General features: G+C 38.6%; 5 protein-coding genes and 1 long non-coding RNA gene across 11 annotated transcripts; 2 read left to right on the top strand and 4 right to left on the bottom strand.

The window, feature by feature from the left end:
* Window positions 1-3,221: 3,221 nt before the first annotated feature.
* Window positions 3,222-29,447, top strand: LOC114366012 (uncharacterized protein ZK1073.1). Of its 4 annotated transcripts, none has more exons than XR_003656991.1 (8): window positions 3,222-3,274; window positions 6,082-6,145; window positions 6,515-6,632; window positions 18,929-19,250; window positions 20,436-20,557; window positions 21,584-21,746; window positions 26,752-26,988; window positions 28,718-29,447. XR_003656991.1 is itself a non-coding variant. In XM_028322772.1 (8 exons), the coding sequence occupies exons 3-8, from the start codon at window positions 6,550-6,552 to the stop codon at window positions 28,664-28,666; spliced, it is 882 nt and encodes a 293-aa protein (XP_028178573.1). In that variant the 5' UTR covers window positions 3,222-3,274; window positions 6,082-6,145; window positions 6,515-6,549; the 3' UTR covers window positions 28,667-29,341. The 4 variants fall into 4 exon arrangements, 3 of the variants coding, with proteins under 3 accessions (XP_028178573.1, XP_028178571.1, XP_028178572.1); XM_028322772.1 differs by having other exon boundaries at window positions 18,929-19,211; window positions 26,752-26,836; window positions 28,521-29,341; XM_028322770.1 differs by lacking the exon at window positions 28,718-29,447 and having other exon boundaries at window positions 26,752-27,104.
* LOC114366014 (uncharacterized) lies at window positions 7,666-23,543 on the bottom strand. The gene is made up of 3 exons (XR_003656992.1): window positions 23,533-23,543; window positions 18,348-18,350; window positions 7,666-8,287 (listed from the first exon to the last, which is right to left on the bottom strand). It is a non-coding gene; the product is annotated as an uncharacterized LOC114366014 (long non-coding RNA).
* On the bottom strand, window positions 8,287-11,504 carry LOC114366013 (uncharacterized). The gene has a single exon (XM_028322774.1). It carries the CDS (start codon window positions 11,471-11,473, stop codon window positions 10,757-10,759), a length of 717 nt encoding a protein of 238 aa, XP_028178575.1. The 5' UTR covers window positions 11,474-11,504; the 3' UTR covers window positions 8,287-10,756.
* Window positions 24,080-25,607, top strand: LOC114366011 (retinol dehydrogenase 13-like). The gene has a single exon (XM_028322769.1). The coding sequence runs from the start codon at window positions 24,357-24,359 to the stop codon at window positions 25,422-25,424; it is 1,068 nt and encodes a 355-aa protein (XP_028178570.1). The 5' UTR covers window positions 24,080-24,356; the 3' UTR covers window positions 25,425-25,607.
* A 7,292-nt stretch (window positions 29,448-36,739) lies between the features above and the next one.
* Tua3 (alpha-tubulin) lies at window positions 36,740-45,522 on the bottom strand. 3 transcript variants are annotated; one of them, XM_028322779.1, is made up of 10 exons: window positions 45,367-45,522; window positions 44,352-44,537; window positions 43,643-43,685; window positions 43,186-43,358; window positions 42,388-42,516; window positions 41,941-42,111; window positions 41,111-41,251; window positions 40,630-40,845; window positions 39,571-39,734; window positions 36,740-37,790 (listed from the first exon to the last, which is right to left on the bottom strand). In XM_028322779.1, the coding sequence occupies exons 1-10, from the start codon at window positions 45,367-45,369 to the stop codon at window positions 37,658-37,660; spliced, it is 1,359 nt and encodes a 452-aa protein (XP_028178580.1). In that variant the 5' UTR covers window positions 45,370-45,522; the 3' UTR covers window positions 36,740-37,657. The 3 variants fall into 3 exon arrangements, with proteins under 3 accessions (XP_028178580.1, XP_028178581.1, XP_028178579.1); XM_028322780.1 differs by lacking the exons at window positions 43,186-43,358; window positions 43,643-43,685 and adding an exon at window positions 43,812-43,984 and having other exon boundaries at window positions 44,309-44,534; XM_028322778.1 differs by lacking the exons at window positions 43,186-43,358; window positions 43,643-43,685 and adding an exon at window positions 43,812-43,984 and having other exon boundaries at window positions 44,309-44,537.
* Window positions 45,523-59,708: 14,186 nt separating this feature from the next.
* Window positions 59,709-63,886, bottom strand: LOC114366015 (tubulin alpha-8 chain-like). Its single transcript, XM_028322775.1, has 4 exons — window positions 63,763-63,886; window positions 61,568-61,738; window positions 60,188-60,328; window positions 59,709-59,939 (listed from the first exon to the last, which is right to left on the bottom strand). The coding sequence occupies exons 1-4, from the start codon at window positions 63,829-63,831 to the stop codon at window positions 59,709-59,711; spliced, it is 612 nt and encodes a 203-aa protein (XP_028178576.1). The 5' UTR covers window positions 63,832-63,886.
* Window positions 63,887-72,089: the final 8,203 nt, after the last annotated feature.

The raw sequence follows: 72,089 nt of genomic DNA on the forward strand, positions 1-72,089 counted from the left end.
AATTTGAACACGAATTTACCAGCAGGCCTATACTATGAAAAACGAAATCCGTCAAAACTACAATCGAATCCGAAATTGCTTACTACTCGTATAAAATATAAATCGTTTCGGATCCGAAATCGGAAACGAAGTCCGTTCTATGATGTATTTTGACGTTCCCTCCGAAAAGTACTACTACGAAACCACTAACTGACAGATGATGTTTAGTATTTTGATCGTCCGCAATTGCGTATTTCGTTTTTCGTAGTAAGCCTGCTGAACGGACAGATTGCCCCTTTATGAACATTACTTACAAAAAGTAGTATTTAATATAACTCATGTAGTTTGTAATTACTTTTTCATCAAGCGTCTTTGTAATTTCACAACAACACCAATTACAATTCAACGTTATTTACACAGAAAAGTTTATTACCAGGAGGTAATAATACACTTTTAACTATTATCAAACAGGAGTCTGTTAGTTGGAGAACTAACCCAAAACAATTTGTTACACCTAGATTTATTTTGTGTTTCAAGTGATTAACATCCAACATCCACTGGCCGAGAGTAACCTTTCTTGTAATTTATAAGCAGTCAAATTCTACTAATTTCGACACTAAATTATAAAATAAGTACTCCGTTCTTGACATTGCTAGAAATATGTTTATCTTCAGTCATATAAGATTAAATTAACGTGATTTCGTTCGTTCCTTTCAGCCAAATGACGTCCACTGCGGGACGTAATGTGATTTAGAACTCGTTAAAGTTGTTGTTTTTATGGTTAACTACTAACTCTTTAAATTCAATCAAAATCCTTTAGCTAGAATCGAAGAGACCCCATAACTAAATGAATTAGTCCAGACAAACGGCGCACGTAATTCTTGGCATAGGAAGACTCAAGGGTATTCTTGTTCTAAAATTAGCAGGTGCAGCAGTTAATTTCGCTGTCAAAGTGCAGTAAAGCATCGCAACAGTGCTACTAACCCAATTTTGAATAGGTAGGGTAACAGGACTGGAAATATCGCTCTTATTATTGCAGTCATAAGGTGGGCTCTAAAGACTGTTTAGTGATATTTCAATTAGCCTGTCTACTTGAAATGAATCGAAGATTCATTAGTCTAGTGGGTTGTTATGTGTCTATAATATTATTTACGATCAGGTGCATTTATTCATAGCATTTACTATGAAGTATTTGACAACTGGTTAAATAATAAACTGGTAAAATGATAAGCGCCCGTATTCACAAACGATGCTTGCTTAAGTGAAGCAGCAAATTATACGCACAGCGTTGAAAAGAGCTCTGTGACTAGTTCGTGTGTGACCCAGTGCGTCTACGCGCTCTGTGAGACCTCATAGTAATGTTTGTGAATACGGGTGATATTCTCGTATTTTCCTATTATACTTGCGTGGTTCCAATTGCCACCAAAGCCAACCCAGCGTGGCTGAATAGCAGACATAATCGGGTCTTACGACACTAATAAAAACAAATGCCACCGCGTGTTCCGCGGTTGACATTTTTGGAGTGGCTTTCGGAGTTATTGAAATTAATATCTACTGGAGTGTTTTACCTGAAAGTTCTATATAGTATAAAGTTCTATCTATGCTCTAATAAGTAAGACCGTAAGATAAACTATTATATTCCATATACTTTGCAAAAAGGTCGTACCTTCAGAGTAGAGCTCTCGATCCATTCATCCTAATAGAAGAAATTGAATCCGCCGAGATTTTCCAACGCAATAATCCGGGCTTTTCTAGGCATACCAATGCTCTTTCCTCCATTGCTTTCCATCGTGTTCTTTAAAAGTATTAATAAAGCTGTATTTCCGAGAAAGTAATGCCAGACGTAGCTTTTTAATAGTCCATAATGTACTGCAACAACGTTGGATTCTACCAAATATTTGTACACATTGCGCTGTTGACAGCCGTGGCTCATGCGTCATACGCCATAATAGCGTGGGTTCCGTCTTCAATGCATGACTTGAAGTGCTTTATACTGTGACGTCAAAGGAATTCGTAACACATAGATGTATTCGTTGAACAGTTGACAAGATAGTTCCGTTTGCACTACTGTTTATCTGCTTTTAAAGTAGAGATTGTATTGACTTGCTCAATGAAGCCCTATCTAATTAGGTACATATGTAAAACTAGGTTTATTGAACTGGCTCACCCGGCGAACTTCGTACCTACTGCTGCATATGTTCATCTATACTTATAATAAATCTGTAGAGAGGTCAATTCTGTACATGAAATATATTTTCAAAATAACTATCAGGGGGTGATTGATTAGTGATCGATACTGATGCCAAAAATGCAATCAGTAAAGTTTTTGTCTGTCTGTCTGTCTGTCTGTCCGTCTGTATGTTCCTTATAGAAACAAAAACTACCTACTCCACGGATTTTAACGAAACTTGGTACATCATAAAAGCGCTTTTTTAAAGCCAATTTGCAAAAATAAATGAATTTTATGAATTTTATTTTATTTTACAATTATTATTCATACTCCCGGGCAGGTTATAGTATACTTAGGAATTCCCACGGGAACAGGAATTAGCGGGAAAATCCTTTTGTATGAAAAATCTAAACCGCTTAAGTTAGACGCTTGAAATTTGGTATGTGGGTACCTTAGTAAACCTAAAGCTTAGTTACAACAAGGAATTCCCGAAATTCCCACGGGAACGGTAATTAGCGGGAAAATCCTTTTGTATGAAAAATCTAAACCGCTTAAGTTAGAATTTGGTATGTAGGTATCTTGAAATTTGGTATGTAGGTACCTTAGTAAACTTAAATCTTAGTTACAACAGGATATTGCAAAATTCCCACGGGAACGGGAGTTAGCGGGAAAAAACATTTGTATGAAAAAATCTAAACCGCGTAAGATAGATGAAGGGGGTAAAACGGGATCCACGCGTACGAAGTCGCGGGCGGCCGCTAGTTACAAATAATGTAGGATTCTAATGGAGAAAAAAATTTTCAACTCGGTCCACCCTCGGTCGACCCAAAAAGTAGTGTCAAGCCGAAGCCCAGAGGTAGAGCATCACTAGGGCTACCCAAATCAAACAAAGAATCCAATCTTTTCCCTTTATTTATTAATATTAGTGAAGATTAATTTTATCGTGTTAATTACCATCGTAAAATAATACATACATTTATTTGAATTGAAACAATATTATAGGCTTCTGTGTAAATGTGTATTTCTTTTTATGTCTACTTGAATATTGTCTGAATGCGGTTTCCTTTGTTGCAGAAATATGTCGTCAGCACGGATCGGAGCGGGGACATTCATGTCCACGTGCAGGTGAGAGATAAACATTACCTTTTTATTGTTTTGTCAAAGAAACGTATCGAGATTTGAGATACGTAATCCTTTATTTAACTGTTTGGTTGTCCTTTCTTTGGCTCTTATTGATTGTAATTGCCAAATCTGATGCAAGCTTTTCAATAAGAATTGGGGATTTACTTCATTGCTTACAAAGATAAGTACTTCTGAGCAATGAGAATAAAATAAAATACTATTATTGCAAATGTTAATTAAACCAAACAGTTTTAAATGGATAATTTTTTCAACCTTCTAAGTTTCAATATTTTCAATTAGGTGTTTTTTTTAAATTGTTTATAATAATAATTTTCAGTCAAACACATCTGTGTTTTTTTTTTCACTATGAGGAAGCTCTTGGCCTGTATCTCATCTGTATACTACAAGACTGAAGTTTACCATGCTCTAAATATAGATTCTGCACAGTCGTACTGTTTTCAGTCCCATTGATTTCCCATCCAACAGATACGAGCAAACCTTTTTTGGGAAATGTTTCTTTTTATCTCGTTAGCTTAGTTTCCCTATCGCAGTGTTAAGTTTCAAACAAATTGGATTCCATTGTATAGGGTATCTATGCGTTGGTGAAAACAGCGTGTTTGATGCGCAATGCCCTTGTGTGGCTTTACTAAGCAACAAAATCTACTTTTATGCGGGTAAACCAATTTTGTTTATGTTTTTTTTTATAATAGTGTTGTCTCGCCAAAGTCTAGCCACTGAATTTTTAAATCTTAGATGAAATATCTAATATATCTTAGATGAGCCTCAGATTGCGTGCAAGTGTGCAAAACTTTACAAATCAATGTCCATGTGCCTTAAATACGAGTACCTAGTCCATAATTTCCTTTACATTATGAAACCGTTCGAAAAAAGCCATTCTGTTAATTTCCACCTGAAAACTATGTATATCAACAGTCTAGTCGATGCTGAAAACTTTTTTAAAACTCAATTGTTGATGTTTTTATAACAAATAGTAACAGAATATGCATGCCCTTAGGTAAGAATCCACTTTTTGTTTGAGAATATAATCCAGAATCCGTAGTTACCTTTTGGTAGGAATATTTGCTTGACATCAAATGGCGGTGAAGTGCTAAGGTAATATTATAGCTCCCGTCTTGGGGCACTCTCAGCGTAATAAAGAGGCAGTGCAAATAAGAATTTATTTGCTTTTTATTATCCTGAAAGTTGTTATTGTTACGTGGCTTGCATTTTCATGGTTTAGATTACCCACATGCCAACATTTTTAAACAAAGGGGTTTGAAAAAATTTCATCCTTGAACGAATAACTATACTTTTATTAGCTCTGTTATAAAACCATTTCAAACAGATTTGTGCTGTGTTGTCCGTATTTTATATGTATTTGAGATGCGACTTTCTGTTTGCATGCTTCTAACAGGGGATCATTCCAAAACACGGTCAGGTAAGTCCTACTCTTTGATTAAAACGAAATAAAAATGTTTTCATTTTTGTTCCAAGATTTAGCATATTACTAGGTTGGTAAGAAGGTAAGATTGTTCTTGTGTTCTCGCGTTCTCATTCATTTCTCTTCTAAAAGTATTTATAAATATGTAACGATGCATTAATAAGAACGCGCTATTACTGAGGAGGCGTAGAGTCATGCGACGATGTCGAGTTGCTTTAAAATCTTGTTTCATAGCACAATCCAATTAATTCTCCATCGTCTGGCTTCCATCTACGTAAATGTATTGGATACTAATATATTTACAAGCAAGCTAATGGCAATATTTCCCCGTGATGGCTGTACCTACCACAGCTGCACAGAAATACAGACCCTACGTTGACAGGTGTTGAATTTTCTTACATAGATACGAAAAACATTACCAGTGATTCCTGGATAATGTTATAAGTAAAAATATCCAAAATTAATGATTTGTTTTAGAAAACTCTACAAGTACTTACTAAAGTACCTGTACTATTACTTATTCTGTGCTAAAGGTAACAATTAATTTTCTTCTTTATAATATTCTCTATGATAATATATTTGCACCTATTTTTACGGGCCTAAAGCCGACGGGATTAAATGTGATTGGGCCAGTACCTATGTTTTCATTTCACACATACGAGTAGGTAGTTTAGGGTTAAGCAGAAGAATAACCTCGTTGCTGTCAAGGGACTTACAAAATTAGATCCAGAACATTAAAGTAAAAAATATCTTCACAGAGGAAAAGCTACAATATTCTTTACTTTATAGAGGACGTGGGTAAATCAAGTTTTTTCTTTTTTCAAAAACTGTAACTGCGACACATCCCGTTCGTCCCGGGCAGTTTCTCTGTGTAAGTGACAAGCGAAGGATGTGCAGTCCCACATCCGTCTTCCGCCTCATTATAGTGTGGAAGCAGGCGGCCATTGTGCTCAGCTGTCCCGCGATATCTTTGTTTCTTTGCATTTTATTGGTCCTACTTACTTTTTTCTAGAACAATCTTGTCATGCCAGGCATCGCGATTTGCATTCGATTATAATGATTTGCCTATGATCGTACTCATGCTACGGTTAGAACTTTTGGCAGGAGCACTGAATTTTTTTATGGTTCTACCAGGTAGAACTAAACAGTAGAAAAACCAGCAACGTATGGTTTTGATACGGGACTACTCCCACCTCTCGTTTCCACCGTTGCAACTCCTGTGCAGCCAGGATCTACAGCTTGACCGCAAATAAAAACATAATTATGGTTTTGATAGTAAATTTTCTGATACTCTAAATTGTTTGCTGAAACACTACACTGAATAACGATAAAAGTATCGAGTAATTAAGCGAAACCTTACCAATTTCAGGGCGATCTCAGCCAGCAAGACAAGCGATGCGTGTTCCTCACCGTCCACGACCTTGGAACTAACCGTGAGTAAACATTTTATTAGCAAACTAACTACAATGTCTTCATTATTATGTGAGACTTATAGAACGACAGAAAAGAATAGACGAAGCTACATCAAGACGACCGGTCTGACGTGATACTTGATGTAATGGACTACAACGCCAGCTTCAGTTGCGGGTTCGAATCCCGCAAAAGGCAAATGCTAAAGGGATGAGCACGATCTATCATTATCGATTTAGATATAGAAACCCCGATCTAGAAAAATGGAAATCGAAGCGAATACCAAAGAGTAAATTGCGACTCCTAGACCGCACATAAGGAAATGTTTAGTACGATCCAAGATTATCCTACCTGCTACAAATCAACTGATTTGTCTTATTTACCCTCCGCAGACTCGTCCCTGGTGGACTTTGTGACCAGCCCGGCCATGAGCGAGATCAAGGAGCGGTCCTGCTTCATCCACGTGGACGTGCCGGGCCACGAGGAGAACTCGCCTGACCTGCCTGATTCGTAAGTACACTTATGGTTTATGGTTTTAGATATTTATTTTTCTAAAAGAATACAATTATATTCACTTATAAGAAAAATACAGAATACACTTTATAATAAATAAGCAGCAAGTGCACGCAACAGACAAGCTCGTTTCATTTATGTACACATCACATTAACATAGTATACTCCGGGACCCTTTCGAACCAGGGTCCAATTGGTTGGATACACAGATTATCAAGCATTTTACTCTATTGTTTTCAGTTTGGTTATGAAATGGTGGGAATGAATTAACCTGATTTTCCGAAAAGAAATAAAATAATGTATCGAGTGAGAGTTAAATCAGTAATCGGTTCGATTGGTACTTAAGAGCGTTTACGTCTAGCGTGGCATGTCAAGTTTAGGTAATTTCGATGCTAGTTTTATTCACACTAAAATAATTATGACTGTGTGCGTGTTCTAACGCTCTATAGTCGAACCAAAATACTTTGATCCACCATCGTAAAAGTGTGCCAGGCTGTCAAGTGACAGCTCAAGGAATCTATAAAATCTTCAAATCTTCCAACACCGACTCCATAATTATAAATAATGGTATACATTAGTCCTAATCAATAATAAATACGTAAATTCTTTATCAAATAGTAAATTATCAAAGGTTTTTTACTATTTTGAGAATATTTTATACAGCCTATGTTCAGCAGAAAAAAATTTGAATTTTAATGGTGAGAGATTTTGTCAAATCTTTTCTATTCAAAACAAACTTTTCCTGTTTACTATTCTTTTTTTTATCCGGAAAATGCATAACATTTCATACCCACCAGCTGCGGGGGCAGCTAGTGGGTTATGTGGGGTTCTTCCTACCAGAAGGTGGGTAGCCCCTACACCCACTAAAAACCTGACTGTTTCTGCCATGATCCATATGAGTGATATGAGGGAACGCGGGACATCGCCATTGGCTGTTGCCTGTAGCATTCGTCCTTAGCCGCCACCAGACACCTCCATGTCTAGCGACCGAGGCCTGTTAGGAAGGGACAGTTGGAGACCATAACGTTGTTTGAGAGTTAATAACGAGTATTTATCCAAAAGTGATTGATATGAGGCCCATACCTTTACAGATTGGTAATTTAGATTAAGTAGATATTTACGTTGTAAGGTTTCAAGTTGATCACTGTATTTATTGTAAAATGGGTTCCAAACACATGTAGCATACTCCACCTGAGGTCTTACGAGTGATTTGTATAGTAACAGGTGAGTACTTAGCTTCTTGAAAGAACTGCAGGTACGTCTCAGAAATCCAAACATTTGAAAACCCCTAGCAGTGATGTAGTCTACGTGAGCATCAAAATGCAATTTAGAGTCGAAGAGTACACCTAAATCTTTGATTAAAGAGACTCGTTCCAGAGGAGTGTTACAAAGCACATAGTCATATTGAATGGAGTTGATTTTTTTAGTGAAGGATATAACTTTGCATTTAGGTATGCTCAAGTGAAGTTTATTGGCTGAACAGTAAGCAGTTAGTCGGTCCAGGTCCTCCTGTAATTTGACACTATCGTCAATGCAAGTTATTTTACGAAACACCTTAAGATCGTCTGCGTATAATAAAAAGTTACTGTGTCTAAAACAGGTGTTTATATCATTAATGAAGAGTACAAAGAGTAGAGGACCCAGGATCGATCCTTGCGCCACACCAGAGGTCACGCTGACCACATCTGAGCTGAACCCTTGGACAACAACCCTCTGAGTTCTATTTTTAACATAGGAGGTAATCCAACGGAGCAGACTTCCACGGATACCGTTATATGCAATTTTTTGTAAGAGTAATGTATGGTCCACCTTGTCAAAAGCCTTGCAAAAATCTGTGTAAATTGTATCAACTTGCTGTCTATTATCCATATTTTCAAACAAGGAATTTGAATACAAAATTAGGTTACTTACTGTTGAACGATTTCGAACGAATCCATGCTGTTCGGGGATGATAGTATTGTGTAGGGTGGGATAGATTGCCTTATGAACCAGCTTCTCCAAGACTTTTGACAAGGTAGACAACAAGGAAATTGGCCTATAGTTGGTAACATCGTGTTTGGCACCACCTTTATATACAGGAATAACATTAGCAGTCTTCCACGCTTGAGGCACAATTCCTTCCTTCAGACTACGATTAAATAAATGAAACACTGGAGTACTGATAGACTTAGCGGTATGTTTTAGGAAGAAAGCAGGTAGGCCATCCGGCCCAGGACCCTTCGCAACATCCAAGCATTTGAGGGAAGAAACTATATTTTCTTTAGTAAGAATCAAGTCGGAGAGAATTATTTGATTATTGGTTGGAGACACAAAGTTAACCGAAGCACTGGTATCTGTAGGTTCGTATACTGAGCTGAAAAAATTTGAAAATAATTTACATACATTTTCAGGTCCATTGCCAACCTCGTTACTAAATGACATTGTGTCAGGTACGCCACTGTTCTTCTTGTTGCTCTTAACAAAGGACCAGAATTTTTTTATGTCATTTCGCAAGGAAGTTTCGATGTAATTAAGATAATTACTGTAGCATTCAACTGAAAGTGACTTGAATCTTTTACGATATAGGGAGAATTGCTCATAGTCTGTTATGTTTTTGTATTTTTTATATTTTATCCAGGCTTTTCCCTTGTTTTTAAAAACGTGTATCAAGGGGCGAGAGAACCAAGCCGGATACTCATTAGATTTAACTGGGCGACTTGGAACATGGGCTTTTATAATTTTGTAAATAATCTCATAGAAAGTGTCGACTGCAGAATCCAAAGAAACGCTATCCAAAACAGAGGTCCAGTCCACTAAGTCAATGTCGCTATTAATAGCGGAGAAATCAGCCTCGATGAAGTGATACCTAGGAACAGAGCTACGTGGCATGGGCTTAAGAATAGATTTAAACGGAATAATGGCTAAAAAGGGAGGATGGAAGTTATCTATAGGGACCAAAGGAATGGGCACGGGTTCACATGAGCATAAAACGGTAGATACTAACAAATCCAAGGTACGATTCTGGTGATTTTTAATATTGTTATATTGCTTACAGTTTAAAGTTGAGAGAAAATTCAGAACTAAAATATCAAGTGAAGAACTGTGACTGTGAATACGAGGCATTAGCGCAGGCCCAACCGAGTCGGTCCATTCGATATGCGGTAGGTTAAAATCGCCAATTATGTAAATATCATTAGAAGCAGGGGAAAGTAATTCGTTTTCAAGCAAGTTAAATAAGGATTGGTAGTTATCCAGTGTCTGGCTAGGAGGAACGTACACTCCACATACAGTCTGATATTCATTGCTAGTCTTGGAATGTAGCTTTAAAAGTACATAATCGACATTGTGTGGCATTTTATAATAACAACCGTCGTGGTAAAGCGTAGTCGTTAGTTCAGTCCGGGTTACGGACAGTCCACGCCGCACAGCTACCAATATACCTCCACCGTCACACTTCCCGCTCAACACACGATTTCTGTCGCACCGGTAAACAACATACCGGGAGTCAATGAATTCGCCATCGCCGATTTCGGGGACTAACCATGTCTCTGATAGAATTATAACATCGTAGCACTCCGCCATAATATTGTTGTAAAGAGTATTTAATTTAGTTCTAAGACCCCTGCAGTTTTGATAATACAATGCTAAATTATTAGCCATTGCTCTGAGTGGAAATACTAAATATTACTGAAGGAACCTCAATAGTAAGATATCCTGTGCTACAAATACAGTGAAATCGAAAGTAATGCAATAATTTTCTTATAGTAAGTAGTGACGAAATAAAATTTGGGTGGACAAAATATCTTTCCCAAGTGATGTATAGTGCAATAAAATAAGTAAAATGCATTAATAAATCATAATAATATGTATCCTTAAAGAAGTATACTTTTAAAAAAGCAAACCAGTGCGATTTATCATATATTTCAACATGAAAATAAGCGGCGGTCAGTCTAAGAAAATAGTGAATACCTGCGGTCCCAGTCAGCGCGCAGAGCACTGCGACGTATAGAGAACTCAAACACAACACAACATATGCAACATAATAATACGGTGACAAGTGAAGTGTATCGTTAAATACAGCACTATTACACTCACGTTTGGCGAACAATGAATGCACAAACATTAAAAAAAACAATGTAACACTAATGTAAATGGGAATTGGGCTTAAGTTTAGATAAGTCTTTTTCTGTGCGGATAGCGAAGGCAGGAGTAGTGACGTCGGCCCTGACCAGGATAACTCCATGTTTGATCCAGGCAAATTTGAATCCCGCTTCACGGGCGAGATCTCGGGCTTTACGAAAAAGTTTTTTACTATTTAGTGTCAAGTGTTCATTGATGTAAATCTTCCGTGAAGGACCTTGAATATTTAACTGTTCTGATTCGAGCCCTTTATTCAAGCGTGTGGCAGAGATGAAGTTGTCCCGGGTGATTTGACTAGCAAATTTGACAACTATGTTCTTTGGACGAGTAATATTCGGGCTGCTTTGCGGCACACGATGGATGTTGACGATGTCACGTGTAGACATTGGCAGTTTGATGACCTGAGCGATATTCTCAATGATTGAGATTAAGTTCTCTCCTCGTTTCTCAGGCAGATTACTAATTTCGAGGTTACAGTTGCGCGCTCTCTGTTCCATGCTCTCAAGTTTTGCCTCCAGGTCAGCTATCCGAGGTTCATTTGACTCCATTTTTTTCTCAAATGCCTGGACTCGGTTCCTAACATCTATTGTGTTCTTTTCGAGATTGTCATATTTATCGCTTAGGAATCGGACAGAGGTTTTAACTTCTTCGAATTCTTTCAATAATCTAGAAAGCGTTGCATCGTGCTTCCCGAACCATTTCTCCATCATAGTCGACATACTCTCTTGGAATGCCTTAAATTCTTGTCGGAGCTCGAATTCTTGACCTTTCCGGAGCGTAACGTCCGGAGCGTTGTTGTTAGACAACGAAGATGTGGATCGAGTTTGTCCAGTAGATGGTTGATCATTCGTTGCTTAAAGACCAGACTTCTTCAAACAGAACGCGTACTTAGCGCGCGTTAGGGCGTTAGCCTGACGTCGCGCTGTAGCGCCAAATTGTGTTGTTAAATTGTGCATAGTTTCATGACAAACATAGCGCTGGCGCTAGCTAGCAATACGCAACGGTATGTCGCGACGTTAGGTTGACGCTCTACGCCGCGTAAGTACACGTTTTAATTGGCGAAGCCTTTAAGGTTGGTTCCCTAGCAGTGCGCATTATTAAAGATGTAGCATATTAGTTAGATTTTTAGTTTTAGTCATTACTTTTGAAGCATCCTAATAATGCACAAATAATCCCTATTTGCCCTGGTGCACAACCCGACCAGGTGGGCAATTAAAGGGAGCATATGCCCGGCACCTGAGCGGCCACTTTTCATCCGGGACGCGACAGCCGGATATAAGCGCCAATACCGGGACTTTGCAAATCGGGATCAAGAGCAGGGTGACCAGGGCTTAGGAATGTAGAGGACGATTCGGGATAAGTAGAGACAATCAAATCTAAATGCGAGCGCCAAGTTAGGAGAAGTCCATTTAGTTTGCAAATCATTTATTATTAGATAGGTTTTTTTTGCCATAAGCAAATAGATTTTTAGAAACCACCTTAAAATTAAAAATTCACACATTATTATGCAGTTAAAATTTTTGGTTCACAGTTTTTCATCAATCTTTTGCCAGATAGGAGTATTTAATTGTAGATTTTCACGCACTGCCCTGCTCGCACTAGGATTTACCTGTCACTTGAAGGAAGAAGTTAATAAGCATATTTCACTATAAAAACTAACCAAGGGACAACTAAGTACATACGTGAAAGCAAACCCACTGTTATTACGGGGAAAGTATCGACAAGAAACACAGCAATTACATTTTACAATACGACACGGGCAGCGTTTGCGCATACAATATGCGTTTAGTTTCACTCAATTAAAGATCTTCTTACTTCGACTACTGCTCGTAGTAGTGGGTAATGCTGACATTGACCGTGGGAACTCAATTACACGTCTTTTCCTCCATAAACGATGTAAGTAAGTATAAACGATACGTTTCTTTCCTATTTTTATTTCTAGTCGAACACTGAGTAAAATTAATGAAAGCTTATAAGGAAAAAACTTATGAGGAATTAGGATATTGTACTTTGTTGTGTAGGCTGTTCTGAAACCCTACTAGTGGCAGGCTTTAATAGGCGTCTGTCATAACATGACGGACATTCCCTCCGGGAAGCGGAATCGCATTTCACTGGGTAATTCTAGCTTATAATATCCGACCCAATGCAGAAATTACTACTAACACTACCATATTAATACTGCACAAAAAGATCACTTCATAAAAGTCATACCAGTAATTTTCTGCAGTGCTTTTAAAAGGCGCTTTTTCAGCTGGTAATTTGATAGTTACAGAGGTATAGTAAGATTTGGGTGACCCATTCCATGATTCGGAAATAAATTTTAAACAGAGTGGAAAAATATTACGCAAAAAAAAACAGGACGAAAACTAAAACTTTATTCACAAAATCATGGTGACCCTACCCCTATATTGGTCAATTATCGCTGAGCTTTTCATCGCTTGATCGCGAATTTATTTCCACACGGGTAGCTGCGGTTTCCTATTGGCTAGGTAGGTTACCCGGTTAATGCAGTGAGTTTTCAAAATTAGATTATTGCTCATTCGTCTCAGGGACATGAACATTTTTGAGGATAATATGACTGAGTAATGAAAATGGATTATTATGTCAACGAAAACGACGACGCGCGACGGGTATAAGAATAAAACTTTCCTAGTATCTATTTGTTGTTGTTGCTTATGATGTCAGCTATAGTCGAGGTTGCTGGTGTTTTACAAATAACCCTATAAGAGAGAAAAAGTTGCAGTCACAATTTTATTACAATCTACCTTATTTACTTACATGATTATACACGCTGCGCTTATCCAAGTTTTCAAGATGCGGTCTCCATTCAAGAACACCATAAGTGTAATCTTTTAGGTTTTACGGTAAATGATGAGATAGTGGAGAGACTGGGAGAAGTCTCGGGACATATTGCATTTAAAGATAATTACCGTTAAAATAGTAAGACACGGGTCTTACGGTTATTAATGAGTTACATTATGTACTCACGGCTTGACGTTTCGACTGCGATGCTGCAGCCGTGGTCACAAGCAGACTGTCTGCAATTAAGACCCGTGTCCTACTATTTTCATTGAAATGGAACGTGAAAGTTTAAAATCTTAATTACCGTTAATAACCCACTCAACTTACTACGTGATTAACTTCTACTTTATACTATAAAACCAGGTGAAATACACCCAATTCGTTTTACAACCTAGCAAGGTCAAGTGGAGCCCTTTGGATCGTAAATATTCGCCTCGCCGGAGTCCTCAGTCCCTCTTGCATGACAAGAATCCTAAGACGTTTTTAACATTCCGCCGAGGCATGCATGAGGACTGTTTATGAGTTTGTTGCCTCGGATGTGGGTGTGACCCTGGAGTGGAACGTCATCCGTGACATGATACGATCATTTGGATTCTGGCAGGTTATAACAGAAAAGATATAAATCATAGATTTAGGTCAGCGGTCAACATAGGCGCGCGAAACCCTCAGGCATCCTCAGGTAACTCGAAAAAATCAAAGTCAATAAAGTCAAAATTTCTTTATTTGTACTTACAAATCGTCAAATATTTTGCTCTTAAGGAGCCTCTACATGTCTCATAATATTTTTACCTTACCAGCGCTTCGAGACCAACATTGGCAATTGCTGAGAAGAAGCGCCGCAAACTCAGTCACCACTGTCTGCCGGTTGATATATCTTCTTGAGCTACGTAAAAATATTAATATTAAGCAAGGTAGTCATAGTATTTTTTAAATTTATAGTAGGGGTAGCAAGCAACTGTCTACCCAATTGACTGTACCAATTTTCCTTCAAGTGGACGACAATTTAGAAACTAAAATGGAGCCCAACACTCGATATATAAGCATAGAAAGAAAGAAAAAAAGAAAAAGTATTTATTCAATGTAAGTACAAAATAAAATAGCAAATAGATATAATAAAACCAAACAGTAAGGTACATGCACCAAAATGGCATCTGCATAGATCTTGAAATTGCTGGAAAAACAATATTTAGTTGGATCTTACTTACTTACCTGGTGATCAAATCTTTATTTATTGACTTAATGACTTTAAAATGCATAAAAACTTGTGTAAATATCTCAAGTAGTTTCTAATTGAATTGATTTTCTTAAATTGTCAACAACATTATAAATGACTAATCCCGGATGCAGTCATGTGATGTAGTTTATCTCTTTCTTTATTTTACTATCGTAACCTGCGTCAAAGATATTAGAATAAATTGTCTTGCCTATTTTCCTTAATCCTTAAAGCACACTTAATGATAAATTTCATCAAAAATATTAATTATACTTAATGGCAATTTTATAGTTGTTCGTTTACGACATAGCATACTTAATTAAGCACGTGTACTTATACAATATAACTAAACATGAAAAATAGATCTATAAATTACTTATTTAATTAATGTTATGGCTGGCAGTGGAATGCTATAATCAATTCAAAAGCAAATCAAATCAAGCAACATAATATGCAAAAAGAAAATAACATAATTTCTAGATTTTTACATAGTAAAAGACTAAAAACACCATTACCTATGTTTTTAATTTCCAACCCAGTTCATGCATTACACATCATTTTATTAATCTGCAATTAGCGAAACCACTTGCCCGTCACGTTGCGCCGTGCCAGCCGGTGCCTTGCGCGTGCGCAACGTGCACAAACATACGGCCGTCTCGCTCGCACTCGTTGCAGACGCGCTTGGAACTGCACCTGTCTCTCTTCCCCGCGCACCTGCGTACATTTGTCCTTGACCGAGGTTTTTTATTGTTATGGAATTTTCGAACATCAATGTTTATTCCAAGAATGTTTGTTTGTTTTTATGGCAGATTTAAGGCTAATTTAAGATTGTTTTTATGAGGATGTTTGTCAATTTGGCTAGGCAAGTCATTTTCAATGCATCCTTGATGAGTTGTATTATTAAAGACTGTTTTTGTCCATCGTCTATCTTTCAATAGGTATTAAGTAAGTTAATTTAACTTAGGTGCTTTTTAATGGTTTATACATAGTCCCTATAAAAAAGATGTAGCAAGTAACGAGTTACTTCCAAGCTTGATTAGGACATTAAGTCTTAGTTGTTACAGCCCACATTATAGAATAAAGAATAGCTTCAAAACGCTGGAGCATTATAATGGGGATGTTGCCTGGGTCAAAAAGCAAGTGTTTTAATTAGTCCGTCAGTTAACNGGGATACACAAAAGGTGGCGAGCGCTGCACGGAGCGAGCGAGGCAACTTGTTTACTACGTCACTGACACACACGCACGGAGCTCGAGACGGCACGCACAGCCGGTTTGCGCCAGCGCTTGCGACGGAATCTACGTAGAAAATAACGTATCAATTGTTATATATTATAATGTGAATAAAAGCTTCGTGGAAGAATTAGGCATCTAGACTTGCACAAAATTACCAGCACAAAAGTTTCGTGGAAAAACTACGCAACTGAACTTGCACTACGACACCCACCAAATAATATCCTAAAATAAGTATGCAACAATNTGTGTGTAGATAGAAATTAAGTCAGCAGTAGCAGCAGTAGGTATCTATAGTATCCACCTACTGGAAACATATCTACGGTACCTATGTAAAGTGCGACAGTTCATTCAAATCGTTAGGCCCAGAACAGACGGTGAAACGCAACTGCAACGAAACTGCAACTTTCTGATGATTCTGATGAATGAAACTGAAAGTTTCAAGCTGCTCGCGTCATGTGTGGTCTCTCAACGGACGCTATGGCAGAAACTTAGATGCAACTCAAAAGTAACTAGCAGTTGCAGTTTCGTTGCAGTTGCGTTTCACCGTCTGTTCTGGGCCTTAGTGTTGTATAGGGACTTTTAGCGAGATAGCTTCATGGTAATCAATGCACATCAAACAAAGATATCATAGATTTAGGGATCCTTTTCGAATTAGAAAAGATATAAATAACTATTTTTTCCGACTCCTATAGTATTGTACCTACATATCAAATGATGATGGAAAATGCGAAAAAGTGGCTAATACATAAAATATACAAATTACACGTACCTATGTATGTACAATATTTTTTAAGTGTTTTTAGTCGAAGAGGAATAAGAAGTTTATTTATTATATTTTTTTTATTTCCTACTGATACATAGTCGTTATTATTATTTTTATATTCTAATTATTGTCTATTTTCGGATAAACTTTTATGGAAAATATCCACACTTTTTGAGAAAATCTATTAAATAAACCACAGTAAGAAGTTAAATTTTTACACGTTATATTGAATTATTTGTTTGAACCAAAGATTTATATTAAAAAATAATTTATTGGTAGTTTTATGAAGTCTCATTTAATTCTATATTTATGTATATTATATGCACTATATTATAGGTTAGGTATAATAAAAGATTTGTTTTAATATAAGTACTATTTAAGTGATTTTATTATGTTTTTATTTGTTAGTTATTTCTAATAGTTTTATAAATGCGTCTAGTGCTAATAAGCGAGAATAGTTAGTATGATGCAAATTATACATGTTAATAATAATTAATAATGAATAATAAAATAGAGTTGTCGATAATTTGATATTTTATTTAATATAAAATATAAGTGGATGATGTATGCATATGTTTTATATGCACATAAGTAATAGGTATGTACCTACCTATATTCTTCATTCATTAAAATTACTAAACAGAATTTGATGAAATCTTTTTTTTTATTACGATTTTGAAATAAAAATACAATACCTATAGTCTTTTTCACGTAAGATGATCCGTATGACACTTCAAGGTTATCCATATTACGCATACTAAATATGCAGAATATTTTTGAAAAAATATTTGTATTTTATTAGCAATATAATAAAAAAAAATAACTACCTTGTCTTGAAATATATGGTAAAATCTGAGTCTATTGATTATATTTTAATTAAATACCATGTAAAAATATTTTTTATTTAATGTACGAAATGTGTGAAACGGAATACATTTAGTGCTGGGGTATTTCTTGTATAATAAAATCGATTATTTACGTGGTTCATTAATCGATTGAAGTGAATACTTAGTTATTAAAAACATCACAAAAATCAACTATATTTTTCGATTATCGACTTTAATAAACGCATTAAAAATATATTAATAGTTTTTAATTTAAAGAAACAGAACCAGTACTTTTTAGGAATCGTTTTTTTGAACACGAACCATGAAAGGACATTGTCAGAAACCGCCTTAGATTCCTGGGCACAGCAGTAAAGTATCAAAATTAATCTCTTACTTTTTGAATACTTAAATATTAATTAGATTGTAACGGACACTTGAGGATTAAAAAATGAAATAATAAAAGTATTTTATATGTATTCCATAATACTATGACGACATCCGGACATTTTAGGGCGTGGCCTGCTCCATATCCTATGAAGTTCCATAATTTGTGTCGATAAAATCTATGTAAAATCGGCACAAGGCAATGCCGTACTTCATTNATCAGTGCAATGTTACAAAATGTATTTTTTTTATTTAATAGAAATAATAATGGCAGGTTGAACCAACAAGAAGGTTTTAGTTTATCAATCATAAAAATTTTCTTGACAAGATAAATGTCAAACAACTTTAATCTGAATAATTTTGAACTTTACTGACTAACAGTTAAAGATTATTTTGTCTATCTCGAGATTATTCTGTAACATAGTTTCAAAAGGTAATAATATGTGCTCGCGATTCGTTGAAGGAATCAATTTGAAAACTGACGAACCTTTTCATTCCGCGACTGTACACATCACATTAACATAGTATACTCCGGGACCCTTTCGAACCAGGGTCCAATTGGTTGGATACACAGATTATCAAGCATTTGACTCTATTGTTTTCAGTTTGGTTATCAAATGTTGGGAATGAATTAACCTAATTTTCCGAAAACAAATAAAATCATGTATCGAGCGAGAGTTAAATCAGTAATCGGTTCGATTGGTACTTAAAGCATCTCATAAAATTTGACCTTGTTTTAGAATGCAGTTCACTGTATCGTGTGGTAATTGGCTGTAGTTCATTGTAGTTTTTAGTCTCTGCCATTGTCTTGAATGGCCTGAAACTAATCATTTAGATTCACACACATTCGTCACATCCACACTAAAGACATTTTGTAAAGTTACTTTATTTTGGTTAAACTAAACATGAGATATAGCCTACTTTTTACCTTTACTTCGTCAACGTTTTCCAGATATCAATTCCCATCCCTCCAAACGTTAGGAGAAGATCTGATCACGGTCCTGGACTTCCTTCACGTTCGCTACGCCGTGGGCTTGGGAGAAGGCGCAGGCGCCAACGTCCTCGCTCGCTGTGGCCTGGCCCACCCTCGGAGGCTCCTCGGCTTGATCCTGGTCAACTGCACAGCATCCACATCATCCGTGGCTGATGCGTTCCGAAGCAGGTTCTCCAGATGGAAGGGAGCGGACATCTCGCAGTCGGAGGAGGACTTCCTGATCTACCACAAGTTCGGACACGTGAGTTTAGAGCCAGAGCCCGTATATTACGCCTACCAGGTATCTTCTTCTTTGTTTTGTATACTAACCTGATACTAATATACATTGCGGAGCCGCAGTCTTTCAAGAAAATGTTTGGGAATTTTCTTCTAAAATCACGTATGAAAAAAATGGCGGGAAACGTCTTTATTTACCTATCACTGCATTACAAATAAATTATTTGAATTTGTTGTCACCACAGGCGTAAATAAAATATGTTATGCCATGAATGCAACCAACCACTTACCAACTGGTAAGAAATGTAATGAACTGCTATAGCTTTTTATCCTATTTTAAAAAACAAGGCTTCAACTTTATTTTTTTGTGTGTTACTACTTTTCCTAGAGGCATTTCTTGTAGTGTTACTAACTTACTAACCACTATACCTTTTGTGCTTATTAGAACTCTACCTTTATTAGATACATTAGACTTCTTCTTTCCATTATTTTCTGTTAGTTTGTGTGGTTGTTGTGAATAACATCTATGTACATAAATAAGTTTTTGCATTTGCTTGTGCTTTTAAATGACTTTTTCATAGTTCCTAGTTACTGTCTCTATTCTGCTTATGTTTCTTGATTTATTTAAGTAGGTACCTAATGTAAATAGTATCTGTGTTCAGTATAATTACGTCATGGTAGGAAGACTCAGGAGTAAATAAATATGGGTACTTGTACTCATAATGATCTGAGGAAGACCCAACTTGGGGCCCATGCACACCAAGTTTTTATCAGGCGCTGTAGACGCGCGTTTTATGTTAATGGAACGCGCTGTGTACGCAAGTACAGAGTGTACAGCAATCTTTAGCAGTACAGCAAATGCGTCATAGTAAACGTGCATCTACAGCCGCGTATCCATTAGAGGCAGCCTCGGGCCGAGCGACAAAATGTAGCTAGATCCGTGCCTACGGAATTGCCCTCGCAACGAGTCATGCCTTCAGGTTAATGCAGTGTCTCCAATTCCATTAGTCCACACCGGGCGCATAGGACATCTTGCTCATCCTGCTCTTGTGTGAGCAGGATGACAAGCATGGCTCGCGAGCCCATGCGCCCATTGTGGACGCAGCTATTTGAGTAGTCACTCGATCTTGATTCTTGCCAAACTTGCCTCTAGTGGAGATCCAGCTTACGGCGCCTGAAAAGAAGTGGTGTGCATGGGCCCATAATACGCGTTATATTGTCTTATGCTATATCGCACACGTCTCCGCAGCAAATGTCAAGCGACGCGTGCGAGGCGGCTGAGCGCGAGCGAATGCTCGCCGAATACCGCTCGCGGCTGCGCGGGAACCTCAACACGCACAACATCAAGCAGTATGTGCGCGCCTTCATCAAGTGAGTGTAAAGTTTTTTAAAAGAGTGCTTGTTCACCTAGTAAGTTATATCCTTTTAAGAGAGCTCATAAAGTAAGCATAAAGTTATTCATCGTTTGAAGGTGCCATTAAACTCACCCCAATACGCATAACATCAAGCAGTCAAGTAAGCGTAATTGATGTTATCTTTATAAGATTACCACTTACTGATAGTTTACGTGGGATACCAAGGCGGAGCGGGTGCACAGCGAAGACGTCACAGATTCGAAATGTTTTTGCCGTGAATAGTAAAATTGACGAGCTGTTTGGAATTTAATCATTGACACTGTTGGTTACCCACTATTTATTTGACATTTAATTGACATATTAATTCTATTTGTATTATTAATTGGACATGATTTGTATTTCTTTCATAATGATACTATAATAAAATAAAACGACTGTCTTCTTTGAAAGCAAGAACACGAGTGAATTTATTCATAGATAAATCAGATACAAGGAAACATAGACAAAAAAGGTTTGGATTATTGTTTAAGATATTTTACAACAGATACTGTAAAATTGATTATTATTAATATGAAAATGTATTGAAATTTTTACATTTAATGAACATTATAAATTTTCTTATTCTTATTACAGTTTTTTTTTTTCAAAAAAGAAGCACAGCTCCTAGAAATGCGTGTCGTATCACCCAATTAGGTGCAGGCAGGCGAGCAGGCGTTATATAAAATTGAAGAACTGCATAACATTTAATTGACACTGGACAAATTACTAGACATGATTTGTAATATTTATTATTGATTCTGCAATTGAGTGTAATTAATAACAAAGAACCTCTATTGACATGTAGGTAATGAATATTTTTTTTTAATCCACAATGAGGAAGCTCTTAGCCTGTATCTCACCTGATAGTAAGTGATGATCAGGCCGAAGGTGAAAGCAAGCTTCACCCGGAATCCTCAACCACAGAGGAACTGGCTATCTTACCTCTAACTGCCGGAACACAACAGTGCTGTTAACATTAATTCTTATTCTAATTCCCTTTCAGCCGCAAGGACTTGATCCTCAAGGGCTGTCAACCTGACATTCTGCTGTTAACGGGCGCGCTCAGTCCATACGGCAGCGTGGTCGAGAAGATGTACAAGGAGCTCGACAAGGAGAAAGTCACCATCCTCAAGATGGAGCGGGTCGGAGACGTGCTGGCTGAGGCTGTGAGTAACTAACATCCTTCCAGCAAGGACCTGGTCCTTAAAGCCTGCCAGCCCGACATTCTGCTGCTAACGGGTGCACTCAGTCCATACGGCAGCGTNATTAGACCCCGATTACTATACATATAGAATTAAAATACTCATCAATACAAAACGAACGAGCCCAAACTCGATATAATACCTGGTCCTCAAAGGCTGTCAACCTGATATCCTGCTGCTGACAGGCGAGCTCAGTCCATACGGCAGCGTGGTCGAAAAGATGTACAAGGAGCTCGACAAGGAGAAAATCATTAAGTCCGCCACAGTGCATTGTTACTTTGTGTGCTGAAGTTTAAATAAATAAATAAAAAATCACCATCCTCAAGATGGAGCGGGTCGGAGACGTGCTGGCTGAGGCTGTGAGTAACTAACATCCTTCCAACCGCAAGGACTTGATAACCGATTGTAGTTTTTATTACTTAGGCATAAGAATTGCTATTGTTCGAATGTTTATGTCCCAGAAAGTAGATAAGTGATGACCAATCGTGCACAGTGGAAGACAAAGAATACAAAAATAGATAAAATTATGTACTTTAGTATAGGTGGTCATTAGCGATCATCATCATCATCATCATTTCAGCCATAGGACGTCCACTGCTGAACATAGGCCTCCTCTAATGCTTTCCACGTTGATCGATTGGTACCTACAAGGTGGACTGACGACATCGTAAAGGTAGCAGGGAAGCGCTAGATGCAGGCTGCTACCAATCGATCATAAGCAATAGTGTATTGTAATTTGCAAATTAATAGCCGCATCTACATAATTCTGTATTCTGTAAAGAAAAAATTAGATTCAACATTATCTATCTAATTACTAGCTACAGCTCTTGGTTCTGGATATTATAAAAGCAAAGAGCAGACAACGAGTGTTCTCATTATCATAAACAGGATAAAATCTCTCAGTAACAATGTAAATAATCATTCTGCAGTCAATCAACGAGAAAAACATTACTATGCAAGCATTTTCCTCCCAATCTTAGTTGATAACTTACCCATTGACCCCATAATTACGCTCTGCCTACCACTGCGCCTCGTGTCTGTTGCTGCTTATTAAGCATTTCCAGTTCACGATGCAGTTGCAATCATCCGTCCGCTATTACAGAAGCGAAAGTAAAAGTAAGAGTGCGCCAGTCGTTGCGTCGCTGGTGCGGACCGCGCTCGCGTCGATGTTAACTAAAACATTTTACTTNGAAGTGTTAAAGATTATTTTCTATAACTCGAGATTATTCTGTAACATAGTTTCAAAAGGTAATATGTGCTCGCGATTCGTTGAAGGAATCAATTTGAAAACTGACGAACCTTTTCATTCCGTGACTGTACAAGGAGCTCGACAAGGAGAAAGTCACCATCCTCAAGACGGAGCGGGTCGGAGACGTGCTGGCTGAGGCTGTGAGTAACTAGCATCCTTCCAGCAAGGACCTGGTCCTCAAGGGCTGTCAACCTGACATTCTGCTGTTAACGGGCGCGCTCAGTCCATACGGCAGTGTGGTCGAGAAGATGTACAAAGAGCTCGACAAGGAGAAAGTCACCATCCTCAAGATGGAGCGGGTCGGAGACGTGCTGGCTGAGGCTGTGAGTAACCAAACGATCTTCCAGGAACTTCACTATCGATAATAGTTTTTATTACCTACTCCTAAGAATTGCTATTGTAAAAATGTTAATGTCGCAGTTTGGGGGAGACCTATATTCAGCAGAGGACGTCCTGTGGCTGAAATGATAATGTCACAGAAAGTAAATCGACGAAGAATACAAATAGATGAAATTGTATACTCATGGGCATCCATGCGGAACATCATAGTATTGTAGGTCATTAGCGACACGTTAATACGCCTATTGTTGTAAAATTAAATTTTCAAATGGCTACTACATCATTTTGTGGCGTGGGCAGGCCTCCTACTAGGTGGACCGACGATCTGGTAAAGGTCGCGGGAAGAGCCTGGATGCGGGCATTTTGAACTAGTAAAACAAAATTAGATTTGATTTTTTTAATGCATAACAAGGCAGTTATTTGACCACAATAGCACCTGATGTTAAGTGGGATGCAGTCTAGAATGGTACATATCTGCCCTGTAATTGAATCCGTTTAATACTTTAATAGGTATAGCCAGAATTAAGAGCAATGATCAGACAACGAGTGTACTCATCATCATTAACAGGATAAAATCTCTCAGTAACAATGTTATTAATAGCACGATTAAATTAAAATAATCATTCTGCAGTCAATCAACGAGAAAATCATCTATGCAAGCATTTTCCTCCTAATCTTAGTTGATAACTTACCCAATGACCCCATGATTACGCTCTGCCTACCACTGCGCCTCGTGTCTGTAGCTGCTTATTAAGCATTTCCAGTTCACGATGCAGTTGCAATCATCCGTCCGCTATTACAGAATGCCGCGAAAGTAAAAGTAAGAGTGCGCCAGTCGTTGCGTCGCCGGTGCGGACCGCGCTCGCGTCGATGTTAACTAAAACGTTTTACTTGCAATCTCTTCTTAAACTTATGTTAACTCTCAACATAATAGGATATCCGTGGCCACCGTTTAAACTGCGTCGGCTCAGTGAAGTGTCGTGACCATGACATATCCTCTCAAGATGAGAACTTCAACTAAAATCCAGTGCGTCTGTTACGGACTCTTAATCTTAGCACTGTACTACAAACCGTACATAGTTTACGTCCTCCTCCAAATCGTTATGGTCGGGGGCATGGTAGTTGGACTTTATCAGAAGAATACAAACTTAATGTGCAAATCCAAGAAGTCGTTGATCGGCAGAACAGCGATAGTCACCGGAGGCACAACCGGGATGGGCTTGGAGATAGCAGCTGACTTCGCGCATCGAGGAGCCAAAGTTATAATAGCGTGCCCTTTCAAAGACGAGGGTCTGCATGCTAAGAAGCTTATCGAAAGAAGTTCTGGCAGCGATAAGATAATTTTTAAATTACTAGATCTGTCATCTTTTACATCAATACGCCGGTTCGCAGCGGATATATTAGAAACGGAGGACAGATTGGACCTTCTGATCAATAACGCCGGGGTGGGCGTCCCGGATGACTTCCTGACGGCCGACGGGCTGCCCTTCATCATACAAGTGAACTACTTCGGCACGTTCCTGCTGACTGTGTTACTCCTGCCGCTTCTGAAGAAGACCGGTGCACCATCAGAACCGAGTAGGATAGTGAATACAGCCTCCATCCTCCACAAGTTTGGGAAGGTGGATTTCGAGAAGTGGCATAAGGTCGACAATAATTACTCCAAAATGCGGAAGTACGGGACGAGCAAATTGGCTTTGGTGATGTTTACCCGCGAGCTGAGTGTTAGGCTGAAGGATTCAAACGTGATCGTGAACGTTGTTGATCCTGGTGCGGTGGGGACTGCGATATTCAAGAGTTCTGGGCGAAACTGGGGTACTTTCTTCGCTTTCATGATAGGGATTCTATTTAAACATCCCTGGGAGGGCGCTCAGACGGCCTTGTATGTCTCGCTGAGCTCCACGGTGGGCAAGATGAGCGGGAAGTACTTCAAAAACCTGAAGGTGGCTCTTCCGGCAGCCGCAGCTAACAATGAGGAGGTTTCAAAACGCCTTTGGGACGAAACAGTGAACCTCGTAAAGTTGAAAGACGAGGAGTTGTGTTGCATATCGTGATGTGTACAAGGTTTGCAATGTTGAGTAGGATACTAATGTATTACAAGGTTCGTGATTCCTGTCTGTGTAATATTTACACGTTAATGAAGTGGTTTGAAGTGTAATTGATACAGGATTTTTATGTAAGTCCTAATTAACCAGAACGAAGACACCTATTAAAAATACAATATTAATGAATGGACATAACTACTGTACAATAATAAAATATAATATTTTAATAAACTGTTCGGGTATAAAGCAGTTTTTATTTTTATTTCCAATATCCTTTCTAATATAAACGAGAATTATACCTACTCTGAATTATTGTAATGTATCTTGACAACAGAGTCGCACTTTTTAGTAGTTACCCGATTTATGTGTAGGTATAATTCGCCATTTGCGTCTGGTGAATCAGATAGCATTGTGCAACGGAGACTAAATGACATGAAGATGATGATTAAAGACCTACGAGTATAATTAGTATGCTTCTAGCAAAGTTTTATATCTTTCTCGAATTTGACTCGCCGTAAGGGTTTTGAATAAAACATTCTCACCCTTTTATTACAAAAAGTTATATTCGCGTTGATCACTAGATATTGATATTTAGTATGGAAATGTCATTTGAAACCAGTTTTCATCGCACGTTTAACTTTTTGTAATAAGGCCTACCTACTAGGTTTTCTTCCCTTCATGGTAGACAGATGACCTCATAAAAGTAGCAAGAAGGCGCTGGATGCAGGCCGCTGCCAACCGGTAATCTGGGAATCATTGGGGGAGGCCTGTGTTCAGCAGTGGACGTCCTATGGATGATATTGCAGGAAGGCGCTAGATGCAGGCCGCTGCCAACCGGCCAATCTGGGAATCATTGGGGGAGGCCTATGTTCAGCAGTGGACGTCCTATGGTTGAGATTACAGGAAGGCGCTGGATGCAGGCCGCTGCCAACCGGCTAAGTTGGAAGAGCAGTCGCCCGGCAAGCGAAAGGTCATGGGTTCGATTCCCGCCTTAGGCAGTTCGATTTTTTCAAGTTGTTTATATAAAATTTTATTTGGAATTCATTAGGGCTTAGGCCCAGAACAGACGGTGAAACTGGTGAAACGCAACTGCAACGAAACTGCAACTGCTAGTTACTTTTGAGTTGCATATAAGTTTCTGCCATAGCGTCCGTTGAGAGACCACACATGACGCGACCAGTTTGAAACTTTCAGTTTCAGTTTCATTCATCAGAAAGTTGCAGTGTCGTTGCAGTTGCGTTTCACCGTCTGATCTGGGCCTTGGGCTTAAAGTTTAGTGGTGGATGTCTTTGCTGACCATAAAGATGATGATGAGTTTTCTTCCTTTTTTCAACAGCCAGCCAAAGTGGCGCAATCGCTGCTGCTCTTCTGCCAAGGGCAGGGCCTGCTGACGTCACTTCCACCGCCGGGTGTGGAGCGGCGTATGTCCCGCGCCATGTCCATGGAAGAATACGACAAGCCAAACATCCGGCGGCTGTCGCTGACGCCGGCCGCCGACTCGCCGCCGCCGCGCAAACTTTAGGCACGCATCGCCGCTCTGCCGGAGTAGCGAGGACGGAGCGGTGGATGATAGGTACCGAAACGGTTGAATTCGTAAAGCCTGGTCCGTGAGCACGTAGAATTTTGTCCAATGACCCCAAGCTACCCATCCTTATCGCTCGCGCGTAATTATGTTGCTGTTGCGCTCGCACACTCACTGCGGGCGCCCGTTGCTCACNTAATAATCCCAACTAATATTATAAATGCGAAAGTAACTCTGTCTGTCTGTCTGTCTGTCTGTCTGTCTGTCTGTCTGTTACGCTTTCCCGCTTAAACCTCGCAACCGATTTTGATGAAATTTGGCATAGAGATAGTTTGAGTCCCGGGAAAGAACATAGGATAGTTTTTATCCCGGTTTTTGAAACAGGGACGCGCGCGATAAAGTTTTTCTGTGACGGACAAAATTCCACGCGGGCGAAGCCGCGGGCGGAAAGCTAGTAAAATATAATCTTTTAATAAAGTGTTTGTGTATATTATTTTTATTTCCAATACCTTTTCTATAAAAGAAAATTATACCTACTTTAAATTATTGTAATGTATCCTGAAAACAGAGTCCCACTTTTAAGTCACTAGGTAGTAGATTTTCTTTACCCGATTTATGTGTTTAATCCGCCATTTGCGTCTGGTGAATCAGATAGGATTGTGCAACGGAGACTAATGACATGTTTTCTCGAATTTGACTTGCCGCGCCGCCGTGTGGGTTTTGAATAAGTAAAACATTCTCACCCTTATTACAAAAAGTTATATTTGCGTTGATCACTGGATATTGATATTTAGTATGGAAATGTCATTTGAAACCAGTTTTCATCGCACGTTTAACTTTTTGTAATAAGGCCTACCTACTAGGTTTTCTTTCCTTTATGGTAGACAGATGGCCTCATAAAAGTAACAAGAAGGTGCTGGATGCAGGCCGCTGCCAACTGGCTAATCTAGGAATCATTGGGGGAGGCCGATGTTCAGCAGTGGACGTCCTATGGATGATATTGCAGGAAGGCGCTGGATGCAGGCCGCTGCCAACCAGCTAATATGGATATCATTGGGGGAGGCCTGTGTTCAGCAGTGGACGTCCTATGGCTGAGATTGCAGGAAGGCGCTAGATGCAGGCCGCTGCCAACCGGCTAAGTTGGAAGAGCAGTCGCCCGGCAAACGAAAGGTCATGGGTTCGATTCCCGCCTTAGGCAGTTCGATTTTATCAAGTTGTTTATTTAAAATTTCATTTGGAATTCATTAGGGCTTAGGCCCAGAACAGACGGTGAAACTGGTGAAACGCAACTGCAACAAAACTGCAACTGCTAGTTACTTTTGAGTTGCATCGAAGTTTCTGCCATAGCGTCCGTTGAGAGACCACATGACGCGACCAGTTTGATACTTTCAGTTTCAGTTTCATTCATCAGAATCATCAGAAAGTTGCAGTGTCGTTGCAGTCGCGTTTCACCGTCTGATCTGGGCCTTAGGCTTAAAGTTCAGTGGTGGATGTCTTTGCTGATCATAAAGATGATGATGAGTTTTCTTCCTTTTTTCTACAGCCAGCCAAAGTGGCGCAATCGCTGCTGCTCTTCTGCCAAGGGCAGGGCCTGCTGACGTCACTTCCGCCGCCGGGTGTGGAACGGCGTATGTCCCGCGCTATGTCGATGGAGGAATACGACAAGCCAAACATTCGGCGGCTGTCGCTGACGCCGGCCGCCGACTCGCCGCCGCCGCGCAAGCTTTAGGCACGAGTCGCCGCTCTGCCGGAGTAGCGAGGACGGAGCGGTGGATGATAGGTACCGAAACGATTGAATCGTAGTAGATGTTGCAAAAATATATTGAAAATCAGAGGTACAGTGTAGAGTAGTATCAAAAGCATTCTAGTTGTTGGCAATACGCCGCTGTTTTTTAATTTATTACAAAGAATTTAATGGGTGACTATAACTAAAGCCTGGTCCGTGAGCACGTAGAATCTCGTCCAATGACCCCAAGCTACCCATCCTTATCGCTCGCGCGTAATTATGTTGCTGTTGCGCTCGCACACTCACTGCGGGCGTCCGTTGCACAGTCGCGACAGCAATATAATTACACACGAGTGATAAGCAAAATTCTACGTGCTCACGGACCAGGCTTTAGTAGATGTTGCAAAAATATATTCAGAATCGATGGAAAAATGTAGAGTAGTATCAAAAGCATTCTAGTTATTGGCAATACGCCGCTGTTTTTTAATTTAACACAAAGAATTTAATGGGTAACTATACCTATAAATAAACATTCATCAAAACCAAAGGGAAAATCGTAAAATAATAATTTACCTTCCCGTACAAACTTCGGTAGCCAACTGTTAACTTTGTAAGGAAGGCAAAATTTTTTATGATTAGATTGTTTTTAAGAGTGTAGTCACCTATTTTTAGTTTTTGGACTAGGTAATATTAAAAAACAACGGTGTATATTCGATAGTAGTTACCAACATGTTTGATGTACTAGCGGTGATGGTAATAGAGGAAAGATTTTGGGATTTTACAATCAGTATGCATGTAGATACCAATTTAAATGATTATATCACAATGATTATACATCTAGGTAATTGATGTGTGTANTATAATAAAAAAAAAATAACTACCTTGTCTTGAAATATATGGTAAAATCTGAGTCTATTGATTATATTTTAATTAAATACCATGTAAAAATATTTTTTATTTAATGTACGAAATGTGTGAAACGGAATACATTTAGTGCTGGGGTATTTCTTGTATAATAAAATCGATTATTTACGTGGTTCATTAATCGATTGAAGTGAATACTTAGTTATTAAAAACATCACAAAAATCAACTATATTTTTCGATTATCGACTTTAATAAACGCAATTATTACGCGATTATCGACTTTAAAAATATATTAATAGTTTTTAATTTAAAGAAACAGAACCAGTACTTTTTAGGAATCGTTTTTTTGAACACGAACCATGAAATTTGAATATTATCAATAAAAAATTGTTACAATAATATTTGTAATTAAAAAAAACATGTTTTTTGTTAAATAACACCCATACAAAATATTTCTCTAAAAGTAGGTTTTACTAACTCTTCGAAAAAAATCGATAGATAAATCGCTATGGTTTAGTTATGTGACATCTCTAAATCTTTCAAACTCGAAACGTCATACGGATCATCTTAGGTGAAAAAGACTATAGGTAATTATAAAATGTGCTTTTTTCCAATGCAGGTTTGCAGACCAAGTCTAATTTAAATCAATTTTCCATTTCATCTCTTTCACGAAACCTCAAACCAGAATCTTGCACGGGCTAATTGGATATCTCCATTTACTTTTAATTCCTTTAATTTTCGTCCCAGACCTGTCTAGGGAATTAATCGCGTCTCCACATAGTCTTTTGTGGGGTCTAATTTAGTCGCATTCAGGTAAGCACATCTCTGGTCTCATTTACCGGAATTTAATCCGATGGAGGGTAGTCGATGTAGAATAGTGATGTGCCGACAACTTTCCATGATCCATGGGGATCGAGTATTTTATTAAAATTTCATTCTCATTCATTCATTACAGTCTCAGGACATCCACTGCTGAACATAGGCCTCCCTCAATGATTTTCTTTGGCGGGTTGTTAGCGACCTGCATCCAGCGCCTTGCTGCTTCTTTGTCTTGGGGTTGTCTGTCCACATTGGGCACCAAATTAATTATTTTTTTATTATTAGGTCTTTATCTATGGAATGACACAGATTTTTCCTTTAAAATTCATGACGTTACAATAACAGTATTTAAAAGCTTATTTTTTTTACTAATAACAATAACAATTCTATTTTTTTTATACTAATGTTTACTTACATCTACGCACAAATTATTTTTTTATTTAATCGTAATTGATAATCTATTTAAGTTTAAACGATTAGGAAGTAGCCCAACCAATAGCGGTTATCTCGTGGAATCCAAAACACAACTTTCGCCGGCCCCATCCCTAAGCGACTAAGCAGATTACAATATTCGAGTGTCTGTCTGCCCTAACAACGGGACTTGGCGACTTGTTAGCAAGTTTGCCTTGTTATAACTCGCGGCGCAGTATCATATGCCGAGCTGCACTCGCTGCAGGTATCCCTCTTTGGAACTTATGTTTTGATAGTTGGAGAAGAAAATTACGAGTGCACAAAGAATGGATCGGGTATTGGGAATAAAATAACGAAAGGATATAACAGAGTCTGACCTGAGGTGGAATTGTGTAAAGCAATCGTTACTTATCATTTGACAGTTCATAACGTACTATTATTCTGTCAAACGCTTTGTTTAACTGACTTTATCGGACGTTATGAACTGTCAAATGATTACGATTGCTTTACACAATTCCACCTCTGATTATGGCCTGATATGGAATAATGAAATAAAAGAGCTCTAATAGGTACAATATCAATATTGTATTGATCACAAAAAGATATTGACATCTTTTAAGTTTGCTAGAGACTAGTTCGTAATACTTGTAGAATCTAACTACACATTAACAAGGAAATCTCTGAATTTTTTTTAGTTACAACATCTCTTACATTAAAAAGCTACAATACATTTTACAGTAAAAAACTACGAAACATAATAATAATGAAAGTCTTCAAGAAAAATGCCTCTACTAATGAGACTGACTTAGAACTTAGAAGTCTTACGTGTGTGGCTCTTTTCGACTACGAAAAAACTAAAACAAATGAAAACACAAGGAAAAAGTAAATTAACAAACAAATACTTAGCCCGGGTAAACGTTGTCACGTGTTAACGTAACCGGGTACCCGTGTCACGGGACCCGGATTAGTTAACGAGATTAGAGAAGCGAAAAACGCGAGACAATGAACTCCGGGCCCAATGTGGGACTTGCTGTAATGTGGCCACGTAAAAACATCATCCGTGACTGTTACAGTGACGCCAGAAGTAATTATTTTGCCCCGTATTAAAGTATTAGGAATGATGTTGTAAATATTTCTTAGTACACGTCCAACACAAAGTATTGTCAATCAAATCAAATAATTTATTCAGTACTTAAGGCCTTTCCAGCTGGGCTTGGATGCGCGTCGTGATAAAATCTTATCGATGATTCTAGACGACAAACGTATGGACTTATCACGTAAAATCGATAAAATGGCGCCATAAATACTTATCGCGGCGCGCATCTTAGGCCTACAGAGCGTATAAACATGTCCCAAATATAGCTTGCTCTACCATTACTACAACATAATGGGCCGGTGCTGAGAAGAAGTGTAAGAAACTAATGCCCGTTTTCACCATCAATCCCTAATTTTTAAGTAACCCCTTAGTAACACATAACAAGAATTTTGTTTTCATAGGGGTCACTTAAATCTAAGGGTTTGATGGTGAAAACGGGCATTAGACAATTAAAAAAGAGAAAATCATTACTTGTAGTTTTATTTCCACGCAGCACCAAAACCTTTCACAGAGAAAACTTGGAAACAACGAATCCATTTTGGAGTCGTCGACTTATACAAATTTGGATAGAGTTCACGAAAAAAAATGTATTTTAAGAGCAAAATTTAACGTGGGTGCGATTAAGCATGCCAAAGAGCTTAATTTAAAAAAAATACCTGCCTTTTTTATTCGTAGGTAGAATGTCAGAGAATTTTATTTGGATACAATTTAATCTGGTTATGGGACATAATTCGCCCGGATACATAAATATCCATACGTTTTCATAAGTACTCTATTAAAATAAAGCATAGACATTTTAGACAAGTTTTTTCTGTTAGTGATCGAGCACTAAGCTCATAAAAACCCATTATAAGTTTTGAATTTACTTCACATACCTATGTATACAATATTTTAGAGCTTTAAGAGAGCCATTACTTGTAGGTACCTAAAAGAAGTGTACGAGTGAATTGGATTCGTTGTATGCTACACTTAAAAAACTAAAGTTGTGACTAAAATAAGTAAGTACCGACTCGGAAAAATTACAGAATTGAACCAATTGCATCTCAACTTGCAAGTAATTGCAATTTAATGGCAATTACACAACAGTAACATATGGACAAAAACTCTTTGATGTACAAATTGGGGTTGTCCCTGGCCGAGACGGACACTGATTAAAAACGTTTCACACACTGCAAATAATCCAAAAATAACGAGCTAGCAATTAAATATGGCTTTGAGACAAACATTGGACGGGGCGCGCTTCAAAGGGCGCAGATAGCGAGTCATGGAAGATACGACAGTGTGGTGTAGGGTGGCCATTTACGAGTAAAATAAGGGAAAGAAATAGAAAAAAACAAGAGTAATTTTTTAGACTGTGTTTTGCTGTTTTGGGTGACTATTTATGAGTAAACAATAGACCATTTACGGTGAGAGATAATTGACAAAAAGTAGTAATTGTAAGTATCGGCTACTTGCTTATGGAAATCGAATTTTAACTTTGAATGATTTGAAATAGATTTTCTGTTTACGTTATTATCATCATTTGTAATAACGTGCATTCAAAATGTTTATTAACTAACAAGTGATAATTTGAAATACGAACGTGTTTTGTTATTCTAAGTCACCAGTTTTGCTAGTTATTATTTGTTTTATACAATATGATATGTTGTTATAACAAATTATGAATGCAAGTAAATTATGCGTTTTTTTTCAGGGCTAGTCCTTCTATATCCAGAAGCATGGTGCCACCAAATGAGTTCTCTAGTTAAAAGGCTTATAGGTTTCCTTTTGTGCCAGTAAATATTTGCTAAGCGGTTTGTGTTTGAGGGATTTGTAATTGAACGCTCGCGTGCTTTAGGATTACCGGTCTGCCTATTAAAAAGAGTTTGCACATGACTCATTCTGCATTAATTGAAATCGTTCACTGAATCTACCCTTATAGTTAAAGGTTTTATTTAATAACAATTAATGAAAATTGTAGCAAATATTGAATTCAGTTAAAAAAAAACATTCAAACTTGGCAAAAAATTTAATATTTTCCGTTTTGTTACCACGTTTCATTTGTAACTCAAGTTNGTCGTTTTTTTAGACCTACTGGTCAAACGTACTCCAACACCCATACAAAATATTTCTCTAAAAGTAGGTTTTACTAACTCTTCGAAAAAAATCGATAGATAAATCGCTATGGTTTAGTTATGTGACATCTCTAAATCTTTCAAACTCGAAACGTCATACGGATCATCTTAGGTGAAAAAGACTATACCTACTTATGAATTTGACTGAGCGAAGTAGTGTGTTGCATTGTGTGCACTCTTGTTTAAGATAAAATAATTTCGAAAAAGCTTAGTGGTGGATTGCTATTGTGTATCTACCTATAGAAGATACGTGTTATTACTCTTCTACTCGACAGCAAATGAAAGCCATAAATGAAATAAAAACATTTTATTAAATGCGGACATCAGACGGAACACTCGATTTTTCAATGTGCATGTGGATTGAGTGATCCTTGCTTCAATCTTAACAAAAATCGAGGAAGTTTTACTTAAAATATGTTAAAACATTGCGATGAAGTTTAAAAATTTGTTAAACCTAAGATAAAAATGTTATGGCCAATAAATAGGAGCACTCATACCGCACGCTTTAAGAAAACGTCAACATGCTTATTTCAGAAAATAAAGCCTTTCCACTTCTATTTATAGTATAGAAAAATTGTTAAGAATATGTTAAAACTATTAACAAATTCAGAAATTCCTTGCACGTCCCGTTCCAAAGTTATGACGATTATTTAGGATCACTCACACCGCACACGGGCCGTACGAGTGCTCTTCAAAATGATGACTTTTTATTAATAAATACGTTTTATTTCTGTTGGGAAATGTGTGCAAACTGACGAGCGAATTTGTTAAAGAATAAGTGTGACAAAACTTAAAAGCTGAAGGAAGAAATTAATCAGAATCGATGGAAAAATGTAGAGTAGTATCAAAAGCATTCTAGTTGTTGGCAATACTCCGCTGTTTTTTACTTTATTACAAAGAATTTAATGGGTGACTATACCTATAAATAAACATTCATCAAAACCTAAGGGAAAATCGTAAAATAATAATTTACCTTTCCGTACAAACTTCGGTAGCCAACTGTTAACTTTGTAAGGAAGGCAAAATTTTTTATGATTAGATTGTTTTTAAGAGTGTAGTCACCTATTTTTAGTTTTTGGACTAGGTAATATTAAAAAACAACGGTGTATATTCGATAGTAGTTACCAACATGTTTGATGTACTAGCGGTGATGGTAATAGAGGAAAGATTTTGGGATTTTACAATCAGTATGCATGTAGATACCAATTTAAATGATTATATCACAATGATTATACATCTAGGTAATTGATGTGTAGGTAGAAATTAAGTCAGCAGTAGGCATCTATAGTACCTACCTACTGGAAACATATCTACGGTACCTATGTAAAGTGCGACAGTTCATTCAAATCGTTAGGCCCAGAACAGACGGTGAAACGCAACTGCAACGAAACTGCAACTTTCTGATGATTCTGATGAATGAAACTGAAAGTTTCAAACTGCTCGCGTCATGTGTGGTCTCTCAACGGACGCTATGGCAGAAACTTAGATGTAACTCAAAAGTAACTAGCAGTTGCAGTTTCGTTGCAGTTGCGTTTCACCGTCTGTTCTGGGCCTTAGTGTTGTATTCATGGTAATCAATGCACATCAAACAAAGATATCATAGATTTAGGGATCCTTTTCGAATTAGAAAAGATATAAATAACTATTTTTTCCGACTCCTATAGTATTGTACCTACATATCAAATGATCATGGATAATGCGAAAGAGTGGCTAATACATAAAATATACAAATTACACGTACCTATGTATGTACAATATTTTTTAAGTGTTTTTAGTCGAAGAGGAATAAGGAGTTTATTTATTATATTTTTTTTATTTCCTACTGATACATAGTCGTTATTATTATTTTTATATTCTAATTATTGTCTATTTTCGGATAAACTTTTATATGATAATGAAAATATCCACACATTTTGAAAAAGCTAAACGAACCACAGTAAGAAGTTAAATTATTACAAGTTATATTGAATTATTTGTTTGAACCAAAGATTTATATTAAAAAAAAAATCATTGGTAGTTTTATGAAGTCTCATTAAATTCTTTATGTATTTTATATGCACTATATTATAGGTTAGGTATATTAAAAGATTTCTTTTAATATAAGTACTATTTAAGTGATTTTATTATGTTTTTATTTGTTAGTTATTTCTAATAGTTTTATAAATGCGTTGCTAATAAGCGAAAATAGTTATTATGATGAAAATTATACAATTATAATAATAAAGATGAAGTAACTAATAAAATAGAGTTGTTGATAATTTGTTATTTTATTTGTTCTCTCAAATATTTCTATCTATCTACTCGTAGAGGGTTATTTTTGTATTTTATAACATTAAAAGAGGATGAAGTATGGATGTTTTTTAAAAACAGATTCTTCGGATTCTTCTTCATTCATGCAAGTTACTAAACGGAATTTGATGAAAACTTTTTTTATTAAGATTTTGAAATAAAATTACAATAAGTATGAACTTGACTGAGCGAACTTACTTACTTTAACTTTGACAAACGTCTAAAATCTGCCAACTCCATACAAAAAACACCGGTTATCGTCATACTTACGGTCAAAGTTAGGTGGTGCAACTCACCCTTAGTGTGTTACGTGACATGTGCACTCCTGAATAAGATAAAATTCCAAAAATGCAAGTGGTGGAGTGCTCTTTGTGTACCTACCTATAGAAATGATACGTATGTACTCTTCTACCCTACAGCACAAATGAAAGCCATAAATGAAATAAAAACATTTTATTAAACGCGGACATCAGACGGAACACTCGATTTTTCATTGTTTTACACATACACGGACGGACACAAACTACACATTACACTTACAATAACGCGATCCCTCCGCACACTGCGCGATTCGCCACAAAACACGTCCAAAAATCATGCGTAAATACATAGTAAAATGTGTAAAATTCTCCAAAAATATAGTTTCTCCGTCCAGTATTTGCTGAGAAAATTTAGCAAAAATCCAAAAATAAAAAAAATATAAAAGACGTCGCAAGACTGCTGGGAGAAGAAACTGAAAAACGGTGAGGGAGTGTTCTCGGGCTTAATTATCAGATTTGATAGATCTTTCTTGATAGTTTTCCACAGAAGTGACAAGTCAGAGGCAACTGTACAACTCCACGATCTTCCATTGTTTCTTCGTTCCCTTCACGCCTCAGTAGCTGAGGCAACTCGAGCACCGCCCGACCTCGGCGGACATTTTCGTACCTTTAATTAATTTCGACTGAACTGCCATATTTAACATTATCAAAGCGGCCGCGGTTTTGGGCGTCCGCTCCGGCGACGACTGCCCGGCCGCCTGCCAGCTGAGGCCAGCGTCCGACGCGGACTGTGCACAGTCGGCTAGGTATGGATCAGGTAGGCATAAATTTGCTGGTAGGTCTGGATTGTGTTGAGTACTATAGCATCTTGGCTAGATATTATGGAACTTCTTTGTGTAACTTCGCCTGTTATTCTTCAACATAGCTTTAGACAGATTCTCCAAAATTTCAAAGTTTGTGAAGTCTGAAGACATCGCGAGTTTTTCCTCCAATAATTTTGTCTGGTTCGGCGACACATTTCCATGATCTCAATTTTCTATTAGCTTTGTTAAACCGTGGAGCTGGCAGTCTCGCATCGCATGCGGCGAGTTCGCGTGACGTCACAACTGAACGGCGCCAGATGACGTCGCGGCGGTGACGTCAGAGCTCGTCGTCGCAGCCGGGCTGCATGTCGGACGTCTCGATGGCGACCTCGTCGTAGTCCCGCTCGAGCGCCGCCAGGTCCTCCCGTGCTTCGGAAAACTCGCCTTCTTCCATACCTTCGCCTACGTACCTGCAACAAATTAGACTTATTACAATGTGCAGTAAAAAATGTCGGGATGTAGGTGCTTCATTAGTTTCCAGAATTATTTTTCTATGACCATAAATCGGAGGACAAGTGTCAGAACGGAGGACAAGTGTCAAGAACGGAGGACAAGTGTCAGAACGGAGGACAAGTGTCAGAACGGAGGACAAGTGTCAGAACGGAGGACAAGTGTCAGAACGGAGGACAAGTGTCAGAACGGAGGACAAGTGTCAGAACGGAGGACAAGACGTGTCAGAACGGAGGACAAGACGTGTCAGAACGGAGGACAAGACGTGTCAGAACGGAGGACAAGACGTGTCAGAACGGAGGACAAGACGTGTCAGAACGGAGGACAAGACGTGTCAGAACGGAGGACAAGACGTGTCAGAACGGAGGACAAGACGTGTCAGAACGGAGGACAAGACGTGTCAGAACGGAGGACAAGACGTGTCAGAACGGAGGACAAGACGTGTCAGAACGGAGGACAAGACGTGTCAGAACGGAGGACAAGACGTGTCAGAACGGAGGACAAGACGTGTCAGAACGGAGGACAAGACGTGTCAGAACGGAGGACAAGACGTGTCAGAACGGAGGACAAGACGTGTCAGAACGGAGGACAAGACGTGTCAGAACGGAGGACAAGACGTGTCAGAACGGAGGACAAGACGTGTCAGAACGGAGGACAAGACGTGTCAGAACGGAGGACAAGACGTGTCAGAACGGAGGACAAGACGTGTCAGAACGGAGGACAAGACGTGTCAGAACGGAGGACAAGACGTGTCAGAACGGAGGACAAGACGTGTCAGAACGGAGGACAAGACGTGTCAGAACGGAGGACAAGACGTGTCAGAACGGAGGACAAGACGTGTCAGAACGGAGGACAAGACGTGTCAGAACGGAGGACAAGACGTGTCAGAACGGAGGACAAGACGTGTCAGAACGGAGGACAAGACGTGTCAGAACGGAGGACAAGACGTGTCAGAACGGAGGACAAGACGTGTCAGAACGGAGGACAAGACGTGTCAGAACGGAGGACAAGACGTGTCAGAACGGAGGACAAGACGTGTCAGAACGGAGGACAAGACGTGTCAGAACGGAGGACAAGACGTGTCAGAACGGAGGACAAGACGTGTCAGAACGGAGGACAAGACGTGTCAGAACGGAGGACAAGACGTGTCAGAACGGAGGACAAGACGTGTCAGAACGGAGGACAAGACGTGTCAGAACGGAGGACAAGACGTGTCAGAACGGAGGACAAGACGTGTCAGAACGGAGGACAAGACGTGTCAGAACGGAGGACAAGACGTGTCAGAACGGAGGACAAGACGTGTCAGAACGGAGGACAAGACGTGTCAGAACGGAGGACAAGACGTGTCAGAACGGAGGACAAGACGTGTCAGAACGGAGGACAAGACGTGTCAGAACGGAGGACAAGACGTGTCAGAACGGAGGACAAGACGTGTCAGAACGGAGGACAAGAGTCAAGCCGAAGGACAAGTGTCAAGCCGGAGGACAAGTGTCAAGCCGGAGGACAAGTGTCAAGCCGGAGGACAAGTGTCAAGCCGGAGGACAAGTGTCAAGCCGGAGGACAAGTGTCCAGCCAGAGGACAAGTGTCCAGCCAGAGGACAAGTGTCCAGCCAGAGGACAAGTGTCCAGCCAGAGTACAATATCCCTCAGGACAAAATATATCGAACCAGACGACAAAATAATGTCAAACAAGAGGATGAATGTCCCTCCCGTACTCAAATGCAATATGCATCAACTTACCAGTGCACGAAGGCCCGCTTGGAGTACATGAGGTCGAACTTGTGGTCGAGCTTGCCCCACGCCTCGGCGATGGCGGTGGTATTGGACAGCATGGAGGCGGCTCGCTTCACCTGCGCCAGGTCGCCGCCCACCACCACCGATGGGGGCTGGTAGTTTATGCCCACCTGTGGGGGAATAAGTTAGGGGATAAGCCTAGATTATAAGATGGTTTATAATAGACCTAGAAGGGATCCTTCCTGTTTTAAAGCATCGTTCCAGAATTCTACAATAGCATGCAATATTTGTAAGTCTGTCCAGAAGGGAATATTTGAATCTAAAAAGCTTACCTTTTATGGAAGTCGCAGTTCGATGATTTCGTTTTTCGTCTTTCGTTTTCGTTCGTGATTCGTCTTTTCTTTTTGCTCGTCAATAAGGTTTAACACGAATTAAGTTTATTCCTTTTAAAATAATGTGCAGGCTTGATTTTATGCCTTACATAAATCTGGCGCGTCCTTTTCCATTGAACATCCTTGGGTAAGACGTTCCAGCGGTACAGCAGGCAGCACGCAATGTACTTCCCCGATGATAGATTACTAACGGTCTAGGGAAAGGTTAGGCACCCCCTGACTAAGTGAAACTCGCTTTGAATCATGGTACGAGTAGATACCAGTCCACGAGGCCTCCTGCATGTTCGTTCGTTCGTTCGTTTCAGCCAAATGACGTCCACTGCTGTACAAAGGAAGGTTTTCCACAATGCACGGTCCTGCGCTGCCCGCATCCAGGCTCTTCCCGCGACCTTTACCAGATCGTCGGTCCAATAGGAGGCCTGCCCACGCTACGGAACTGCCTGCATCTTAACTAGGGAAAAATTATCTCTGAGCTCGTAAAGAGCTTACCTTGAATCCCGTAGGACACTAGTCCACGAACCGGATGCCCGCGCGTCCCTTCATGGCCGCGATAGCAGCGTTGACATCCTTGGGCACGACGTCCCCCCGGTACAACAGGCAGCACGCCATGTACTTCCCGGATGATACAAAATGCTAATCTAGGGAAAGGTTTAAATATCCTAACAGATCTCACCTTGAATCCCGTAGGACACCAGTCCACGAACCGGATACCCGCGCGTCCCTTCATGGCCGCGATAGCAGCGTTGACATCCTTGGGCACGACGTCCCCCCGGTACAACAGGCAGCAAGCCATGTACTTCCCGTCGCGAGGGTCGCACTTCACCATCTGGTTCTGAGGCTCGAACAGTTCTGCTGTGATCTCTGAGACTGACATGCCTTCGTGGTATGCCTGTGAATAAAGACATGATTTTTATGAGCTGTCAAAACGAGATTGTAGATTTGGAATGGGAGAGGAGACGCTACGACGTCACCAGAGTTCACTATTTATCCAAACTGAAGAAAAACTGATTTAAAGGCTAGATAAGTTTTTTGTTATAGAACTTGGAATTATTGGTTAAGTGTCGATGTCGAGTCGACAAACCATTGGATACTTTGCTACAATGTTATTGGGATAGTGGAAGGTTAGGTTACTCAAATGAGAGTAAGGTTCTCACCTTGTCAGCTGAAACGACAGGCGCATAGGCGGCAAGTGGGAAGTGAATGCGCGGGTACGGCACCAGGTTAGTCTGGAACTCGGTCAGGTCCACATTGAGCGCGCCGTCGAATCGCAGAGACGCTGTGATTGACGACACCACCTGCAAAGAACGTGACCAATTCGTGATTATTTGTATTTATACTGTAGTTTAATGAGGGCTATCGTTTTAGCGCTCACCAGTTAGCGCCACTGTAGAGTAAGGTCCTGTCACTTGCTAGTAGCGAAGACAGTGGCACCAACTGGTGAGCGCGAAAGTGGTAGGAGGACTATCGCATTTGCACTCATCAAGATGGCGCCACTGTAGAGTAAGGTCCTGTCAATCGCCAGGGGTGCCAACTGTTAAGTATAAAAACGATAGCCCTCATTGGAATTCGTCCACCTTCGGCCTGATATATCACTCCATCAGGTGAGATACAGGACAAGATCTGCGTTATGAGTAAAAAAAAGATTATTTAACCAAGCTGATGACAGCATGCACTGAAAAGTATACAACTCTATTGGAATATTATTGGCAGTGGAACAGCTGGTAGGGTAAAAAGATTATGAGACATGTAGAGGCTCCAAGAGCATATGACGATTTGTAAGAACTATTTATTAGTCTAAACAAATAAATAAATTTTGACTTTGACTTTGACAAACAGGGTCACAGGATCTAGCTTCTTTGTAAACTTATTTGTAAATGACCGAACTTAACTGTAAAGTTCGGTAATTTACAAATGTATGTATTGACCTGTAAATAACAGGTCAATACATATGACAGCAGGTTTTAAGTAGAGCAGTGCATCTAACCTGTGATATAAGTCTGTTCAGATTGGCATACGAAGGTCGCTCGATGGACAGCCGCCTCCGGCAGATATCGTAGATGGCCTCGTTGTCCACCATGAAGGCACAATCCGAGTGGCCGATGGTCGCGTGTGTCGTCAGCACCGCGTTGTACGGCTCTACCACTGCTGTTGATACCTGGGTAATCATTCCGAAGTTAGAAATGGAGCATTTATTCCATAAGATATGAAGGCTGATTATTTACTATAGTTACAGAACATATTGCTACAGGAATGTGGAAAAATTTCACTTTGGAAAAAAATGAGGAAGATGAATTACCATAATAGAAGCTGGAATGCCTGTTATTAGGTTTGCTTTGTAAGGCACTATAAAATAGTGGTTCCTAAATTATAGTGATGGCAACAAATTATTTGCTAATAATATTGGGGGTACTTTAAAATTAGGGATACTTACTTGTGGTGCCGGGTAAATAGCGAACTCCAGTTTGCTCTTCTTGCCGAACTCGTCAGATAGCTTCTCCATGAGTAGCGACGTGAAGCCGGAGCCGGTGCCGCCGCCAAACGAGTGGAACACGAAGAAACCCTGAGGATACGCGTAAAATACAGTAAAAAAATATTTTTGTATGAGCTGAGGTGGTATTAAAAAGTGGGCATAAGATTTAATTGCATAAATTCGCAAGCCAATCAAAGATTTTTAGGCAGGGTGAAACAAGGTAGGTCTATAACTATTTTGAAAACTTGGCCAAGGACGTAAAAAATAAGATGGGACAATAATTTTCATACTATCAACGCGAATAGTGGTGTGGTTAACCACATGATTATGCTAGGAACCTATTCAGTCTGTTGCGAAACCAATTAGGTTTAGCCTCGGTGAAATGAGACAAAGATGCCGTTTACAAATCAAAAAGGAATATGAAAAGCTAATTCTAATAGGTACTAGCAGCATAGGAAAGAGAAGAGTCAGCCAGTTTCTTGATCAGCTCCATGACGGGCCCCAACACCTACCGCCCCGGTGGAGCCAAATTCAAATTCAAATTCAAATTTGAAGCCATGCCATGAACAGCTTCTCAGGGTGGTACGAGTTGAGGATTGTTACCTGTAGCCCCGTACATTGGTCAGCCAGCTTCCTGACGCGCTCCATAACAGGCCCCAACACCTCCCGACCGGTGGAGTAATGTCCCCGCGCGTAGTTGTCTCCGGCATCTTCTTTGCCTGTGATCAGCTGCTCAGGGTCAGAGTTGACGGTTGTTACCTGTAATCCCGTGCATTGGTCAGCCAGCTTCCTGACGCGTTCCATAACAGGTCCAAGAACCTCGCGACCGGTGGAGTAATGTCCTCGCGCGTAATTGTTCGCCGCGTCCTCTTTGCCCGTGATCAGCTGCTCAGGGTGGTAGAGCTGACGGTATTCTCCCGTGCGGACCTCATCTGTGAAAATAAAATTCTGGTGTGAAGTGACGGTCGAGTTTAGCAAATCAAAGTCAAGCGAATAAAAGTCTTAATGGAAAGTTGGCATTAGTCGCACATGCCCTTTCTCCAAGTTGCCAAAGTCTCCAGCAAATAGACGGCTGCTAGTCATTGCAGGCGCGATCAAAGACCAATGACAGGTCGCCCGAACCATGCAGTCCGCTCGACCGGTCATTGGTCTATGATCGCGCCGGCGATGGCGAACTGCACGCTGTGGTTGAAGCATATGAAAACTCAAATCTCACCGATAACAGTAGCCTCCAGGTCCACCATGACGACCCTCGGCACCATNACGCGTTCCATAACAGGTCCAAGAACCTCGCGACCGGTGGAGTAGTGTCCTCGCGCGTAGTTGTTCGCGACGTCCTCTTTGTCCGTGATCAGCTGCTCAAGATCAGAGCTGACGGTCGTTACCTGTAGTCCCGTGCATTGGTCAGCCAGCTTCCTGACGCGTTCCATAACAGGTCCAAGAACCTCGCGACCGGTGGAGTAGTGTCCTCGCGCGTAATTGTTCGCCGCGTCCTCTTTGCCCGTGATCAGCTGCTCAGGGTGGTAGAGCTGACGGTATTCTCCCGTGCGGACCTCATCTGTGAAACAAAAGTTCTGGTATGAAAAGACTGTTGAGTTAAGCAGGTGCAGTATGTCAAGCGAATCAGTCTTAATGGAAAGTCGGCATTAGTCGCCATTATTTACATGCCCTTTGTCCTTGCCGCCAAAGAATCCAGCAGATGGTCGGCTGCTAGTTCTATGACCCTCCAATTCGAGAGCTCTACATCTATACTGTACAAAGTAGCTGTGAATTGTGATTGATTGACATTATCTGTCGATCAGAGTCAAAATCTAGATTATAGCTTAAAAAGAAGAACTTCAATTTCAGAAACAATAGAAAGGTAGATAAAATCAAGTCTCACCAATGACAGTAGCCTCCAGGTCCACCATGACGACCCTTGGCACCATCTTGCCCCTATCCGCCTCCGAGAAGAAAGTATTGAAGCAGGAATCCGCCCCGTTGGGGTCGGAGTCGCAGGCGGGCAGCGTCCCGTCGGGCCGGATGCCGTGCTCGAGGCAGTACAGCTGCCAGCACGCCACGCCCATCTGCACGCCCGCCTGCCCCACGTGCACCGAAATGCACTCCCTCTGCTCGCGTACAAACACACACACGTTATTGGGCACACTACACTGCTGGCTCAAGCTCAAACGAGTGAAGATTGGCAAGAGTTTGACATCGTCAAAGCTGTTTACGTGACATTGGCGAAATCATGGTTCTCAAAACCAAGCCGTCGCCAAAATAAAAGAAGAAGAAGAAGAAGACATCTTCATAACTTAAGTTTGAACCACACCAACGCGTGCAGATCGCCATCGCCGGCCATATGGAAATGACAGGTCGCATGAACTGTCATAGGTTGCGCGACCTGTCATTGGCCTTTGATCGCGCCGTGATCACGCCGGCGATGGCGATCTGCACACGTTGGTATGGTTGAAGCATTAGGGCACCAGACTAAGAAAATCAGCAACCAAAATGGGGCAAAGGGGGTGCTGCGCAAATTTGAAGTCTTCATTTTAGTGGCATCAGACTTCGTACTGATAGTAGAAGCCAGAATGAGAGATTGAAATCCATTTGGTCATGGTTTATGGACATGTCATTCAAAATGGCTACCGTCAACTGTCAAAGAAAAGTATGCAGAGTTTTTCATCATTGAAAAGGAAGAGATTAAATGCAGAATTAATCGTACATAGTTGGAAAGACTTTGAACTGATTACCGGAGAAGCCATATCTAGAAATTACTAGAATAATATATCACAAAAGCCGTTTCTTCTATGATTTTGGAAATAATTTCAATTCCCACGAGTAGACTTTATCTGTAGGATCACACACTTTGATTAAACATCTTCATTTCAATGATGAACCACACTAGTTTGATCATAAATTGGCTAGTAAATCTACTAAAATAACGCCCAAAACACTTACCATGATGTATACTGATAATTTTGATAAATCCGGTGTAAAAAGAAATAAATAAAACTATGAATCTAAAAGAACTTGAGTACGAAAATTTGGTCGGACTAAAATTTAGAAAAAAATTGCGAATCAGAGCCCGTCTGATGGGCCGCTTGGATCGATTGTTATTTCTTTTCCATTTTTGAATTTTAATATGGCTTGTCGATCACATTATTAATGGCCAGTAAATTTTTTAGTGCCAAAAAGTTTTCAAGTTGTTCTAAAGGTTTTATTCGAACAAAAATAGCACGTTCGAGTCTTCGAGTCAATCCAGTTTTTCACTTAGTGAATTATTTACAAATAACCGTAAATAACCCTAGGACTTTGAATAATAATTTTAATAAAAACTTATTTTATTTTTGCAAGTAAGTCTTTTTAAAAGCACTTTTACACGTCCCTGTATTAACCCTACCACTGCTTCGGGACAATAAATGGGCCAGTGCTGAGAAGAAGCAGCGCAAAAAACTCAAGTCACCACATTCAATTTAGCCTTTTTCCTTTAAATAATGTATTCTGGAAAACTTTATTTAGTCAAAAAGCTCTTGAGTCCTGCAATTATTATATCTTTAGGCAAGAAACTAGGATGCACTAAAAATATTCAATTTGGTTGTTCTTCTACTCGTATTTCATAATATAAATAAAATAAATATTCTTATTTAATCATAAACCTTACAAAGCAACTGTGCAAAAGCAAACAAAGTTTGCAAACATACACCCACATGTAGGTATTTTGGAGTAAAATGCTCTACGGGTTTAAGTTTAGAGGGTGGCAAGTACACTGTACAGCAAGTGGGGCACTAAGGCGGGGGAGGCCCCCTCGCGGACAATGGCGATCGATGCCCACTGCTGGGCGGGTGAGCCATTAGGGCTGGCAAAAGAAAGTAAATAGTTAACGGTATAAATTATTTTTATTGATTTACTGAAGTTTTAATATTATCTTATGTCTTTGGAATAAATTCAGTATTTTGATTGCATTTTATTATTCATTTATTCATTTATTTATTGCATCACATATGTATGTACAGTAAGGTCTTATAAAATATGTAAGGTAAACATATGGGCCCTGCAAGGGCATTGCAATTTTACTCGTATTTACAATAGCAATCAAATAAATTATAGATGTCTTTGATAGGAAGTACATAAAGCATTTGGAATATAATGTCTATTATTGTATAAAAAATATATTTGAAAAATTACGCATACTGGGCCGACACTTTTTTTTATAAAGTCTCTCCAGGGAATAGGAAAAATAATTCTAATAATTATCATAATGAGTATAGTAGGTAACTGAATAACTGAATGTCATATAATGGGTGATACAATATGTAGATAATAGTTAAACTATGTATTGCATAGTACTGTATATGTGGGCTTATCATTATAATATTCATTTAAATCATAGTAACACTTGCTTAGTAGAAATTTTTTTAGCAAATTAATAAATTTATTTGTATTTGGTTCAGATTTTATGTATGTAGGTAGTTTATTATAGACTTTTATCGTCATTGCGTATGGTCCTGTAGCAGCCATGCCTAGTTTGAATAGAGGTAATATTAAATCATTAGGGTATCGAGATCTTGCATTTACATTTCCCTTTTTTGTGTATAGATTTGGATTTGCGCACAAACTTACATAATTCCAAGATATAAATACATTTTGATGGTAGTATTTTATTTCATAAAGTATGGCTTACAGCTTTCAGTATTCTTTATTTGTGCCAGGATACGTATACACTTTTTTTGGAGAATAAATATGTCATCTGAGTCCGTGCTGTTGTCCCATAGTATTAGTATTAACTATGTCAATACTTATAAATATAATTATATTGTTTTACGTATGATAATGTATTATTATATCATTTTCGTCAAGTCCGAGCAATGTAGCAAAATTTACGCATTCAATACTTTTACCATTGAATGAGTAGTTAATGTTTAATGGAGTTTTTTGATAGGGCCTAAATTGTATTAATTTCGTTTTTGAGTAATTTATTTCCAAGTTGTGGTCGTCCATCCATGCTTGTATGTTATTAAGGTTTTCCGTCAATTTTTGGTTAAGATCAATATTGGATCGGCATGAGGTCACCACCGATACGTCATTCGCGAACATAACACAGGGGATGTTAACGTATTTAGGAAGGTCANACTTACCCCCTTAGGGGTGGAGTTTCGTAAAATCCGTTCTTAGCGGATGTCTACACCCTATAAGGAAGCTACTTGCTTTTCAAGTTTGTAGATGTTATAGTTTCTGAGATTTCGTGATTAATCAGTGAGTTGTATTTCGCTTTTATATGGAGGCTCAGACCAGACGGATATACATTTTTTTAGAACGTTTGATTATGGACTTATCGGATCCCAGCAGGAAAAGTGCTGAGAATCACTTTATTTTATAGTTATCTAGCTCAACAATATCCATAGAGTTCGTCGAACCAAGTCACTTTTCCAAAATATCTTGCTGCATATCAGTATAAATCGAATTTTGAGAGAGTACATTGTCTAAGTTGCAATAAAAAACTGACATTATCTTTTTTAGAAAACAAGGCTTTGGTGAGTCGGCGTCTCCCATGCCGGAATGAAACTCCGTAGTCCTTTGAACAAAGAACAGCGTGTATTGACGCACTTTGCGTAGAATCAGGCGTGAATACAACGATATGAGTAGCACACACAATTATCACTACTCGAGTTGGATTGGTCGAGAATGTATATCATTTTACATAATTAAAAGATCATTATATTATGTACCTACTCGTATCTATATTATCGCAAAACGCGCGGTATAAGTTGAGGCCTCTGACAAGTACAAAAGTTTTGTTGCCAACACACAGATTAAAAAGCACTTGTCTATGCCTAGAGTAAATGTGCGTTCGGAAATCACTTATTTCCGAACGCCACATCACCCCTCCGCCACGGAGAAGGATAGTTAGGAGAAAAAGAAATAGTCATCCTGATCTTTAAATCAAGGATTGTGGCTTGAGCAGGAGCTGCTCGTGGAAGAGGTGTATCAATAGAAGTCTTAGTAATTTGCTCTTGTGTATCATTATGATGTTCATCTGTTGCATAATGATCAATGAAAGTCGGTTTGACACGATCAGTGCTAACCGTGGATTTCTTGCCGTTGATAGTAATAGTCAGGGTTTTACCATCAGTATATCGCTCTAAAACTGGATATGGGCCGGTGTGAGGCGGTTGGAGGGGGTGTCGAACAGTATCATTACGTATAAAAATAAGCGCGCGGTAAAGGTTGAGTCCTCCCTGACAAGTCCAAAAGTTTTGTTGCCAACCCACAGATTAAAGAGCACACTCTATGCCTAGAGTAAATTTTAATGTGCGTTCTAAAATCACATATTTCCGAACGTCACAAAATATTCCATGTTTTTAATAACCTAATTAATAAAGAGTTCTACTGAAAAACACTTTAAATCCGTTTACAAAATACCATAATATTTTGGATTGTAATATTATTGAAAGTATTTAATTCCACACAATCGTTTTTCCACACGATGAAATCTGAATTGAAAATATTGGACACAATACAATATTCATTTTTGATCTGAAGCCTTTGAATATTATTTATCAAAGTGGAATAATATTCACCATATCAATTAAGCCTCTTAAATATGGTTGATTGCATCATTAACGGTATAACTGTTACCTGTGGTTACATCTCTCTATTCGTGTTGTAATGACGAGTGCTAATGATATTACGAGAGCATCCTCATTAATGATGTCACATGAGTTATCCAGTCTCTTTAGGGTAAATTTTCCTTGTATCATCCCTTTAATTCGACATCGACGTCTGTGAATTGTAGTAGGTATTACGACCACGAAAAACATTTAAACATTGTTTTTATGAAATGCTATTGTAGGTTTTGTAATCGCTTAAATAAAAGATCTCTCGTAAATACTCGCAAAATATTTGTGTCTTTGTGTCAATTTTCCGCCCAATATTCTAACAAAAGCTTCATAAATAAATCGAACAATTTCAATATTGATATTCTTTGAATTTGAAATAAAAGAAATCTCCCAGTTCTGTTTCTGTTAAATTTAACTCTTTGAATGGTTAAACAATCGAATGATTTGAAAATTATAAATAACTTGAAAAAATCGAACTGCCTAAGGCGGGAATTGAACCCACGACCTTCCGCTTGCCGGGCGACTGCTCTTCCAACTGAGCTACTTAGACACTGGATGAACCCGTCGAAACGGCGACTCCAAACGCTAAAAATTTAATAATCGAATGATTGTAAATACATTTTCATGTCGAATATTATTTTAGTACTATTCGAAGCTTTGACCGCTTTTGTGTATTTGGAATGCAGACCATTGACGTTCGGGAATAATAGGAGAGCAACGATAGGAAGTTTCGAACGAAAATGAAAAATTATATTTCAAAGAAAATTTAATAAGTGCCATGCGTGGCTTGTTTTTTTTATCAAACTCTCGGAAGGATGTGGATACTCATATTCAATATTTCTTTATACTGATATTTATTTTAGGTACTACCTACCGTGTTTTTACCGCCATCTTTATTTTTGTTAAAATCTACTACAATGGATACACACGGCTAAATTCATGGAATGTTTTTATAGTTCATCAGAGTAAAACACGACCAAAGCTGGTAATCAATTAATTAATTACAAATATTGCGTTGCGTAGTAGGTAAGTATTTGTACGCCGCCTATTTCGTGGAAAGAGAACGCACTCCTATGAGGTTTTTATTATCGTGTTTTATTTTAGTTACTTACAAAAAAATGGGTACCTAAGCTAGAAATGTACATGAGTAAACTCAATAGCGCTGGGACGAATGTAACAGAAAAATGAATTTGTGGAAAACGTAAAAATAAGTTGACAATAGTTTATTTTCAAAGATTTTACGAAATAGCCCCGAGTTTTGAATGAAGTTGACACATTTTCTGCTTTAGAGGGCTTCAACGGTTGACCCATATCTACTTTAGGTAGGTATACTTGTATTAAAGCCTGAATACTTAATTACATTTTGGATCGAATATTTTTATAAAAAATGTTTATTTTTATTTTTTTGTGACGTTAGTCGTCCTTAAAATATATTTTGGGTAAGTAAGATGATTTAACATACAAAATTGTTAGCAGAATGATTTTTCGCCATTCAGACATCCTGAAAATTCTGTGGATTCAGCTCTCGTTAATCCAGAATCTTAGTAGATCGATATACTCGTACACATACGTTACAGGAATTAATTAATGTATTGAACTTAGCTGCTGCATCACCTTGCAGAAGTAAATTCTGTTTCCAGTCGAGCAAACTTACGCCAAAAACTTGATTTTCCTATAATCCGAAAGTTTACGTAACCGCGAGTGAATAGGACACCCTGTATGTTTGAATTTGCGAACTAATTTCACCTTCGCGGTACGCTGGTTGGTTTTCTAAACTTTTGAGGATAAGCTTCACGAGTCACCACTTATAAAATTGATTTGCGAGGGAAAATTGTTAAAACAGCTGTTTTTTTAAACCGGCTTGCATTTTATATTGGCTTTCAGCGAATTCTTTATCTAGTGTTTCATTATTAGTTTGATTGCTACCTGCATAAACATTTTAAGGTAAATAAGTGATACTGAGGAAAGATCAGACACTTATAAAAATTATCTAAGCCAGAGAATAATACTGATTTGTATAGTGAATTCAACACAAATATCAACAGAGTTTAAAACAAAATCAGTCGCAGTAACTTTAACAGTTTTGGCAACTGACTAAGGCTGGGTTGCACCATCTTACTTTGACTTTAACAAACGTCAAAAATTTGTCAAATTTCACAGATAAAACACCGGTTATCGTTACAGTTACGGTCAAAGTTAGGTGGTGCAGTGCAACCCAGCCTAAGTTAGTTTAAAAGAATTGTGCACATGTTGAATCTCTTTTGAGAATTCGGTTTTCGTCAACACTGTTGACGACTCAACAGACTGTGAATTCCGACGGAGGCAACTAAGAGTGTTGGATCGCTTTTTGTTGCTGCAACTGACAACATTACTGTTGTAGTTTTTTAAATTAAGTTGGTACTGTTTACTAAACGAAAGTTGTTCCGACTAAAGTTGTTTCGACTAAAGTTTCTTCAACTGAAGTTGCTCCAACAGCAGTTGCTTTTAATTGTTCAAGCAAAAATTTTAGCAACTGACCAACTGACATACCTTTGTTGTGGTAAAAATATAATACTTTAAAAGTTGATGCTACCAACTAAAATTCTTCGAAAAGTAGTTGCTTAAGTTATTTTGGCTAATATTTCTATAACTAAAGTTCTTCCAACAGAAGTTGCTTTTGAGTTGTAGAAGTTTTTTCAACTGAAGTTGCTAGGTGCTTAGCTCTACAAAGCGGTTCGCCCAATGGCTTAGGTGGGCGATCGCTGAGCACGCGACACGCGGATTACAGACGCGTCTATTTTCACTTTTTCAGAAAAAGCAATAGAGAAATTTCGTCCACATAACCGAACTGACTACCATCGTCTACCATCCGTCTGTTTTCCACAGATTTTGCAAATTGTTTCTAGTTGTTTTTGTTAAACAATATTATGTAAGGAAAACATCGGTTAAAAGGTGTAGCAATTTTTTTAAAGAAGTTTTTGTACCATTTTGTTTTAGGTAAAATGGTACGAATTTTTGTACACACAATATCGAAAACGAATGCAAATCGCTATTACCTAATATTTCAATGTCTAAGGCTGTTTAGAGTCACGCTGACGTACGCTGACCGTCAGCGATGATAGCCGAAATGTATGAAGCGTCGGCGCCGAGCGATCAGCGTCACTCAGAAACGTTCCCTTCAATTACATACATATTGATCTGTCAGCGCCGACGATCAGCGAGTGGTCAGCGTGATTCCAAAACCCGCCTAATACACATGCTTCTTCATTCCGTAGACGTCATAGGGCTCACCCGTCTACCCCGTTCCACAAATTAGGTCAAGCTGATACTCGTGTTGAGTGCTCTGATTGGTTGGGTTAAGATCTATCCACCAATCACAGCTCTACGTGCACTGTGACGTGTGAGTTCGTTAGTACGACGAAATTGGCGGATTGTTTCTCGTGTGAGCCATACATTTTTGTATAATATGTTACGGTCAATGTGATAAATGTGAAAATTATGAATAATCACCGGTTACTGTGAGATCATTTATGTGTGTATAAAACTAAATAGGCGGCTTAGGGGTGGCCCAAGGGCCACCCCCGCCGCACCCTAACCTATTTTTCACTTTCAATCAAAACAATATGTTATGGGCATTATGGCAAAGTAATGTTACGCAAGAAACAGTCCAAAGATATTATGTCAAATTATAATTAATATAGGTATGATATCAAAACGTTCAATATTTGTGGCTGTACACCGGCGCTGTACGCGAGCCGGTGTTCTCTTTTATGATATTTGTTAGTATTAAGGTCGGATTATTAAATAATCACTGATAAATGTGATTAATTTATTACTTTTACCTCGACTGTCGGTAATTATTCATATTAACCGGCGATTATTCATAATTTTCAATTTGTCACATTAACCGTAACATATACATTTTGTTCAAACTAAAGTTTTTCATCGTGTCGTAACTCGTGATGACTTCTGTCTGACGTTTCGCATAAGAAATGTATAAAACTGTTTCCGTTCTGATGCGTCACGACCATAGAGATGTAAAGAGATGCCAACTGATGCGCTGAGTTCGAAACATTAAATTCTTTGTCGCATTAGAAATTCACACACACAAAGTAATAAAAAAATGTGCTCATTAGCCACTGCGGTATCAGTACCCAACGTTCGATTAATCTTTAGTACTACGTAAGCAATGTAAACTGTTTACATTATGACGTCGCTGCTGTCATCATTGCTTACACGAGCAATGCAATGTGTTCTGTTTTGCGACACCGGCCACGCCTTCTTGTCACATCTACCTTTAGTTTCTGTGAACACAACACGTCAGGCAAATATAAATTCGACTTTAGAGACAAAGATTGTGGTTTGTTTTAGTGTAGCTTCTCTGGCGTTATCTACGTGTCTTGTGTCTTGTAGATGAGAGTGGCTGTTTCTCTCTGTTAATCTTCCTGAGTAACTGATTCTGGTTTGCTGGCTTTTGATACGTCTTCAGAGTGCCCTCTGTGGTTTTCATTGAAATCTTGAGTTAAAGGCTTGATGTTAAATTGGGCTACATGTAGCATAGACATTAAGTACTCGTATAATAAAAGATTAACTGACTTACACTGTAAATTCTATATTTTGTTGCTATAAAGATTAATTATTAAAACATTTTATTTTATTTTACCATTCAGTCTCTTACAGCCAATATATTTTCTATTTTATTAATTTCTTAGTTAACAACGATAGATACAACAATACACAATATGCTAAACATGCAAAATATTAATTATAATTATGTAAAAATTTTAGTGTCCTCAAGAAGTTGGACGGCTAGCTAACTTGATGATTGTACGCTTGTAGTAGATTTCCGTAGATTATTTTTGCACTTGCTATTTTTGTTCGAACTTTATTCAGCTTTTTCCTTCATTTCATATTTTTCCTCCAAGTCCTTGTTTAGAAATTCGTCAGAATATTGTAAGGATTCCTGACATTTCTTAAGCAACATTAATTGCTTTTATGGCTGCTCATTTCCGTAGAAGCGTTTATTTTGAACTTAGTGCTATGTTTCGAACGTAGCCTAACTTTATTCACTTTAGAATTTTCCTCGAAGCGTTGTTAAAGAATATTTTTACAATATTGTTAGCGATTCTTGATAATTCTTAAGAAAGATTAATTAGTTTTCTTGGCAGGTAATTTCATACGCAAAAAACTTTGTTGTTATTTTGATATCTACGTTTTTTACCCACTTTGCCTTAGAAGTCATTCTTATAAATAAACTCTAAAATATGGTCAACGGAGTTTTATATGTCGGAGGATGGAATGGAGGCTCGTTGTTTTCAGGGTCTTCCATTGCAGATTTCTTCAAAATAAAACCACAGGTAGGTCGTATGGGCGTGTAATAATTACTTCCAACACCAAACTCAAAAATAGGTAACGCGATTACAATGATGCACGTGGATTATCTTCGGATACGTAGTNCTTACCGACTCGATCATTCCCGTTTTATAATTTGAAAATTGTATGTCTACGACCTGTTTACGATTTGACAGATATGATTTGAACCAATCGTGAACCACTCCCCTGATCCCGATATCATAAAGTTTGTTTAATAGGATCCCGAATTGGACCTTATCGTATGCTTTACTCATATCTAGTAATATTCCTACTGCGTATTGTTTGTTTTCCAAAATACTTAACACTTCCTGTACATAATTATAAACTGCAAGTGTCGTAGATCGATTACGCCTAAATCCATTTTGACTACTGTCAAATATATTATATTTTTCGCAGAAGGAGTACAGTCTATTGCACATAGCTTTCTCATATATCTTAGCTGATGTAGGTAGGAGGGCAATTGGTCGGTAATTACTCGGGTCACGCTTAGAGTTCTTTTTGTGGATGGGTTTAACAATCGATTTTTTTAGGTCGTCGGGAAACACTCCTTCTAGGAATGATTGGTTTATTAATAGATAGAATGGTAATGTTAGTTCGTCTGCGCATTGTTTAAAAATCGCGGGTGGTATTTCATCAACTCCGCAGCTATATTTAGTGGTGAGGCTTCGTATAAGGCGATACACCTCTCGCGGGCTTACGGGACTCAAGAACATAGTGTCGCTGTGCGCGTGCTGCACAGGGCGGCCGGCCGCCGCGGCCGCTCCAGGCGCACTGGTGCTCGTGCTGCCCACTGTCGCGAAATATTTGTTGAATGCATTCGAAACTAGCTTAGGATCGCGCGTAGGAGTATTATTGATAAGAAGTTCGAAGTCTTGTTGCTTAATTTTGTTATTGGTTTTATTCATATTTTCGTTTATTATTTTCCACATGCATTTTATTTTATTTGATGATTTTTTCATACGATCAATATTAGCTAATTTTTTTGACTTTTTTATTGCGTGTTTTAGGATTTTAGAGTAAGTTTTAAAGTAATTTCGTAAGGTTTTATTTTTTGAGTATGTTACCAGTATTTTAATTAGTCTTTTATTTTTACAAGAATTTTTTATTCCTTTAGTTAGCCAAAGTGTTTTATAATTTTGTTTTAGATTTACAAGTTTTTTGGGTATGGTTTTATTTAATATTACAATAAGCAAGTCTATGAAGGTTTTATAATTGTCATTGGCACTTTTATCATTACACAAGATATATTCCCAGTTAATTTTTTTAAGTTCCGTTTAAAATTTATGTATGTTTTGGTTATTAAATAATCTTTTTACATTTTTCCATTGTATATTTTTAGGTTTAGGCGTATCAAGTATGAGAACAGTAGCTTTATGGTCTGAGAAACCGATGTCTTCGACACAAGTAGTTATGTAGATATTTGGAACATTTGTAAAAATCAGGTCTAAACAAGTGGAACTAGTATTAGTGACTCGAGTAGGGTCTTTTATATGTTGGATTAGATTACATTCCAACATAGTGCTTATTAGAGTTTGGGATTGTTTATTATTTTCTAATAAGTCAGTATTTAAATCTCCACCTAAAACAATATCATACCCATTATATTTGACAGTCAACAAATTTATATGGATAAAAAGGATTAAAGGATAAAAACTATCCTATGTCCTTTCCCGGGACTCAAACTATCTTTATGCCAAATTTCATCAAAATCGGTTCAGTGGTTTAAGCGTGAAAGCGAGACAGATAGAGTTACTTTCGTATTTATAACATTAAGTATAGATAAGTATAGAATGTATAGATCTGAATGCGATTTTTTTAAACCAATTCTAAGTGGTGCAGCTCATATAATGAACTCGTACATTATAGCTGCATTGCTATAGCTATTCTAGCGAGGGAGAACTAGTAACAAGCAATAAGACCCAATAAAATCTCTCGCGATATAAAAGATACAGGAAAAGATACAGTTGGTCCACTGTATTTACGACAACGTAACCAACAGTCTTTTATCTTAGCTTAGTCTTGATTATTTTCACTATCTACAAGTTAGTCTTCTTTCATTGCATTACAGAGTTTTAGAAAGTTTTTTTTTCTTTCAGACTCCATAAACGTAACTTGACATTCGGTCGTTCGTTTCAGCCATATGACGTCTACTTCTGGACAAAGTCCTGCCCCAAGGATTTCTATAACGACCGGTCTTGCGCTGCTCGAATCCAGGTTCTTCCCGTGTCCTTCACCAGATCGTCAGTCCACGTCATAGGGTCACTTCTTGACATATGGNGTCCTTTATAAGGCTTGCGTGGGGATACAGATCCAACACGTAGAGGCCGTTTTAAGCGTACAATAATCGACAAAAGTGAAAGTGGTGCACATGCTGGATCTAGTCTCTGACTATATTATTATTATTATTATTATTATTATTTGTAATTTTCATAAAGACAAGTTAGATTTCAAATAAAAACAAAAGATTTCGAAGTAAAATAAGCATTTTAGTTAAAATTGAAATTGTCTCTACCTGTAGCGGAGAATAATGTTGTGACTGGCCTTTGTTCAAACGATCATAGCAAATGTTGTGATAGGGATAGAGACATGCGATGTTAGGTTTTACGAAGGTAATACGATAGAGAATAATACAAAGTAATAAAAACTACCGGTTATAGGGGCATTTTTTGGAGAAATTTATCAAATAACCAAAAAAATACGAATTTTTAAGCAGATTTTTTTCAAAAAATATATTTTTTTATTATTTGTTGGCCTTTTTTGTGTGTTTAATATATTTTTTTAGTATTGCCTGTTATTTAGCATTATTACTGTTTTTATTTTATCAGGATATAGCGCTTAGTTTAAAAGTTATTACGTTTTCTTTACAATAAGTAATAGTAGTTAAAATTAAAATTGTCTCTACCTGTAGCCGAGAATAATGTTGTGGCAGGCCTTTGTTCAAACGATCATAGCAAATGTTGTGATAGGGATAGAGACATGCGATTTTTGGTTTTACAAAGATAATACGATAGAGAATAATACAAAGTAATAAAAACCACCGGTTATACTGTATATACAGTGTGAGTCACGTTAAAGTGTACATATGAAAATAGATGAAACTAGACCTATTTTTATCGACAAAAAAGTGGTCAAAAATTGTTTGAGATTTTTTTTTAATTTTTTATAGATTTTTTTTTCTTTCAAGTACTTATTGTAAAGAAAACGTAATAACTTTTAAACTAAGAGGTATATCCTGATAAAATAAAAGCAGTAATAATGCTAAATAACAGACGATACTAAAAAAATACATAAAATACTTAGAAAATGCCAACAAATAATAAAAAATGATACTTTTTGAAAAAAATNCATCTCTACTAGGAAGCTTACCTTTATGCCTGGCTTACATAAATCTGGCGCGTCCTTTTTAATAATAATAATTATAATAAATCTTTATTTAAGCAAGACAGATTTACAAAAAACGGAATGACAGTCTTAAGCTAATTACATGCTATGGTGGATTGTGAAGAAGTGTTGGTAGCGATCCTCGCACTAGGTATGCACGCACCTGTATCGCAAGAAACAAAGTAACGTTTTGCCAAGCAATTTTTATGCGGGTGGACTGAATTGACGACTGCCTTTGGGTAATTTACTTATATTCATTGAACATCCTTGGGTACGACGTCCCCGCGGTACAGCAGGCAGCACGCAATGTACTTCCCGGATGATAGATTACTAACAGTCTAGGGAAAGGTTAGACATCCCCCGACTACGTGGAACTCACATTGAATCATGGTAGATACCAGTCCACGAGGCCTCCTGCTGTCTTCCTTTGTCCCTCACTGATGAGGATCGCGACCACAGATGTGGTATAACCATTCACCTGGCTGGGCGACCGGTCGGAAGAGGCTGCAGCGGCCTTGAGGTTTAAATGCCCTCTAAAATGTCTGGTGCAGAAAGCAACGGGAAAATACTACACTATATTTCCCAAGAAAACCACATGATGACAAGTTCCCTGCATCTTTACTAGAGAAAAAATATCCCTAAGCTTGCATAGAGCTTACCTTGAATCCCGTAGGACACCAGTCCACGAACCGGATACCTGCTTGTCCCTTCATGGCCGCGATAGCAGCGTTGACATCCTTGGGCACGACGTCCCCCCGGTACAACAGGCAGCACGCCATGGTGTGTTTCTCTACACTAACGACAAATCTAGAGAAATGCTAAATGCCTCTGACTTCACGTGGATCTCACCTTGAATCCCGTAGGACACCAGTCCACGAACCGGATACCCGCGCGTCCCTTCATGGCCGCGATAGCAGCGTTGACATCCTTGGGCACGACGTCCCCCCGGTACAACAGGCAGCATGCCATGTACTTCCTGAATGATACAAAATACGAATCTAGGAAAAGGTTTAAATATCCTGACAGATCTCACCTTGAATCCCGTAGGACACCAGTCCACGAATCGGATACCCGCTCGTCCCTTCATAGCCGCAATAGCAGTGTTGACATCCTTCGGCACGACATCTCCTCGGTACAACAGGCAGCACGCCATGTATTTCCCGGATGATACAAAATACTAATCTAGGAAAAGGTTTAAATATCCTGACAGATCTCACCTTGAATCCCGTAGGACACCAGTCCACGAACCGGATACCCGCGCGTCCCTTCATGGCCGCAATAGCAGCGTTGACATCCTTGGGCACGACATCCCCCCGGTACAACAGGCAGCACGCCATGGTGTGTTTCTCTACACTAACGACAAATCTAGAGAAATGCTATATGCCTCTGATTTCACGTGGATCTCACCTTGAATCCCGTAGGACACCAGTCCACGAATCGGATACCCGCGCGTCCCTTCATGGCCGCAATAGCATCGTTGATATCCTTGGGCACGACATACCCCCGGTACAACATGCAGCAAGCCATTTACTTCCTGAATGATACAAAATACTAATCTAGGAAAAGGTTTAAATATCCTGACAGATCTCACCTTGAATCCCGTAGGACACCAGTCCACGAATAGGATACCCGCGCGTCCCTTCATGGCCGCAATAGCATCGTTGATATCCTTGGGCACGACATACCCCCGGTACAACATGCAGCAAGCCATTTACTTCCTGAATGATACAAAATACTAATCTAGGGAAAGGTTTAAATATCCTGACAGATCTCACCTTGAATCCCGTAGGACACCAGTCCAAGAATCGGATGCCCATGCATCCCTTCATAGCCGCAATAGAAGCGTTGACATCCTTGGGCACGACATACCCCCGGTATAACAGGCAGCACGCCATGGCGTGTTTCTCTACACTAACGACCAATCTAAGGAAAGGCCAAATACCTGCGACTTCACGTGGATCTCACCTTGAATCCCGTAGGACACCAGTCCACGAACCGGATACCCGCGCGTCCCTTCATGGCCGCGATAGCAGCGTTGACATCCTTGGGCACGACGTCCCCCCGGTACAACAGGCAGCAAGCCATGTACTTTCCGTCGCGAGGGTCGCACTTCACCATCTGGTTCTGAGGCTCGAACAGTTCTGCTGTGATCTCGGAGACTGACATGCCTTCGTGGTATGCCTGTGAATAAAGACATGATTTTTATGAGCTGTCAAAACGAGATTGTAGATTTGGAATGGGAGAGGAGACGCTACGACGTCACCAGAGTTCACTATTTATCCAAACTGAAGAAAAACTGATTTAAAGGCTAGATAAGTTTTTTGTTATAGAACTTGGAATTATTGGTTAAGTGTCGATGTCGAGTCGACAAACCATTGGATACTATGTTATTGGGATAGTGGAAGGTAACTTAAATGGATCAGAGTTACCTTGTCAGCTGAAACGACAGGCGCATAGGCGGCAAGAGGGAAGTGTATGCGCGGATACGGCACCAGGTTGGTCTGGAACTCCGTCAGGTCCACATTGAGCGCGCCGTCGAATCGCAGAGACGCTGTGATTGACGACACCACCTGCAAAGAACGTGACCAATAGGGTGGTCCTTATTTTTCGACTTTTGAATTCTCCCCGGGGCACTTTCTCATTCGATTATACAGGGTGTTTGGCGCATCGTGTGCCAAAATGATTTGGCGGATAGAATGGGTCATTTCCTATATTTTCAACCCCCATAACACGTTCCATGTCAGGCGGCTACTTTCATATTAAGTTTTTTAGTAATTTCACCAAAATACCCAAATCGCATCATTTAATTTCGATTTAAAAAAAAACTACTAAGCGTAGCCTCAAAGTAAACATTTTGTTTTGACGTGCATCGATATAGGGTTGCATCAAATCTAAATTTACTGGCAAATATCATCTAGTTTTTTTTTAATTCAGCTTTGAACTTTTCCGAAAAGTTGAAAATGGACTGAACATTTAAGTTTACATGGCTATAANAGATACAGGACAAGATCTGCGTTATGAGTAAAAAAAAGATTATTTAACCAAGCTGATGAAAGCATGTATTGAAAGTACCTATTATAATTTATTATTAACACAATAATTTGGTAAAGGAACCGCCACCTTGGTACAAACAAGATCACATGCTCTACTCTACAGCTAAGTTCGGTAATCCCAACTTCCCAACTAATATTATAAATGCGAAAGTAACTCTGTCTGTCTGTCTGTCTGTCTGTCTGTCTGTCTGTCTGTTACGCTTTCCCGCTTAAACCTCGCAACCGATTTTGATGAAATTTGGCATAGAGATAGTTTGAGTCCCGGGAAAGAACATAGGATAGTTTTTATCCCGGTTTTTGAAACAGGGACGCGCGCGATAAAGTTTTTCTGTGACAGACAAAATTCCACGCGGGCGAAGCCGCGGGCGGAAAGCTAGTTTACAAATAAAGTACGGCCAACGAGAAGCGATACCAAATGTAAACAAACCCAATGTCATGGTCATTTGGAAAAGTAGGGGTGGGTTGCACCACTATCTTTAACGGTAACTATGACGATAACCGGTGCTTTTTGTATGGAATTTGAATTAAAGTAAGATGGTTAAAGTTAAAGTAAGACCCAGCCTAAGGGTTTGACACTGACATATTTTAGCGGGAGAACGAGTGTGTACATCTTGTGTACGACAAATACACAAGATGGGAAGAGACAATAGATTGTCAGTTCGACAGTCGAATCGATCTTTTGTATCGCTGCTAGTTGGCCGTAGGTACTTAAGGTAAAAACATATTGACAGCTGGTTTTAGAGCGAAGCATCTTACCTGTGATATGAGTCTGTTCAGATTGGCATACGAAGGTCGCTCGATGGACAGCCGCCTCCGACAGATATCGTAGATGGCCTCGTTGTCCACCATGAAGGCACAGTCCGAGTGGCCGATGGTCGCGTGTGTCGTCAGCACCGCGTTGTACGGCTCCACCACCGCTGTTGATACCTGGGTAATCATTCCGAAGTTACAAATGGAGCATTTATTCCATAAGATATGAAGGCTGATTAGTTACTACACTCGCGAGCAAAAGTATGGAATCACTTACATGAAGTTGTTTCCACGCGATCTTGTGTACTATCGAATTTGTTAGGAACAAAAAAAGTGGCACCATTTTAAAGATTAAACTTTTATCTTTAAATTGATACCAAATTCATTTAAATCACACTAGTATTTAAAAAGATATCCCGGCTGATGTGAAGAAGTAACGAAAAAGACATGTATGAACTGTTTGATACGTCACGAGTTGCGGCCTATTTACCCCCTATAAAAGCACGCGTTTTCGGATTTTTGATTTCACACGTTGATTCATACACATCTCCGCTTCTTTTGACACTTTACCTGGGATTCTACACTTTCAGAAGCAGCACGAATCGTTGCACTATTGCAAGAAGGGCTCAGCCAGCGGGCTGTCGCACGTCAGCGCCACATAAGCCAGTCCTGGGTTTCGAAAGTTTTAAGACGCTTTCGGGAGACTGGTGGCTTTATCCCGAGACCAAGTTCTGAACAGCGCCGGCGCACATCGCAGAGGGAAGACCGTTTTTTCATGTCAATCTCTCTATGAAATCGTCATTTGACTGGAATCGACGTCCAGTAAGAGCTCAGAAATGTTCGTAGGATAGCTGTTAGCGAGTAGACACTATGTCTAAGACATAAGCAATAGAATTTAACTCCGAAAAGGCCTGCCACAGGCTCGAAACTGACGGCAGGTCACCGATAAGCACGCTTTCAATTTGCTCGTACACATCTCGATGTTAAGTCGAGCAAGCCACCCCCATAAGCCACTGTTTCAGCGAACCAGCACTGCACAAATCGCTCCTCAGGCCGCCTATAAACCCGACCTCTTCGACTGCTGCCCTGCAAACACAGTTTGCATTCATCGGAGAACAGAACTCGCCTCCATTACTCGCCTTCCCATCGAGATGTGTACGAGCAAATTGAAAGGGTGCCCTGCCGTCAGTTTCGAGCCTGTGGCAGGCCTTTTTGGAGTCAAATTCTATTGCTTATATCTTAGACGAACTGTCCACTCGCTAACAGCTATCTTACGAACATTTCTGAGCTCTTGATGGACATCGATTCCAGTCAAATGACGATTTCATAGAGAGGTTGACATGAAAAAACGGTCTTCCCTCTGCGATGTGCGCCGGCGCTGTTCAGAACTTGGTCTCGGGATAAAGCCACCAGTCTCCCGAAAGCGTCTTAAAACTTTCGAAACCCAGGACTGGCTTATGTGGCGCTGACGTGCGACAGCCCGCTGGCTGAGCCCTTCTTGCAATAGTGCAACGATTTGTGCTGCTTCTGAAGGTGTAGAATCCCAGGTAAAGTGTCAAAAGAAGCGGAGATGTGTATGAATCAACGTGTGAAAGCAAAAATCCGAAAACGCGTGCTTTTATAGGGGGTAAATAGGCCGCAACTCGCGACGTATCAAACAGTTCATACATGTCTTTTTCGTTACTTCTTCACATCAGCCGGGATATCTTTTTAAATACTGGTGTGATTTAAATGAATTTGGTATCAATTTAAAGATAAAAGTTTAATCTTTAAAATGGTGCCACTTTTTTTGTTACTAACAAATTCGTTAGTACACAAGTTCGCGTGGAAACAACTTCATGTAAGTGATTCCATAGTTTTGCTCGCGAGTGTATATTACAGGAACTTGTTGCTACAGGAATGTGGAAAAATTTCACTTTGGAAAAAACATGAGTGAAGAGATGACATGGGCATGTAGGGAAGCAGATGAAAGTGCGCATATTACACAGATTTGGTATCGGTCGATTCTTCATACAAATTAAAATCGGCCCCAACTATCGGCCAACTAAAAGTTCGTGGTCTGCGCCTAGGCTAAATGGAAGCTAGAATGCCTTATGTTATTAGGTTTACTTTGTGTAAGGAAATAAATCTAGTGGTTCCTAAATTATAGTAAGCAACAAATTATAATATATTGGCGGTAATTTAAAATAAGGGATACTTACTTGTGGTGCCGGGTAAATAGCGAACTCCAATTTACTCTTCTTGCCGAACTCGTCAGATAGCTTCTCCATGAGCAGCGACGTGAAGCCAGAGCCGGTGCCGCCGCCGAACGAGTGGAACACGAAGAAACCCTGAAGATACGCGTAAAATACAGTAAAAAGAAATATTTTTGTATGAGCTGAGGTGGTATTAAAAAGTGGGCATAAGATTTAATTGCATAAATTCGCAAGCCAATCAAAGATTTTTAGGCAGGGTGAAACAAGGTAGGTCTATAACTATTTTGAAAACTTGGCCAAGGACGTAAAAAACAAGATGGGACAATAATGTTCTTGCTATCAACGCGGATAGTGGTGTGGTTAACCACATGATTATGCTAGGAACCTACCTATTCAGTCTGTTGCGAAACCAATTAGGTTTAGTTTTAGATAAAATAAAACAAAAGTGCCGTTTAAAAATTATCACAGTTCCGTCAAAGTGTTCTCTCAGTTCAGTATCAGTGCTACAGTGTTGCGTCAGTGATTTAATTCATACATGTCGGTACTCAGTTCACGGAGCTTCAGTGAAAACGTGTTCGCCATCAAGTATCGAGATTATGCCGTTCAGTACTACCACGGTAATACTATCATACAGTATTGTAACTTCATATAAACGGACGAAACGCGAGCTTTCCTTCGAAATTCAAATCTCGGTATGCGCTCGACATGCAAAAGTCGGGGATGTCGCGACGCGATTATGTGCCACAGTAATAAACGGAGGACGTGTTGTTTTTTCAATAGTGTGGTTTTTTTTATAAAAATAATTACAAGTTACCTATATATACAATACAGGGTGTTAGGTAAATGGGTTTATAAGTCCACTCTAGCCCATGTTAACATTTATGCATGTATAGCCTGACCAGGAACATAAAAACCCTGGCATAGAGGCGCTTCAATTGCATTTGATAGTGCAACACTGAGTACAGTCGTACATGTGTTAAATTAATAGGCTAAATTTATGTATAAGGATTCAGGATTACGGGCTAATTTGATATTTTCATAAATTAACGAAAAATATTATTAAAGGTAACCTGGTTTAAATAAATTAAATGANAACCCTTAATTGGTCGCGTGGGGTGTCATGCACCCCAGAGCAGGTTTCCAGGCACACAACTTTTTTAAATTTGAATTTAGCTTGCTGGCCTTCTAGGTAGCTTCGTAAATACGTAAAATGTACACGATTCAGTTGCAAACGGCGCTCTGTTGTGGACGGTTGGACTTGGAGAGCGTGTTTGGGGTGCACGACACCCCAGGTGACTGTTTGTGTGGTCTAAATTTCGAGGTAGTGGATGATGTTAATTTCATTATTTCTGTTTTAAAAACATTGTAATTTGACAAGTAATAACTGTTAAGTGTTCAGTTATAATACTTCGAAATTTTGAGGTTATGTTACCATTAAAATGCCACTTGGACTAAATGATCAGGAAATTATACAGATGTTAGAAGAAGAAGAAGAAGAGGCTATCGATAGTGCATCTGAAGATGAGCAAGATCATGACATAATAGTGAGTGATCATCACAGTGAATCGGAGCAAAGCGAAAATGAATCGAATGATCAGTAGAGTAGTGAAGACGAGGTCCCTTTGCAAAATGTAGCCAGCTCCTCTCAAAGTCATGATCAATCATTTTACCTCGGGAAAAATAGACTTGCAAAGTGGTTCAAACATCCACCACAGGACAGGAAAACAAAGACTGAATGTTCGAAATGCCAAAAACATGTGTGCAATGACCATATGAATATAGTCTGTCAAAATTGTGATGATAAAAACTAGGATTCGAAAATAAATATTTTTCATATTAAAAAAAAGGTTGATTTTGTTAAAAATACGTTTAAAAGTTGATTGATATGTAAGTTCAAATGTCCTTATTAATAAAAGTCTGATTTTGCATGTATTTCGTATTTTATTTAATTTCCTAATTCTGGGGTGCCAAACACCCCACGCGACCGCTTATGCAACTTTTTAGGCGCGCCCAATTGAGGGTTAAATCCGTTGACATCTGCTGCATCTGCCATCTTTTTGGCTAGAAGATTCTTCTATCTTGCAGCTTAGACCTTTAGCTACAGACCTTAGACAGTATTTTTGTGAAAATTCTTACGCATGGTGGAGAAATTAACAGGATAGCTTATTCAAGGAACATTTTAATTTGTCCATTGTATGCCATGTTCCCTTGTTATAAGGGAATTGCGTATTCGGCCACGAAAGTAAGACTGTTAAAATAAATTAAATTTCTTGAAATCTCTCTTTTGCGCAAAGCCACATCATTTATATTTACTGTGGTTATAAAGGTGTACCAAGGGTACATGCTACACCTTTTTATTCGATTGTAAGAGTACTGGTTTACTCACAAATCCGTTTTATCTGATTTTCGAAATCATTTAATTACACTGGTGTTTATCATTCAAATCAATGACTAATGCTTGAACTAATTTGGACATATCAAGGTCTATCATTGGTATTTTTTTCAAACTTCTGCGTTGAGCCATTTACGAGATCTGGGACATCACAAAACATTACCCCAGCAAAATTCTGAATAACTTGAGAACCGGAACACGAACAAATTTTGCTATTCGTGGACAAATTACTACGCAACAAAAGCTATCTATCCATGTATTTGGTTCCGGGATATAACGACTTTCAAAAAAAAATTTTGCTGGGGTAATGTTTCAAACATTACCCCAGCAAAATCTGTTTTTTCCTAATAACTTTAAAACTATAATTTGAACGAATTTTGCTATTAGTGGACAAATTTCTGCTCACGATGGACTAATTATCTGCTATACTCTCGACTCTCTAAAGCACAACATTTATAAAAATTTTGCTGCGGTAATGCACTCCTGTATAAATAGGTAACTTGTAATTATTTTTATAATAATCAAGCATTTTGTATGCCTCAGTCGAGGCGCATACATTTTACGGTCGCAAATTTATAAGATTTGTTGCTAAATCTTAACACAAATATTTTTTTAATTAAATCTACTAATACAAGACATCATGCATTTTTATCCTATTTCATTCACAAAGTATTTTTTTTGTCAAAACAAAATAAAAAATGACAGTCACAAAATACATTCACAAAACTAGAAGAAATTCTATGTAGGCAGATGTAATGAAAATAGGGTCTGCAGGTGGGCAGCCCTATCGCATGTTGTCATACGGTGACGGACCGCGCGGCTGTTGACATTTATTTCAAAAATATGGTCGAGTTAGAATACTGTATAGGGGCACTTCTTCGAAATCGCATTCTTCGGCTGATTCATATGGACAAATTTCAAATTCAATTGTAGGTTTGTAACATAGACTCATATGAAAATAGGTACACCCAATAACATATATTTGGATAAGGGACTCGTTTTTGTAAAGTAGTTTTCAAGATATCGACGTTCAAATATTTTGTGCCCATATGAATCAGAATTTGTTACATATTAATCAAAAATAGAAATAAAATTTATAATCTTTATGTACAATTGGCTCTAAATTAAGAAAATAATCATATTATAACAAAAACAATCATCTGTTGTAACGAGAAAATGCAACGATTCCACAATAATTCGTGAAAAAAACTTTTTTTTNATCCTTTATATAATCATCAACTTTATAGTAGCCCTTTTTGCAATTAGGTTGTTCTTCTACTCGTATTTCATAATATAAATAAAGTAAATATTCTTATTTAATCATAAACTTTACAACGCTACTGCGTAAAAGCAAACAAAGTTTGCAAACATACACCCACATGTAGGTATTTTGGAGTAAAATGCTCTACGGGTTTAAGTTTAGAGGGTGGCAAGTACACTGTACAGCAAGTGGGGCACTAAGGCGGGGGAGGCCCCCTCGCGGACAATGGCGATCGATGCCCACTGCTGGGCGGGTGAGCCATTAGGGCTGGCAAAAGAAAGTAAATAGTTAACGGTATAAATTATTTTTATTGATTTACTGAAGTTTTAATATTATCTTATGTCTTTGGAATAAATTCAGTATTTTGATTGCATTTTATTAATTATGTCAATACTTATAAATATAATTATATTGTTTTACGTATGATATGTATTATTATATCATTTTTATATAACACTAAATAGACGGTATGGTACCATACCCGTAAACTTCTCAATCTTCTCATATATTTTTTTCGAATCCAAAAAATGGGGTTCTCAATTCGGTTGTATGTTTTTAAATAGTATCATAGAAATTGTAGAGTTCGGCGGTACTTAATTATTTATGATGATGCTACAATTTAAAATCTGTCATTCGTTCTTATTTAAACTTTAGTTTAAGGGCTAATATAGGTACATAGTTTTAGCAATTCATCTTTTGAAGTAGCTCAAAAACAGTTTTTGCCAGCCCTAAAGCAACCCTCACGCGCCGGTGCAGTAAGTTAATTTGCATTCATGTTCGGCTCTCGTTAGGGTATTTATGTGCGACTTCGATTGTATGATGGATTGTTCCTGACATTTTTATAACTACTGGTATTGGTAATAATGTACCTTTCGAGAAACCTTTAACGGTTAGTATCAGTCTCTTTCTTTTTTTATTTATTTATCAACTAGGATTCCGCTTGGACTTCAAACGTATAGAAAGATTGAGTTTGGTTGTGAGTTTTATATTTTATTTCCTTTATTTGTAGCCCTTTCGGTTAATTGTAGTCTTATAAAATAGGCATAATAGGTAGACATTTCTCTATGATATTGCATATCTATGTTTCTATTTCTATTAAATATTTTTTAGAATTAATCATGTAATGTAGTATGGGATTGGTTTCCGCATCCAGTTATTTTTGTAGCTCTTTGCAGCCAGATATTTTGCCATAATGTAAACTATACGTTAATTAGAGTTTTAAATCAATCTTTACGCTCAAGTTGATTAATAGGTAGGTACCCCATGGTAAGTCACGTAAGCTTGTCACTCCACCGAATTGTTAATTTTAACCAATGCGCGTCCGCGGCGAATCGATTGTCCCGGTCTTTCGGTTGTTTGAGGACACCGCGTGACAATGTCACGCAATTAAATATTCAAATTAATGTAAATACAATATTGCTGAACTATTTTTGACTTTGTACAGTTAGCTTTACGGACGAAAAAAGGAGCTTTTGATCAGATTTTGCATGACAATGCATTGTTTATGCTCGCGTGCATTGTGTTTGATTGTGAATTGCATGTTCAGAAGAAAAGATTTGATTTGTGACGTCATAAATGTAGGCACTTGAATTTGAAGTTGTTTATTTTACTTATTATTCAGATGTTATTTTATTTCTATTCTGAATTTTTGATATGGTCACTTGAGTATGCAGTGATTTTGTGAGTATCCATAAATGTTTTATAGCATAATAGTTAATAGAGGAATTCATAGTTAGTCACTTTGCAGCACTTTTTATTCCAAAGCAAACTGAAGATGCAACTATGCTAGAAACTGTGTAGTGTAAGATACAAAAATCATTCAAAAAATCCTCCCAATCGCATTTTTAACCCAAAAATTGCAATTGTACTACAAAAAGAACTGTGACAAATAACTGTCACCAAATACTTTAGGGTAGATCGGCTCTACGATATCGAGGATATGTGATATTTATCGGTACTTCAGTCACTAATGTGTTCAGATACCATCATAAGGGGTTCCCTAGCTTTGTATTACTATATTTTTGGGATCGTATTTAATATGGACCCCTGATGCTTTATTGGCACTCATTTGACATTCAAGATGCTGTAATTATTGTTAATTCGCTTTATCGTCGTTTTATGTAGAGTACCTAAGTGGGTTTATTTAATTCTGAATAGATTAAGATTTTTTAAACAACATAATACCTACTTGCAAAACAAAGGACACATAACTAAACTTGAAAAATATTTGTCTCAAGAAAAAATTAACCTGTGACCTGCGTAACGTATTATATCTATTTAAAATAGTATGCAATACCTAAGTAAGATACAACATTGAAATAAATAAAAGTATTTGTACATTTATTTTGTAACTAGCTTTCCGCCCGCGGCTTCGCCCGCGTGGAATTTTGTCTGTCACAGAAAAACTTTATCGCGCGCGTCCCTGTTTCAAAAACCGGGATAAAAACTATCCTATGTTCTTTCCCGGGACTCAAACTATCTCTATGCCAAATTTCATCAAAATCGGTTGCGAAGTTTAAGCGGGAAAGCGTAACAGACAGACAGACAGACAGACAGACAGACAGACAGACAGACAGACAGACAGACAGACAGAGTTACTTTCGCATTTATAATATTAGTTGGGATAGTTGGGATGAAAAATCTTTTTATATTTAGGCTCTGGTGGCTTGTTTTAGTATGTTACTGGATTTTTTTTTCACAAAAAAGTTCCAAATTATCCAGCCCAATGACAATCCCAGCAACAAAGCCAGTAGGTGTGGGCAAAATAAAAAATCCAATATGACGTCACGGAGGCGGAATAATGACCGCTTTTTACCGGTTTAATCCGGATCAGATAACTAGGGAACCCTAATGCGATGCCCGTTTGATATTCATGATCATTCCCTGCGGATTGCAAGGATTTCCGAGATGAAAATGGGGTCTTGTTATTAGATGATTAATTATTATTATTTCAAAGAAAGTTGTGATGATTATTTTTAATGGAATTTAAAAAAAATGCGCTTCAAGTTAAAAAGCTCTACCTACTTAACTATTTTTGATAAAATTAATTCCAGTTTGATATAAAACATTCTTACTTTTTCCAAGTTAATATCATGATAGTAAATGAGCAATATGAGCATAATCCGTACTAGGTTTACTATATTCTCAATAGTCATAGAAAAAATACACTACCCATAGGAAAGACACAAAAACGTTTGTTGGCGACGGTGAAAGTTACGCTCAAATTAGAAAGTATTCCAACTTCTTCGTCAAAGTAATTCGAATTTGTGACTATTATGTAATTTGTGACTTCTTTGTAGAAAGTACCTAAAATTATTAACCATCATCTTATCTAAGTCTGTCGCCATAACGGCAATGTTAACAGCATTGTTGTGTTCCGGCAGTAAGAGGTACGACAGCCAGTTCCTCGGTGGTTGAGGATTCCGGGTGAAGCTCGCTTCCACCTTCGGCCTGATCGTCACCTACCATCAGGTGAGATACAGGCCAAGAGCTTCCTCGTTGTGGATAAAATAAAACCATCATAGAACAGAATTTCAATCACCAACTACCGCAGGAGTCCAAAAAAATCCTAGCTAAACGTTCTGACCGATTGTGCCGGTGTCAAACCGTTTACCCTTATCGCCGCCATCTGTCGCTGCACAGTGCGCGGTGCATCGAACAATGCACTCCATTCATGCGGCGAAATTTTTTTATCAAAAAATTGATTTTTACCCAAAAAATGTGGCGGGAATCTGGGTCGAGCGCGAGGGGTAAAAAATAGAAAGCAATTACAGCGAAGCGTATGAAGTAATTAATAAGATTTCCAGAAACATTTTTTGCTCTACTAGCTCTTTCTGGTTGCCATTATTCGATCACTGATATTGCTTGTGAAATTGTATTTTGTTATAAACAACTTGAAAAATCGAACTGCCTAAGGTGGGAATTGAACCCACGATTGTATTTTGTTGTCGAATAAAATTGAATAATCTTGTTACGTCCTTTTTAAGGTAGATGCATTCTTTGATTTGGGAAGATCATAATCGTGTGGGTGAAATAGGTAGATACTTACTAGGTAGTAATAATAATATAATCAGACAGAAAAGTCCTGGTAATAACCAAGCCATTTTCTATCGTGTCCCGCGTCAACATCAGCTAAGATTTATTTCCTCCCTTTGTGCCGGCACCTGGCGTGCGCGCGCGCCCGAGGGATGTATACACGACGGTACAATAAGCTAAACATAATGGCATCTTTACAGTAGCAATAAGAGCTATTTTTCAATCGACATGTATAGTCAGATGTGCGGTCCACTGTACATAACTGCCCCGGGAGCTAAGATTTAATTACGCCCTTTGTGGCGGTCTCTGTTGCTACTGTTGGTTTTATTTCTATTTAAACTGCCAATATTTTTGGTTGAATTCACCACTGTGCAGATTATTGTGACTCGTGTAAATTTTTTTGGTTATTATTGCTTTAATTCGTGTTGTTATCCACTTTTTTACTACGTGCACCCGTGAGTATTAATAACTGAGTACTTACCTATGTAAATATAATACCTTTTTACCAATTTATCCAGCCCCAAACTAAGCGCACATTTTCATATTTTTTATGGTATTACCTATGTATACCTACTTAAGCCGGTGTCATTTCCCATTAACAGGATACAAATACGCATTTGCGGTTTGTGTTGAAGTCCACCAGGC

This window comes from Ostrinia furnacalis, unplaced genomic scaffold (assembly GCF_004193835.3).
Source record: "Ostrinia furnacalis isolate ACB-3 unplaced genomic scaffold, ASM419383v2 OfSCF0484, whole genome shotgun sequence".
Taxonomy (NCBI): Eukaryota; Metazoa; Arthropoda; class Insecta; order Lepidoptera; family Crambidae; genus Ostrinia; species Ostrinia furnacalis.

Coding starts and splice junctions, on each gene's coding strand:
- LOC114366015 (XM_028322775.1), bottom strand. CDS start 63,831: ATGGAGAAGCTATCTGACGAGTTCGGCAAGAAGAGTAAATTGGAGTTC. Junction 60,329..61,567: donor TGAACAGACTCATATCACAG/GTAAGATGCTTC, acceptor CGTTCTTTGCAG/GTGGTGTCGTCAATCACAGC. Junction 59,940..60,187: donor CTGTCGTTTCAGCTGACAAG/GTAACTCTGATC, acceptor CTTTATTCACAG/GCATACCACGAAGGCATGTC.
- Tua3 (XM_028322779.1), bottom strand. Junction 42,112..42,387: donor CTATTTACCCGGCACCACAA/GTAAGTATCCCT, acceptor ATGATTACCCAG/GTATCAACAGCAGTGGTAGA. Junction 41,252..41,940: donor TGAACAGACTTATATCACAG/GTTAGATGCACT, acceptor CGTTCTTTGCAG/GTGGTGTCGTCAATCACAGC.
- LOC114366013 (XM_028322774.1), bottom strand. CDS start 11,473: ATGTCGACTATGATGGAGAAATGGTTCGGGAAGCACGATGCAACGCTT.
- LOC114366012 (XM_028322772.1), top strand. CDS start 6,550: ATGAGCGAGATCAAGGAGCGGTCCTGCTTCATCCACGTGGACGTGCCG. Junction 21,747..26,751: donor GAGACGTGCTGGCTGAGGCT/GTGAGTAACTAA, acceptor TTTTTTCAACAG/CCAGCCAAAGTGGCGCAATC. Junction 26,837..28,520: donor ACCGCCGGGTGTGGAGCGGC/GTATGTCCCGCG, acceptor TCTTCTGCCAAG/GGCAGGGCCTGCTGACGTCA.
- LOC114366011 (XM_028322769.1), top strand. CDS start 24,357: ATGACATATCCTCTCAAGATGAGAACTTCAACTAAAATCCAGTGCGTC.